At 34.1% G+C, this 69,979-nt stretch overlaps 3 protein-coding genes, 1 long non-coding RNA gene and 1 other non-coding gene across 6 annotated transcripts; 1 reads left to right on the top strand and 4 right to left on the bottom strand.

The window, feature by feature from the left end:
* Positions 1-14,560: 14,560 nt before the first annotated feature.
* Positions 14,561-15,664, bottom strand: LOC122198095 (uncharacterized). Its single transcript, XR_006191936.1, has 2 exons — positions 15,520-15,664; positions 14,561-15,056 (listed from the first exon to the last, which is right to left on the bottom strand). It is a non-coding gene; the product is annotated as an uncharacterized LOC122198095 (long non-coding RNA).
* A 13,038-nt stretch (positions 15,665-28,702) lies between these two features.
* On the bottom strand, positions 28,703-29,661 carry LOC111899556 (uncharacterized). 2 transcript variants are annotated; one of them, XR_006191937.2, is made up of 2 exons: positions 29,372-29,661; positions 28,703-29,230 (listed from the first exon to the last, which is right to left on the bottom strand). It is a non-coding gene; the product is annotated as an uncharacterized LOC111899556 (transcript). The 2 variants fall into 2 exon arrangements; XR_006191938.2 differs by having other exon boundaries at positions 29,339-29,661.
* A 6,054-nt stretch (positions 29,662-35,715) lies between these two features.
* Positions 35,716-36,632, bottom strand: LOC111899501 (vacuolar iron transporter homolog 4). Its single transcript, XM_023895335.3, has one exon. The coding sequence runs from the start codon at positions 36,504-36,506 to the stop codon at positions 35,868-35,870; it is 639 nt and encodes a 212-aa protein (XP_023751103.1). The 5' UTR covers positions 36,507-36,632; the 3' UTR covers positions 35,716-35,867.
* Positions 36,633-39,480: 2,848 nt separating this feature from the next.
* Positions 39,481-41,231, bottom strand: LOC111899573 (uncharacterized). Its single transcript, XM_052764031.1, has 6 exons — positions 41,114-41,231; positions 40,789-41,030; positions 40,391-40,711; positions 40,225-40,308; positions 39,924-40,136; positions 39,481-39,738 (listed from the first exon to the last, which is right to left on the bottom strand). The coding sequence occupies exons 1-5, from the start codon at positions 41,199-41,201 to the stop codon at positions 39,987-39,989; spliced, it is 885 nt and encodes a 294-aa protein (XP_052619991.1). The 5' UTR covers positions 41,202-41,231; the 3' UTR covers positions 39,481-39,738; positions 39,924-39,986.
* Positions 41,232-42,590: 1,359 nt separating this feature from the next.
* On the top strand, positions 42,591-47,074 carry LOC122197909 (uncharacterized). Its single transcript, XM_042902094.2, has 2 exons — positions 42,591-43,105; positions 46,518-47,074. Exons 1-2 carry the CDS (start codon positions 43,013-43,015, stop codon positions 46,944-46,946), a joined length of 522 nt encoding a protein of 173 aa, XP_042758028.1. The 5' UTR covers positions 42,591-43,012; the 3' UTR covers positions 46,947-47,074.
* Positions 47,075-69,979: the final 22,905 nt, after the last annotated feature.

A 69,979-nucleotide genomic window follows, 5' to 3' on the forward strand; every position in this document is an offset into this window, starting at 1 on the left:
AAAGTCTATGCCACTTTGCGTAAGGCATGAATTAATTATTGACAATTGAACAAAACATAAACAGGGGGTTTTATTTCTTAAAATCTAAACTAATAAAAATCGGAAATTATAAAAGAATAACTCAATTTAAAGGTTAGGAAAATTCAATAAAGAGAAAACAGTTCCAGTTCTGTAGTGACTCCCTTAATCATGTAATTAACCTTCAACACAATATTTGTTTATGCACTTATTTAAACTGGTATTGAAGTTCATTAACAAGCTCTAATGACCTCTATTACAAAAAGTCTTTAATCAAAATAAGTTCTTTGAATTAAACCTTACTTTTTACCAAATTAACCAATCAAGCTCTTGATTAACAAAGAAAAGTTGCATTATACACATTGTAATTTCTTAGTAAAGTCCAATACTTCTCAAGAGCTCGGAGGCATATAATCGTTAAATATTAAGTGAGCGGGAAAGATATGTATAAATCTATATGGGGTTGACACCCCCACCTGTGGTTGCTAGATACAACCCAACGGTATGTCGAATCAGGCATAACTTTTTAAACTAGCTTGGTTATAGGAACTCATAGTAACTTTGTTAAACTAAAACTAGCTATGATAAACTACTACTAGGAACTACCCTAATTAAGTAGTGATAGTACACACAAACTCGAGGTAGCGAGTTTAGGTCAACCAACATCTAACTATCTTAGAATGCTACTAGGAACCAATCTAAGAAAGTAGTGATAATACACTCAAATTTGAGGAAACAAGTTCGACCTACGATCATTAAACTAAATATCCACTAATCTTGAGGAACGGCTTGAGAAGTAGTACCTATAATATGATAAAAGAAATATTAGGAGAATATTATCATAATATTACCCACAAACTAAAACATATACCCTTTATCCAAATCAAGATTCAAATGTAGTCACTAAACTATCTGGATCCTACTACTAAAACGCAAGAAATGATGCTAACATGCCGACTTAGGATGGAAATACAACAAGAGCTAACATAATAACTTTAACAAAGTATTTTCATGCTTACCAAACCTACGAACTCACCAACAATATGTTGATCTTCTCAAAATCACATGTATTCCTAGGTCCATGACAAAACCAAAAAGGATATAAAATCAAGAAGTGTGTACCTATCTCAAATTATAAGAGAAGATGATAAGTTAGTACCATGCTCAGTAGGAAAACCTCTCCATAAGACATCATTATGGAACATTGCACCTCTCGGTGTTTCCGCCACTAGACCGAGGGTGTGAGATTATCAGAGTTAGGTTTACAAAACCAGAAAAACGAATATCGCTGATGCGTGTGTACAGTCTCGCCAGGATGTTCTCACGAATGACCTACAAAGTTTTTAATCCAAAACTTTAAGAATAAGGCTTAGTGAGTTCCCCAATATACCAAATATTCCACCATACATACAATGTGTATATATATATATATATATATATATATATATATATATATATATATATATATATATATATATATATATATATATATATATATATATATATATATATATATATATATATATATATATATATATATATCATATGTAACAGGCCCAACTCAGGAGTACACGCGCCCAACCTAACCATTTGTAACGGGCCCTGCCCAAGGAGTAAATGGGCCCAACCCAACCTCCACTGCCAGGACCTACATGCTGGTCTTCCGTAAAAATTCCAGGGGCTATATCCTAGTCTTTCATACAATTCCTAAAAGTATATGTATTCGGAAATCAGATAGACAGTCGAACAGATGATCCAACCAAGAGCAAGCAATTAAATAAGAACATCGCAATACGACATTAGACCAAGAGTTCTTAAGCTATCCAACTTAAACTACATAGAACCCAAGATATCATTATTACATAATCATGTAACATAAACATGTAACATATACTAGCATATTACATACCTTTGGTAACTAGCCTTCCCTAGTTACCCTACCCAAACATAACTCCTAACAGTATCATACGATCATCAGGCAAGACCCTACTGGCCAAACATACAATGACACCAAGTGTCCTACACTATACATGTATTACAAGAGTTATCCTAGTCACTAGCATACTTGTATTCTAATAGTAACTCTATCTTACCATATAAAGAATATACAATGGGATATGTAGCGTAGTGAGAAACTCATATGGGCTGAAGAATCAGAAAAGCACAACAACACTCTCACACCTTGCACTGCTCAATCTCGCAAACTGACTAACATCAAAAGAGATAAATCCTTAAGCAATAACATAATTCCTCCAAGTTTGATCCCAAGTCAAACTGGTGAAAAGTCAACAGTCAATGGTCAACCCAATCAACAGCCACCAAGACATGGAGGCATCTTGGCTATGTCGTGGGCATGAAAGGACAAAATAGACGACATGTAGGAAATCGTTACATCATGGAACTTCCTTGGCCATGTCGTGTGCATGATCAGAGAAAACAAACGTGATTTTGAACTTTACCATGTCGTGGTCATTCCTTGGCCACATCATTAAGAGCTTAATCCCTTCAGACAACTTATGATACTTTATAGTGGGCTTCATTGCACCAAAATAAGTCATAAAAATCATTACTTTATGTACATGCATGTCCACTGCATGTCTCTACCAAAACTAAGTCAAAATGTCAAAATGTGACCTTTAACTCATGCATGGCTCCAAACCATACTCATTTTTTTTTAAAGGAATACCCTAAACCTGGAATTAGAGTCTTTAAATACGGTAGAAACCCTAATCTTCATGGGCTTGGGCTGCAACAAGCACCATGTTGTGGCACACTACCTGCCACGTCATGATGCTTACTAGAAATATGCGATTCCTAGAACCCATGCCACATCGTGGTCATCTATGCACCATGTTGTGGCATAGGTTTTTCTCCAAAACCCTATCTTTATCCAATTAAGTCTTTAACGATATCTTTTGGAAAACGGGTGTTATAATGCTGAAGGCCAACATGGGAGGACCGGCTTCGGGATGATGGCCAATGTTTAAACAGAATACGTTGGCAGAAGTCTTATTTAATAGTTATTTAAAAACATCACCAACGTTACTCAATCTTCAAAAACAACCCTCATCAACGTAAAAGTTGCAGAACCAAATAGTAAATGAAAACTCAAAACATGTCCAAGATGCTATCATCACTAGGAAACATCTAAGGCATAACTACCTAAAGTCCCCTATGCTCACCATGCCATCAATCATGTCACCGGTACCGATGTTAGGCAAAAGAAACAAGTAAAGAAGAAAGTGTCAACTTATGCTAAGTGAGTCAACTATAAGTACAATGTTTATGAAATACATATCCCAAAATGGGTCAAACTATCATCACAAGGCATACATTCACTTACACACATTGCAAAACATCACAAACATCATATAATCCCCACTTTAGTATATTAATCTTTACTTGAGCCTACACTAGTATTTACCTTCATGATTTGTATTTTAATATTTTATAAATATTAATCTTCACTACCCCGACCTCTGGGTTCATCACTAACATGGACGGTAAAAATATCACTAATTGGTCCATCACTAACCCAAAAGGTAAAATCTTGTCCACCACTAAGTGACCGGCTCGACCCCTTCCCGCTACTAGGCCCATCTCCAACCCAAGAGGTAATAAACCCATTCACTACTAATGTAACCGGCTCAAACCAATGCACCAAGTGAGGTACGACTCTCATTAGTAACATTACCCCCGATTCATTGCGTTTGCTACTATGACGATGTAAGTACAAGTACATGTGTTGTCGTTCCAGAGTGCTAATAATTGTTGTTTCCCATCACTAGAAACTTCCCACCGAAACATGATATTTAATCTAGCACCATCACCACACCAACATCATTCCAATCCTCACAAACATGGACATTGTCCTGAATGGTTGTCTAGAAAAACCACTTGACATCAATATTGGCTTAAGCTCTTATCCTATAGGTATCTTCCAACCTATTAGTCCCTCACAAAATCCAGATAAGGTAAACACCTAAGTCTAGGTTTCTTCCCCTTTACCCCACTATGGTATTCCCCATTTTAATTAATATTTTATAATTCACCGTACAAGGGTTACACAACATTCCTCACTAATGTCCCTAAGTTATCAAGCTCAATTATTTTTAATATTAAAGGTGTATTACTTCCCAACTCTTCACTATGTAAACATGAAATATAACATATCAAGTTAAAGCATTTTACATCACTATATAATCACGCACACATTATCATTTCATTAGTAAGACATATAATATCACTAGCATGCATTGTTCTAATCATCATAGACAAGTATTTCTAAAAATTCACAACATACATACATTACACACAATACACACATATCCTTATTTCTAACATGAACCTATCAAACACTTCACACAAAAGTATCATACCAAGAGTCTAGCACGTAATACATCCTAAACTTTCAATCACAGAAAAGAATCAACATTCCTAACATACATACCACTCATAATCAAGGCACATCCATCCTATAATATTCTTGGTTCGATCCACTCATTATAGGATATGTAATTTCCTGACAAAATACTCATATAAAATTTTCAAGACCTTCCCTAAAAGAACACAACCAATTATCAAGTAAATAACTAATTACACAACTGTGACTAAAATTCATGCTACATAGCTAAGTTTAAGGATTTTCCCAACTCAACTCTTGTTCACTGTTTTGAGTATAAAACAAAACCAACAATTACAAATTAGCTGATAATGGATTTTGCTAGAAACTAGACTCGATTTTCCAGAACTTTGTTATTGTGGTGCTTTTGTCTAATTCGAACCAGAATCACTTCTACATCCCTTGCAAGACAGGCCAAAGAATCTGTCTAGAATTAACTTTGAATCAAGAAGTCGTCTTAGTCTTTAGAGGTTTGGCTTAACCCATCAAGACCTTAGGATAATTGGCCAAATGAGACTCAAATGTTTATTATATCTTTTCATTCTTTTTTATGTTTATCTAACTTATTTTAGGTTTACATACACACATCACCATACATAATACACATGGATATGATGACATAAATGTTTAGTCTGTTTCACAAATACGTACACACTATTATGAGAGTACTTGGTTCTGAGATTATTTGTCATAAAACATGCAACCTGTCATGCTAACAATCCTTATATTCTTACTTCTTTAGTGTATCACACATTACCAATCATAATTCAAGAAATCCAACTTTCAATTTTGCTTCTGCAATAGATGTGAACTCAAATTGAGAAAGCAAGCATCCAAGATTACCTCCGAGTCGTTACTATAAGGTAGTAGGAGGATGGTTGGGGTTGACATCATGAATATCATGATGAGTTTTCTAGGTTACAAACAAGAATAATTAAACAATAGACACATAATCAAATTATGTGTACACACAACCTATAAGTCTATGGAATTTTCTGAAGTTACAGTAACATACTTATGAAACAAATTTCTAACATATGTAAATATAAAATTACAAAGTTAGAACACATAAGATTTTCAACAATCGAACAATGCAAACCCTATAAAACCCTATGATTGAAAATATGGAGAGAGGAGGAGATCTAGGAAAAAAAATTCTCTATGTGCTGTGTAGGGATCGGTTTTGACTAGAGTTGGGACCTTATTTATTTTTTCTAGAAACCTTGATTTTGAATATTAAAATAATAGTATTCTAACCTAATTCAAATACGTTTCCTTATATGCTATTGGAGGCTTTCAGAATATATCTGAAACTTCCTCAAAATCATCCATGCTTAGGGAGGTTCTAGAATTGCCTCATTTGCTCAACTATTGAACAATTATAATTTAACCCCTACACCATTAATTAATTTTAATTAAACCAAAATTAATTTCCAATTAATTATTAACTATTTATAACTGATATATTAATCATATAATATATTAACAAATCATTTTTTCTCTGTCTTAATATCAATCCTAGCTATTTTTAGTTATGAGGGCAACCCAAAAGGACTTTACTTTTATTAAATGAGATTATACCAATTTAGTTAAGACATTAGACACCCTAATCAAACACATCCAACTAACACCCTCACCCTTATGTTGCCACCTTGTGCAGGTCTCATAGACCATCCCCAGAGCTTCCTCTTGACATAATCAACTTTATATGTGTACTCATACAGAAGATTTATCTTTACAGGGAAAAAACTAGTTAGATCTTCATTTGAAGCACATAGGACCAATGGCTGAACCCTAGACTACAAAGTCCTACTAAAACCACTGCCCCTGCTGAAAAAATCGCCACAACCAACATTTTTCACTCCAACCCACTCGATTCTCACTATTTCTCTCAGTACGCATAAGTAGTAACCTTCGTGGAGTTGTTTTCATTTTTTTAAGGGTGGTGATGGACTATTGTTAAACCGTTGTCGCACACGATTTAAGAGAATAATATTTTTCATTACTCAAATGCACTAACGGGTAGCATAAGGATGCAAGGTCGAATCCTCAGGGACATAACCTAAGAGTCGATGCCTTTTTGTGTAAGTCACATACTAGTCAAATGCATAAAATAATAAGGGGGTGGGGTTGATTAAAAACTAAAAATAAAAATTGTAGTGAAATTAACTAAATGAAATTCAATAATAAAAATGAATTCAGTTCTCTTGCGACTTTCCTAATCATGCAATCAACATTGACCTTATTATTTGAGATATATTCTATTTAAGCTGGTACTAAGAACAACTAATAAGCGATAGTATATTATCTTTTACCTAATTAGTTAACCAAAACAACCTCTTTGAATTAACCCTAACTTTTTACTGTCCAATTAAACAAGCTCTTAATTAAAATAAGAAAAACAACATTAAGATCTGTGTAAAATTCCCAACAATACACAATACGTCTCACAAGATTGGAAGCATAAAGATATGCATTTTTATTTTATATCAGAGTTAAATCACAAAATAGAACCAATCTGATACTTGTTACTTATTACCAGCTTACTAGAACAATTACAAATTCCATTAACTAGTTAACTGAATGATTAAACCCTAATTAGGTGATCAAGCTAAGAATAATCAAAATCAAAGATTCATTAAGTGCAAAACTGAAAAATATAGATAGAATCACAAATCAAAAACCAGGTCTAATGATTGATTACATGAAAAGTAATAATATGTGCATAACTAAAAATTAGGGGTTAGCCAGATATGGATAATATCCGATAAAAACTCGTAAATTGAGAGATTAAACTACTAAATCACACTAAACTAATTGAGAGACACGATCCAAAATCTTTAGATCTTTAGAAATTGGAGTGCAATCGCTTCGGAAATCATCTTTTTCGTCGTCTGGAGCTTCAAGAATTGGCCAACCTTCAAACTAAATAGAGTGGAGACAAGGGGTCAAGCTGCCAGCAACATCCTTTAGGCTTTAGAATGTAGCAATCTATCTTCATAGGATCAATTCAATCGAATTTTTATTGACCAAAACAACTTCCAAGCATTCCTCAAAATCCAGCATAAGTTTCATGCTCCAATTAACTCCAATGCTCCATCAAAAGCATCCAAAGCTGCTCCCAAAGTACTACTCCACTTGAATTATCTAAAAACAACATAAAAACATGAGAAATATGGGTATTTTAATGAATGACATGAACTGAACATTATTTAAGCTCATGCACATGAATTAACATAAAATATGATGAAAAATGTTAATAAAAACTACCCTAAAGACACATAAAATGACATCTATCAAATATCCCCAAGCTTGAACATTTCTTGCCTCAAGTAGTAAAAAGATTAAACATTATAACTGAAATGGAAAGACGTAGACAACCTAAAATGAACTTAGAATAAAAAGGTAAATAACTTGAAACTAAAAAACTTCACTCTTTTTTCACATGATTATACATTACAACGAGGAAGCTCCAATGAAATCATGAACTTTGACCATAGTCTCAATATCTTTATCGTAGTTTTAGATTAAGCCAAACCAACCTTTGAGAAGGTAATTTTACACATAATTAAATTTGTTAAGTCAGTGTATTTTTAAAGATAACTTCACAAAAATTCATTTATAAAAACATAACTTCACTGGCCCCTCCTTTTTTTCTAACTCGTCCAGTAAATGCATTAAACTCTATTATGGATAGAGAATCCAAGCTTACCCTTATGATTTCACTATCGAGGGACCTAACTCATTGTACCACACATCTTCTTTGTCTTAACCAGCTCTTCAGATTTAACTTTGATTGGTTGTTGATTTCAACTTTAACTTGACTTGGATTTGACATTGAATTTCAGATTTCTTCAAGTTGCTTGATGTACCATTTCTAACAAATACATTGATTGGGAGTGGATTTCATTTTGTAGCCCACCATATCTTCAATACTTCAAAAATGATAATTATTTGTCTGGATATAACAAGATTTCCCTCCTAACCTAAAAAGGCGCAGAAACTATAGGGTTCAATACTTCAAGGAAAGAAAAGGGTTATTCATTCTAGGCTCTTTTTGAGGCATTTAAGGAAATCATTTTTAAAAAATTGTTAAGTTTTCCATCCGACACTTCCATTGTAAAAATAATTCGACTCTCACGTTGGTTCGTATTGCGTAAGCATTTAAAGCACTTCCTGATTTGAAAAGATAATTCTTATATTTGGTTGTAATAAGACTGTTGTTTTCAGTTCCTATCACACTTCATTTTTATAGAGCTACTGAATGTAAAGAATGTCATCATCTCATGTAGCGTTTTCCAATATTTTTCGTTTTGTTTTTTTAGTTTTTTATGTAGAAAATAAACTACATTGAAAGTGTGCCATTAAAAAACATCAATTTTAGTTTTTGCAGTTTTCATGAACGACCTTCCTAAAATGATTGAGTTTTTACCAAAAATGTCTACATGACCCATGTCCAAGATGTAAAAATCAGCGGGAAAATTAGTTCATACACCTGGACGAGAACATCCTCCAATACACCTTTTGGATCTAATTTCAAGTGATCAACCAATTAAATGATGATCCCAGTCTTTTATAAATATCCATGTTTTAGTTTTTCAAAAACAGAAAGTGGGAGGACATTGACTGAAGCACCTAAGTCTAGCATGACTTTTGGAAATGTAAGGTTTCCTAACTTACAAGGAATCAACATTATTCCCAGATCCTTGCACTTAGGGGCAAACATTTTTGAAAAATAGAAGATATATTTTCCCCACCTTTGATTGTTTCTTTAGTTTTCGACTTTTTCTTGGAAATGCATAAGTCTTTTAAAAATTAGCATAACGAGGAACTTGTTTAATAATATTTGAAAGTGGGATATTTACCTCCACCTTACGAAAGGTGTTCATGATCTCCACGTCTTCTCGATCACGTTTTGTGCTCTTCAGTCACGATGGGAATGGCGATAATGGTGTTCATGATCTCCACGTCTTCTCGATCACGTTTTGTGCTCTTCAGTCACGATGGGAATGGCGATAATGGCTTGTACTCTTTCATATTTGGCTTGGTTGGTCTTGGAGACTCTTTTACCACCTCTTTTTCAACTTCTTTCTTACCTAAAACTTCTCCAGTTCCTTTTTCAGGCTCAGATATATTAAATGTTACCACTTCTCAAAGAAATTGTACTCACATTATGCTTTGGATTGTGTTCAGTCTAAGCATGTAGTTTTCCTTGAGATTCTAGTCAACCCACAAAAGTGGCAAGTTGAGATATCTGCTGCTCCAGATTCTTGATGCTTGCACTGGTTTCGTTCTTGAATATCTTCTAAGCCTATGTTGGAATTGCCAAATTATTGATGTGAATTTTGCTGCTGGAAAGTGGGTTGTTGTTGATTCTGAAAATTCTACTAAAAACCTGGCTGCCCAAATCCTGGAGGGTGTTGAAATTGTTGTCTCTGCTGAAACGTATTGTTTTGATAATAATTTTGAGGTTGAGTATCCTTCGACAAATTTCACTGGGGAAATATCCTCTTGTAGTAATAGATACATATAAGTAGGATGGTCCGTCTTCAAGCAGATTTCACACTGTTTTTTCACAACTGCTTTTTTTCTTTGGGCTTCAAGGTGGTGTGAACAAACTTCTTTGACACCCCTTGGCTGATCAGCATACCACTCATCTTTGTTACCGGAATGTTTTGACTCAATAGCCAACTTTTCTATCAGCTCTCAGATTTATGTTGGTGTCATGTCCCCTATGGATCTGTCACCTGAAGCATTTATCAGACGTCTCTCAACGGGTGTCAGACTATCATAGAAACAATTATAAAGTTAGTAATCAGTGATTCGGTGTTGTGGGCACCTGACAAGTAGCCTTTTGAAGTGCTCTCAGTACATATGCAAAGCTTCTCTTCTTCCCTGTTTGATACCAATGATCTTGTGACGAAGGCTTGAAACTCACGTTTCTAGAAAATATTTTCCTAAAAATAACTTTTCAAGTTTAGTCCACGTAGTGATCGATCCGGATGGGAGCTCGTACAACCATTCTCTCGTTTAGTCTTGAACTGAAAAGGGAAATGCTCTTAGCTTTATCTGATTTTCTGTTATGACATGTGGTTTCATTCCAGAACAAATCACATGAAATTTCTTGAGAAATTTATGTGGGTCTTCATTTTCTTAGCCTTTGAACATGGGAAGATGATGTATAAGCCCAAATTTCAGCTCAAAGTTCTAGGCTCTTGAAAAGTGATGCAAAGAGGTTGTTGGTTAACCTCTTGGGTGACCAATTCTCCGAGGGTTTTCTCTTAGTTATCTATGTCTCCCATGGCTGATTTTGGGGAGTCAGGTTCTGAAGGTTCTGGACTTTATGAAATTTCAAAGGTTGTTGGCAAGTATATTTTAAATGGGCTTTGGGAAGGTGAGGATGATGGTTCTTTTGGGAATGATGAAAAATTAGGGTCTGGTTCGTTCCACATGGGAATGATGAAAAACTGCGGTCTGGTTCGTTCCACACGGGACTGCCGGTACTTTTGGGAATGATGAAAAACTGGGATCTGGTTCGTTCCACACGGGACTGTCGTATGGTATAATGATTTTAGGTTCTAGAGAAGATGATGAACCAAAGAAACTAGTTGATTGCTTTTGTTTTGACGCTTCTTTCTTCAATTTTCTTGTAATTTTCTCAATTTCTAGATCAAACTCTAGTGGTGTACCAATACGTGAAGATCTTGGCATATAAACTATTATCAATATCGAGTCACCAGAAACGACGGAAATTTGTTAAGCCATGGTCACACACGATTTAACCAAATAGTATTTTCACTACTTGAATGCACTAATGGGTAGCACAGGAAAGCATGGTCGAATCCTCAACGACACAGCCTAAGAGTCGATGTCAAATGCATAATAGTGAAATGCGTAAAATAATAAGGGGGGGGGGGGGGGGTGTGATTAAAAACTAAAACTAAAATTTTGCATTCAAATTAACTAAATGAAATTCAATATTAAAAACGAATTCCATTGCACTGCAACTTTCCTAATCATGCAATCAACATTGACTTGATTACTTAAGATGCGTTCTATCTAAGCTGGTACTAAGAAAAACTAATAAGCTCTAGTATATTTTTCTTATACCTAATTAGTTAACCAAAACAACCTCTTTGAATTAACCCTAACTTTTTTATTGTCTAACTAAACAAGCTCTTAATTAAAATCATAAAAGCAACATTAAGATCTATGTAAAATTCCCAACAATACCTAATACATCTCACAAGCTCGAAAGCATAAAGATACACATTTTATTTTATATCAGAGTTAAGTTCCAACATAGAACCATTCTGATACTTGTTACTTATTACTTGTTTACTATAACAACTACAGATTTTATTAACTGGTTAGCTAGCATGATTCAACCCTAATTAGGTGATCAAGCTAAGAATAATCAAAATCAAATGACAAGTGGATTAATCATGGGGTGACAGGGGAATCAAACAAATGTATTGAAGGAGATGAAAACTCTATGTTTTTTCACGGTATTTTTAAGAAAAGAGGTGTCAACTTACATATCATGGTGTTAAGTAAAAGGGGATTAGGTGTCGATACCAAGCCAAGTGAATAATATTTTTTTACGGTTCTTTTCAAAGAAAAGTATAGTCTTGTGAAAGGGGTTAAGTTCAAATGTCGAAGCCTCTTGTACGGAAGATTGTCTACAACCCAAGTTGCTTCCCATAAACACATGTTCACAGTTTCCTAAGTAAAGGAGGCTATATGGTCGTGTGGAAATGGTACATCTTCAAGTAATGATAGCTTGACTTTCGGTTTTATTAGGTATTATTGGGAGATACGATTAGATTATGGGATTTATTAATGATTTTTATACCTTTTGGGATTAGGAAGTCTTGACAAAATTTATTTTTATGTATTCAGTTCTACTTATTAGTTCATGTATGGCTTGACTTCAAGGATTGAATATGATGATTGACAATTTTTAGAATAAGCTTTACACATGGAAAACTCATATGCTTTATATTGGGGGAAGCCTATGTTTTTGTCCTTGTTGTTCGGCTTCTTAGGGATTTATTATATGTCTATTTTTGGATGTCGGTTAAGGTCAAAATCTTTCTTGAATCCTTAAGGGCTAAATTATTTTCGGAACAAGGGGAAGATACTCAAAAAGTATCATGGGTAAAATAGAACCTTTTCTTGGCATTAAATGGTAATGAAGGCCTTGATAGTGGTAGTCTTGAGTCTTTTCACGATGCATTGTTGCAAAAATCGAGATGGAGATTTGTGAGTGAGATTTAAGCATCGTGGGTTCGAGTAATTAAATTGTTGCACATAAATCAGGGTGGCGTTCATGTTGGTGAAAAATTGATCCATGGGTCACTTGCAAATTATAACTTCTACATGAAAGCAAATTGACAGAGGTATTATTTTTTAATCTCCTAAACCAAGTGCAAAGTGGCAATAATACTAGCTTCTTTAATGAAGTTTATCTTGGTAATGTTCCTTTCAAATACTAGATTTCAAAGGTTGCTTTATTTGGAAAATAGATCGAGATTGCATAATTAAAGAAACTGCAGTTTGAATGTTCGGAATCACCCCCCACCCCCACTCCCATACAAATCAGGAGGGGGTGTTAGGCTATTATTATGTTGTATGTTTATTTTAACCCTTTGTAGTTGTCTTCGTCTATTGGTGTATATTTTATATTTATTGTCTGTTTGGAAAATATAATAGGTAATTGCACGAAAGAACAAAATTAATCAATTGTTGTTGAGGCCTGTCTTTAACACAATATCCTTACAAAAATTCACCTTATATGAGTGTTTGTTTCGCAGGATACAATACTGAAAATGGATTCTTCAAAATCACCCGGACCTTCTCTTGACCCAGAAAATACCTTGGTTTCAGCCGGAAGAAGAAGCAATAGTAGAAAATGGAGAACTGATGAGACGATTGGATCATTTGATGTAATTTAATCAGTCAAGGAGATGCTCTATTTAGATTGTCAAAACGTAACTAGTGTTATTTAACATCAAAACGTAACAATCAAGTAAAAAGCATAACTAATTAACAAAACTTCTTAGGTCGACCTATACTACATTCGCACTGGGGTGGCAAATCAGGTCATCGTGTCGTGTTTTTGTCTGACAAGACACGATGTCATGTGTTTTTAACTAACACGAAAACAAACCGATTAAAAAATGACAAACACAACACAACACAACAAAGATAATATAAAATAAAAATTAGTTTATTTAGTTAATACTTATTCATATATAACATGACAAAGACGACAAACAAATGTTAAAGCGTGTCAATTTCATGGCGAATTTTGAACACAAACACGAACACAAATTTAAATATTTCAGTTTCGTCCCATTTTTCGTTTCGTGTCGTATATTTTTCTTGTGTCATGTCATCAATTGCCAACCCTACCCACGCTCATACGCAAGTTCAACCTAAGAACCAAAGTTTGTGCCAAACTGGCTCGCATTTGCATCTCCGGTGTGTGCGCGCAAAAAAGAGCCTTTGGTTCTATAAACCTTACAAAGTTTAGAAACCCTTATAGTTATATACTAATTTCCTTTTCTTTTTCCCACCTGTGTGGGATGGAACAAAATTATATTTACTCATTTTTAATCTTTTTCAACTACCTCGCTTTGACAAATAATTTCTCACTTATTTTAATCCGTTTTGGACATATGATATATCAAAACGAAGGTATGATATATCAAAACAAATTAAGGTATCATGGAGGTAACACGAACACATAATTATTTGTCCATTTTGATTAGATTTAGATTTCGAAATTTGTGCTTAAAAATGGGAAAAAAAAACCCATTTTCAGAAATTGATAAAAACTAATTTTCCAACATTGTTGAGAGAGAGAGAGAGAGAGAGAGAGAGAGAGAGAGAGAGAGAGAGAGAGAGAGAGAGAGAGAGAATTTCAATGGAAATATTTGTTATCAACTTCATGTGCTCGCCTGAAACACCAATTCCCATGGGAGTGTGTTGTTTGCTACTGGCGTCATGCTCCCTATGTTGGTATATGGGCAAGATTTACCGGAAGTTTATTAGTTGTTGTCTACACCTGAATGATGTTTTCAAGCAAAAAATGATATGTTTTCAAGCAAGATAATCTTGTATACATAAAGGGTATTCAAACAATAAAAGGAGGATACCTCCCATCAATTCTATAAATATATAACTAAAAGGTCATGTACAGACACCGTATGTGACTCCCATGTGGAAAAGATAAATAGCACTTGCAGACGCATGCATTAGTAATGTAAACAGGACCAATAATCATGTTTGTAACAACACAAGTATAAGGGCTTTGAACAGCCTCTCAACCAACTATACTAAAGCAAGTAAAACATATAATAACTTGATCTATAAAGATGGGTACTTTTCTCTTTTTCCACAAGTGTGGTCTCTCTTTTCACCAGAGGCACCTCTAAGGATCTTTGGGTGTACACTGAAACTAACTCACCAATTGCCATACTACATACACCAGCAACCAAGCCAGAAAAGCCTGTAGGAACCATGGCTTTGGCATCTTGTTTAACAGAACACAGCCACTTTCTTCTTTCTGAGTAGTCAAATTCTTCCTCTACAGACACCCCGTTTTCCTGTTCGGATTTGTCCTCAAGACCTGGAATGCATAAGTCATTTCGCAGAGCCATGATGGTGAAAGCAGGAACGATAATATTATGTTTCAAAGAATGATAGATACTGAAAATAGAACCAGAGATGACTTATTGGTTGATGATAGAGCCCCTCAGATAGAACATATATATAGTATGTGTATGTGTGTGTTTTACCTAAATATTATATAGAATGCGTTTGTCTATAATAATCATAATGAGTAGATGCTGAGTAAACAATTTGAGAGTGTGCAAGCCACATGCCACAGATAACGATATTTAAAGAAAGCATTCCAAGAAATTAACAGATTACATAGTATCAGTAGCCATGGTGATAAGCTTACCAGTGCTGAGTTTACTGCAATTAAAATAAGTCTGTGTACATAATATTATATGTGAAGTTGATCCTTAATTTGTTGTTATAATTATAGAAAGGAACTCCACAAGTGAAGTTTGAGTAATTAATCTTACATAAAAATTAAAGATAATGGAATCCACATGCGTTCCACAATCCACTCAAATAAAAATGAAACATCTCAAAACTGAAACGGAGTGTTCAGTCCATAAGTGGTGGAAAGATGAATTTATAAAATGGAAGGAGTGTGGAAACCACACCGCCCACATCATAAAGATGAACTGAAGAAGGAGAAGGCTTTTATTCTAATATTTAACTACGTTTCAGTGTACCTAACTAGATAAGGACACAGTAAATGGATATGAAGGCACTTGCATAAAAGAATCTACTCTAATAAATGAAAGTTTTTTTTGCCACATGTTCTTTTCTCCTTGGACACATGACATTTTCTAAATTTTTAAATTTTTCTATTTTCCACTTGTCATTTTTTTGTATTTTTCATTTATTAACTTAAAATTCTGCATTAAATATGTAAGATAATATATATGTAAAGTATTTATTAGAAATAGTTTATATATGTAATGCATTCAATACATTAAAACCATATTAATTATAATAATTCAAAATTTTTCACATTTTTCTTATAAATTCAAACTTTTCAAATTGTTAAAATTTAACATTTAATTTTTTTTAATTAAACTCATTTAATACAGGGGTCTCACACCTAGTGACGGAATGGATTTGGGAAATCTAATGTCAAGTTTATTAAATTTTAAGAAGTGTGCACACCACACAAAAGTTGTAAAGCTTAATAATTATTATATTAGAGGATTAGAGGATTGTGGAATCCCTCTCAATGTTCAAATGGGAATCAAAAGCCATGGATTAAAAACTGAAAAGAGGTGTGCAACCCACAAGTAGTGGAGAAATAAGTATACTATATGAAAGGAGAGTGGAACACGTTCACAGGCAGGTCATATCATATGGAAGAACCATCAGAAAAAGTGAAGACTCATTGTCACATATAGGATAGCTTAACATACTTCTCCGTAAAAAATGGTATTAATACTATTTATATCTTAAACATCAATCAATCACACAAATCCAAATACTATTTATATGTTAAACATCAATCAATCAGAGAAATCCCCTTAGTTCCCTTAAATCAAGGTGCATAGTCTTAATTGGTTTCTTAAACAAAATATTAATTTATTGATCCGAAAATCTCATATTACATAAAGGGGTCAATATATCTAGTGTACAGCATAATGCTAGGTGCACGAAATCACTTTCTAGCTAGAGAAGACTAAACTGAGTAACACAAAATCTAATTACTATGTTCCTGGGAAACAACCTACTGCATTCATTGCACTGCCATAGCCATGAATATATAGGACAACATCAACCTCTAGACAGGTAAAACACTATTAGGAGAGTTCTCACGGAGTGTACCTTGCTAAAACAATTGGAAACGATTATATATGCTTAATAGATAATGAAATCACACAATAGCCATACCATGATGTCAATACATAAAACTGAAAAAGGAGGCATTTATCTTCCTAATTAATCATTTCATAGTCCCCCCCCCCCCCTCATTCGTAACCACATCTACTTAGAGCATCCATAATGCGGGTTTAATAAGAGTTGAATAAATGATCACTAGGATTGAATAGAAATTTAATGGAGTGTGAATGATGACATGGAGGAGAGTTACAAGATCATTGAGTGGTTCAATGGATTTAATTTTTTCTTTTTCTTTTAAATTTCAAACCAAATATAGAAATCCATTAAACTTTGAAGGGTTTAATGGAGTGTGGATGTTAAAGAGTATAGTTGAATAAAAAGTAAAATGTTAATGTGGCAGTGATGTGACAATCCATTGAACTCTTTAGAGTTCAATAGATTATAGATGCCCTTAGGAATAGAACCATAGACCATATGGCTAACTGGGAATATCTAGTAAAAATAGATTGGTTAGTGGGAGGGCCCACCATTTCTATAAGGTTCGAAAAACAAGTTATATAGTTTCATTTATAACCTTTATATGGTACAAATTTAACCCTTCAACATTTATCTCATTTTATTTATATATTTCACTATTGAACAATTTATTTTTTACCCTTATTAAATATTATAGATAAATTAATTTATTTGATAATACATAATTATATCTTATGTATGATTTTTACAAGTTATACCCTTAAATAGATCTTACAAATATCTTTAAATAAATACAAATATTGAATATATTATAACATTACAAAATTAAAAGAACAATTAAAACGGATATTACAATACGAATTAAATGTAAAATTACAATACAAGTTAATCACTAACTGTAACGCCCCGATTCCCGTGTATCAATTTGTGGTGATAATTTCTCATGATTTCAAGGTCTACTCGACGAGTCGGTTGCCTAACTCGTCGAGTAGCTTTGATTGCACTCGGTGAGTTCAAGGCTAAAATTGAAAAAAATTGAACAAAAAATTCTAACAAATCAGATAAACTTAAAACTAAACCTAATACCTAGACTACTAAAGCAATAACTTTGTGCAAGATTAATCTCACACAAAGGATCGATAATCCTAGAAATTAGAATTAGTTTTCGAACCGTTCCCCGACAATGACGCCAAAAAACTTAATGCGTATATAAATGCATTGGGTTTTGTCCTACTTTTAGATGAAATTAAAACACACAAAGACAGTGAACCTATCTAATAGTGATATAGTTGAATAAGTAGGGTATCGAACACAGGGAACGAAAAATTAAACTAATATCTAGAATTAACTAAGCAAATAGATTAAGTAAAAGGTTTTATCTAGTTTTGCAATACTAGAAACTTTGACAAACTATCTAACACGCAATTTAAATGACTACAGCTAAAACAAGTAAAAACCAACTAAATTCAGTAATCAAAAGGGTTTATGTTTAGGTTCGATTCATTTACTCATATGGTTAATTTTATGTCAATGCAATGGATTAATTGTTATTGGTTACCGACTAAGGTGATTAGATTCACATTCGCTATTACCAATCCTTAGAAAATAAATTAATTTAAGCAGTGATCAGGTGAATAAACTAATAAATTCCCTAGTTTAATAATTCAGATTAAATAAGACTTGTAATTAGTTAATCAAATTAATAATTCAATTAACCTCTTGTTGATGGTTTATCACACAAGATCACACATTAATTTACCCATTCTCTAGTTAATCTTAGTTTCACATTCACTATTCCTAGGCATATAACAATGTTTTCACATAAATCATATGAGGTAAGCAATAAAGAGATGTTCATTTAGCTTAATTACTTGACAATTAACAGAAAATAGTTATGGTTAATGAATAAGGGTCTTTAACAAGCTTAATTTAACAAAGTTCACCAAATAACAATCAATCCAAACATAAATTAATCCATAGGAGCAAACTTATCTACCATAAACAGAAACTAACGAAACTAGTTCAAAATCACAGTAGATAAACACTTAAAAACGAATTCAAGCAAACCAAACATAGTTCTAATCAAGAATAAAGTGGAAAAGTAAACTTATGTTGCCTTAATCTTCTTAGAATTGAGGTTTAGGGCTCTTCACAATTTCCAAGGCTCTAGAAGTATTCTTAGTCGCAAGGTAACTCCACCAGGATTCTCTAACCAGCCTCCAGTCGGGAAAGTGACTTCTATTTATAATTTTCGGAAAATATGGGCTACTCGTCAAGTAGAGAACCGAATCGCCGAGTCCCCCTTGTAGAATCTGTATACGGCAAGGACTTTACGTGTTGCTTTGCGAACCTTCGTGTGGACTCACCGAGTAGAAGTCCCTACTCGCCGAGTGGCTGAACTCTTTTCTTATTTCTTTAGTTCCCGAACTTCTGATCACCTCTCCTGCTTCCTTCTTGCTTCCGAGCATATCTTTTGGACTGAAAGTACAATTTAAACACTATTAAGTACCTTTTATCCATAATTTTCAAATAATTAGCTAATAAATAATAGAAATCTATACTAAATATATAGCTAAATATGCACATATCATCCCCTATAGATCTGGCACCTGAAGCATTTATCAGACGCCTCTCAATGGGTATCAGACCTTAGTAGAAACAATTATAAAGTTAGTAATCAGTGATTATGTGTTGTGGGTACCTAACAAGTAGCCTTTTGAAGCGCTCTCAAAACATGTGCAAAGCTTCTCTTCTTCCTTGTTTGATACCAATGATCTTGCGATGAAGGCTTGAAACTCACGTTTCTGGAAAATATTTTCCTAAAAACAACTTTTCAAGTTTAGTCCATGTAGTGATCGATCCGGTTGGCAGCTCGTACAACCATTCTCTCGCTGAGTCTTGAAGTGAAAAGGGGAATGCCCTTAGCTTTATCTGATTTTCTGTTATGGCATGTGGTTTCATTCCAGAACAAACCACATGAAATTTCTTGAGGGATTTACGTGGGTCATCATTTTCTTAGCCTTTGAACATTGGAAGATAATGTATCAGCCCAAGTTTCAGCTCAAAGTTCTAGGCTCTAGAAAAGTGATGCAAAGAGGTTGTTGGTTAACCTTTTGGGTGACCTATTCTCCGAGGGTTTTCTCTTCGTTTTCTATGTCTCCCATGGTTGATTTTGGGGAGTTGGGTTCTGAAAGTTATGGACTTTATGAAATTTCAAAGGTTATTGGCGAGTATATTTTAAATGGGCTTTGGGAAGGTGAGGATGGTGGTAATTTTGGGAATGATGAAAAACCGGGGTCTGGTTCGTTCCACAAGGGACCGCCTTGTTGTATAATGATTTTAGGTTCTAGAGAAGATGATGAACCAAAGAAACTAGTTGATTGCTTTTGTTTTGTCGCTTCTTTCTTCTGTTTTCTTGTAATTCTCTCAATTTCGGTGTACCAATACGTGAAGATCTTGGCATATAAACTATTATCAACACCATGTCACCAGAAACGACGCCAATTTGTTAAACCATTGTCATGCACAATTTAAGCAAATAGTATTTTCACTGATTGAATGCACTAATGGGTAGCATAGGAAAGCATGGTCGAATTCTCAAGGACACAGCCTAAGAGTCGATGTCTTTTTGCGTAAGGCGCATACAAGTCAAATGCATAAAATAATAAAGGTGGGGGGGGGGGGGGGTAATTAAAAACTAAAACTAAAACTTGCATTGAAATTAACTAAATGAAATTCAATAATAAAAACGAATTCAATTCCGCTACAACTTTCCTAATCATGCAATCAACATTGACTTGATTACTTAAGATGAAGCTGGTACTATGAACAACTAATAAGCTCTAGTATATTTTTCTTTTACCTAATTAGTTAACCAAAACAACCTCTTTGAATTAACCCTAATATTTTATTGTCTAAATAAACAAGCTCTTAATTAAAATTATAAAAGCAACATTAAGATCCATGTAAAATTTCCAACAATACCTAGTACATCTCATAAGCTCGGAAGTGTAAAGATATGAATTTTATTTTATATCAGAGTTAAGTCCCAACACAGAACCATTCTGATACTTGTTACTTATTACCAGTTTACTAGAACAATTATGGATTCTACTAGAACAATTACGGATTCTATTAACCGATTAACTAGACGATTAAACCCTAATTAGTTGATCAAGCTAAGAAGAATCAAAATCAAAGGATAATTGGGTTAATCATAGGGTGACAGGGGAATCAAACAAATGTATTAAAGGAGATGAGAACTCTATGTTATTTCACGATATTTTTAAGAAAAGAGGTGTCAACTTACATATCATGGTGTTAAAGTAAAAAGGGATTAGGTATCGAATCCAAGCCAAGTGAAGAATATTTTTTACGGTTCTTTTCAAAGAAAAGTATAGTCTTGTGAAAGGGGTTAAGTTCAAATGTCAAAGCCCCTTGTATGGAAGATTGTCTACAACCCAAGTTGCTTCCCTTAAACACATGTACACAGTTTCCTAAGTAAAGGAGGCTATATGGTCGTGTGGAAATGGTACATCTTCAAGTCCTGATAGCTTGACTTACGGTTTTATTAGGAATTATTGGGAGAAACGATCAGATTATGGGATTTATTAATGATTTTTATACCATTTTGGATTAGGAAGTCTTGATAAAATTTCTTTTAATGTATTTAGTTCTACTTATTAGTTCGTGTATGGCTTGACTTTAAGGATTGAATAAGATGATTGACAATTTTCAGAATAAGCTTTACACATGGAAAACTCATATGCTTTATATTGAGGGAGGTCTATGATTTTGTCCTTGGTGTTCGACTTGTTAGGGATTTATTATATGTCTATTTTTTGGATGTTGGTTAAGGTCAAAATCTTTCTTGAATCCTTAAGGGCTAATTTATTTTGGGAAGAAAGGGATGAGACTCAAAAAGTATCATGGGTAAAATAAAACATTAAATGGCATTAAATGGTAATGAAGGCCTTGATAGTGGTAGTCTTGAGTCTTTTCACCATGCATTGTTGCAAAAATGGAGATGGAGATTTGTGAGTGAGATTGAAGCATCGTGGGTTCGAGTAATTAAATTGTTGCACATAAATAAAGGTGGCGATCATGCTGGTGAAAAATTGATACATGGGTCACTCGCAGATTATAACTTCTACATGAAAGCAAATTGACAGAGGTATTATCCTCTTTTTTAATCTCCTAAATCAAGTGCAAAGTAGCAATAATACTAGCTTTTCTAATGAAGTTTATCTTGGTAATGTTCCTTCAAATACTAGATTTCAAAGGTTGCTTTATTTGGAAAATAGATAGAGATTGCATAATTAAAGAAACTGCAGTTTGAATGAACGGAATCACCCCCACTCCCGTACGTACAAATCAGGAGGGGGTGTTAAGGGTATTATTATGTTGTATGTTTATTTTTTATCCTTTGTAGTTATCTTCGTCTATTGGTCTATATTTTATATTTATTGTTTGTTTGAAAAATATAATAGCTAATTGCACGAAAGAACAAAATTAAACAATTGTTGTTGAGGCCTGTCTTTAACACAATATCCTTAAAACAAATTCACCTCATATGGGTGTTTGTTTCGTAGGATAAAATAATGAAAATGGATTCTACAAAATCACCCGAACCTTCTCTTGACCCAGAAAATACCTTGGTTTCGGCAGGAAGAAGAAGCAATAGTAGAAACTAGAGAAAGGAGGAGACGATTGGATCATTTGATGTAATTTAATCAGTCAAGGAGATGCTCTATTTAGACTGTAAAAACGTAACTAGTGTTATTTAACATAAAAACGTAACAATCAAGTAAAGAGCATAATTAATTAACAAAACTTTTTAGGTCGACCTGTACTACATTCGCACCCACACTTAGGGGTGGCAAATCAGATCATCGTGTCGTGTTTTTGTCTGATACGATACACATGATGTCGTGTTTTTTTACTAACACGAAAACAAACCGATTAAAAAATAACAAACACAGCACGACACGACAAAGATAATATAAAAATAAAAATTAGTTTATTTAGTAAATACTTATTTATATATAACACGACAAACACGACGGACAAATGCTAAATCGTGTCAATTTCATGGCGAAATTTGAACACAAACACGAACACAAATTCAAATATTTCATTTTCGTCCAATCGATTGCCACCCCTACCCACGATCATATGCAAGTCCAATGAACCTGAGTGTTTGCCAAACTCGCTTGCATTTGCACCTCTCCGGTGCACAAGAAAGAGCCTTTGGTTCTATATATCTTACAAAGGTTAGAAACCCTTATAGTTAGATATCAATTTCCTTTTCTTTCTCCCACATGTGTGGGATGGAACAAAATCATATTAACTCATTTTTAATCTCTTTCAACTACCTCGCTTTGACAAATAATTTCTCACTTATTTTAATCCATTTTGGACATATGATATATCAAAACGAAGGTACGATATATCAAAACAAAGGTATCACGGAGGAGAACACGAACACATAATTATTTGTCCATTTCGATTAGATTTAGATTTCGAAATTTGTGTTCAAAAATGGGAAAAAAAACCATTTTCCAAAATTGATAAAAACCAATTTTCCAGCATTGTTGATTGATGAGAGAGAGAGAGAGAGAGAGAGAGAATTTCCATGGGAATATTTGTTGGTGCAGGCCCTGTTTCACTAAGCACAAAACAGAGTAAGAGGAAGAAGATATGGGGCAACTTTCTGCGTATTTTTCTTCAACTGAAAAATGATTACAAGACTCATATTTATCTAATCTAAATGTTGAAAGTAAGGAACAACTATCCACTAATCTAAAATAAAGGAACGATGGCCAACATGGCCTTGATTTAGTCAAATGCAAATAACAGAAAAAACACATGCACCTCTGAAGCCAAAACAAATATATTACTTCTGGATTAACCCAACAATTTCCCTCTTAATTCAGAATCAGATGTGTTCTTCACCCCAAGCTCATTTCGTATCTCCACAAATTTCAGTTTACCCAATGACTTCGTGAAGATGTCAGCTTTCTGCTCATTGCTGCACACAAACTTGACAATAACATCTCCTCTTTCAACGCATTCCCTTATGAAGTGGTACCTGGTATCGATATGTTTGCTTCTACCGTGAAATACAGGATTTTTCACAAGGTTGATGGCTGATTTGTTGTCAAGGTACAATGTTATAGGACTAATCCTTTCACCCATTATCTCACTTAGTAAGCGGTGAATCCAAATCCCTTGACATGTGGCTGAGGTGGCAGCCATAAACTCTGCCTCACAAGACGAGAGTGCAACGCATCTTTGTTTTTGTGAGGCCCATGTGATCAAGTTTTCGTTCAAGTAAAATGCCATTCCACCGGTGCTTCTCCTGTCGTTCACATCTCTAGCATGGTTGCTATCCGAGTACCCTATTACATCATCTTTCCCGCTTCCTCTTTTATACACCAGACCAAAGTCGATGGTTCCTTTAATATACCTGAGGATTCTTTTTACTGCTTGTAAGTGCTGAACAATAGGTCTTTCCATGAAATGACTAGCCATGCCCACTACATAAGATATGTTGGGACGGGTGTGAGTGAGGTATCTTAGTCCGCCAATGATGCTCCAGTACTCAGTTGGATCCACCGGTGTTCCTCCCTCATCCTTTGTGAGTTCAAGTTTCAGTTCCATGGGATATTGTGAAGGGTTGCAGCCAACCATTCCTGCCTTTATGAGAATGTTTCTAGCATATGCAGACTGTTTCAGACTTATACCATCTTCATGTTGTGCTACTTCTATTCCCAAGTAGTATGAGAGAGTGCCAAGATCACTCATCTCAAACTCATTGTTCATCTGTTTCTTGAACTTTGTTACCTCCATCTCACAATTTCCAGTGACGATTAAATCGTCCACATATACTCCCACAATCACTAGCTTCCCACATCCTCTTCTTATGTACACTGCATGCTCTTGAGGACATCTTTCAAATGACATTGCCTTCAGTCTTCTGTCTAAACATGCATTCCAGGCTCTTGGGGCTTGTCTAAGGCCATAAAGAGCCTTAGACAATTTTAGTACCTTTTCTTTGTTATCTGACTTCACAAATCCTTCTGGCTGCGATACATAGACCTCCTCTTGTAGCTCTCCATTGAGGAAGGCAGATTTCACATCAAGGTGATACACCGGCCACCCATGTTTTCCTGCAATTGCTAAAATGATGCGGATTGTTTCAATTCTTGCTACGAGAGCAAAGACCTCATCGAAATTTAAGCCTTGTTTCTGAACGTAACCCTTTGCGACAAGCCTTGCTTTATACTTCTGCACATTTCCTTTTGGATCCCTCTTCAATTTATACACCCATTTCAGCTCGATGGGTTTTCGTCCCGGTGGCAAGTCAACAAGGCGCCATGTTCTGTTTCTTTCTATTGCATCAAGCTCAGTTTTCATAGCTTTCACCCATTCACCTTTCTTCGCAGCCATTGAATAACTTGTTGGTTCTTCTGCATCTTGCATAAACAAAAGTTCTTCACACTCTTCATACAATTCAGCTAAGGTTCTGTACCGTTTGGGAGCACCTCCCCCAGTCGAACTTGAGGCTGGACTAGTCGAACTTGAGGCTGGACTTGTCGACCCTACTGAGCTTATTGGTGTTGCTGGTGTAGGTGAGGCATGATGATCGATTGACTGAGTGGCCTGCAACTGTGAGTTTTCTTGAGAAGATATCACATTATCATTTCCAACTTCAAAGGTGACTGGTATGGTATCCGACATGGTGTTGATGTTATCCGGTTCATGTTGGGGCATGTTTATTCCAAAACAGAGGGTTACACCAGGAGTAGCTTTTATCGTGGTTGCCTTTTCCCATGACCATGGCTTGTCTTCTTCGAAATACACATCTCGGCTCATTCGAATCTTACCGGTGTTGGGATCCAATAACATGTACGCCTTGCTTCCTGTTTCTGTTCCCAAGTATACTAAAGCTTCACTCCGGCTATCAAGCTTATGCAAGTGCCCTCGTAAAACCTTAGCATGTGCAGTACACCCGAACACTCTAAGGTGCTGTAGGTGAGGTTTACGTCCAGACCATACTTCATAAGGTGTTGTATCACCTAATGCCTTAGTTGACATCCGGTTAAGAATATAGACAGCATGTCAAGCCGCCTCCCCCCACAGTGTTTTAGGCATCTCCATGCTAATCAACATACTTCTTATCATTTCAATCACAGTTCGGTTTCGTCTCTCCACAACACCGTTTTGTTGTGGAGAGAAAGGTGCTGTGAAGTGATGTTGTAAACCTGTTTCATCATAGTAATCTTCAAATTGTCTTGAGTTGTACTCACCACCACGATCTGAACGGAAAATTTTCATTCTTTCACCTGTTTCATTCTCAACAGCCATACGAAATTTACGAAACACCCCAAGGGTCTCATCCTTAGTTTTCAATAGGAACACCCACATAACTCGGCTGAAATCATCAACCAATAAGAAAAAATATCTATTTCCTAAGGATGTAGGGGGTGTGATTGGTCCACAAAGGTCACCATGGACCAGTTCTAGTCTTGCTTTAGCCTTAAAAGTAGATTGCAAAGGGAATGGGTTACGAGTTTGTTTACCTTCAAGACATCCTTTACAAAGTTGAGTGGACTGTTCAATCTTTGGTAAGCCAATGACTACTTTCTTGTCTGACATACTTTTTAAAGTTGGAAGGTTCACATGTCCCAACCAGTTGTGCCACAGCCATGTGGGTTCCTCGCAACTTCCAAGTAGGCACTGTGGTATTACTTCATTTAACATAATCTTGTACAATCGGTTTGGTGACATTTGTACCTTCATTAGGAGCTTTCCAGTACTGTAATGAATCCATAAGAAGGAACCCATCATAACTATTTTATCACCACCTTCTGCTAATTGTCCCAAGCTTATTATGTTGTTGCATAAACTTGGGATATGGTAGACTTCTTTTAGCATCCGTTTCTGGCCTGTTTTGCATTGGAATACTATTGAACCTTTTCCTTCTATCCGTACCTTCGAGCCATCTCCAAATCTCACATAACCACGAACACCCTGGTCTAGTTTTTGAAATTTTTCTTTGTCACCGGTCATATGGTTGCTTGCCCCATTGTCTAAGTACCATATTTTTGACCGGTTATCATCGTGACTCGAACTTCGAAGCTTTGGAATTACATGTTCTTCATTCAGGTACACTTCTTCTTGGGTTTCAACGGGGTTGTACTTAGCCAACAACAACGCAGGTTCATCATCATCATCTTGTTTCTTGGCTAGGTTCACTTCTTGTTGTCTCTCTTTTCGTGGGTTTTTACACTCTGAGGCGTAGTGACCAAGATCTTGGCAGTTGTAGCACTGCACCGTACTTTTGTCTCGGCTTATCATACTACGCCCTCCATCACGACTTGGATGAAAACCTCCACCACAGTGACCCCCACGACTTGAATTACCTCTCCCCCGGCCTCTCCCACGTCCACGAGAACTGGAATTGTATTGCCGGGTATCCCACTGTGAAGTTTTCGAACCTTCCTCTTTCTTCTTCTTTGTTTTATCAAGCCATTCCTGGTGTGTCAGGAGCAGCTTTCCTTCATGGGATTCGCCTTGACCCCGTACCCTTTCCTCATGTGCTTTCAATATTCCTATAACCTCTTCAACAGTCATGGTTTCTAAATCAGCAAACTGCTCTATGGTAGACGCAATTTGTACAAACTTGCTTGGTACGGCTCTAAGAAGTTTCTTAACAACGTAAGTCTCGTCTATCTTTTCACCCAAGGCACGAATATTGCTGACTATATTTGTGATTTTCACGGCGAACTCGTCCACTGTCTCGGTCTCCTTCATGCTCATCATCTCTAATTCAGTCTTCAAAGTTTGAACCCTAGCCGTCTTCACACGATCAGCCCCTAAGTACATGGTTTTTAGGGTTTCCCATGCCTCCTTCGCTGTCTGCTTCTCCGCCAACGATAAGAGCATATCTTCTGGAATACCCTGATAGATGGCCGCCATTGCCATCTTATCTTTTCGAACTTCAACAACCGTATTTGTTGTTCTTGACTCTACAGCCTCCCAAACTCCCTGAGCCTGCATGAAGACTCTCATCTTGATTGCCCACGCTGCATAATTCGTGCTTGACAACATTGGATAGTGGAGTGTCATCTGGCCATCTTTTTCTGCATTTCTGTCACCCATATCTGTGAAACGAGGTTGGTACTTGGGCATATACTAGGCTCTGATACCAAATGTTGGTGCAGGCCCTGTTTCACTAAGCACAAAACAGAGTAAGAGGAAGAAGATATGGGGCAATTTTCTGCGTATTTTTCTTCAACTGAAAATGATTACAAGACTCATATTTATCTAATCTAAATGCTGAAAGTAAGGAACAACTATCCACTAATCTAAAATAAAGGAACGATGGCCAACATGGCCTTGATTTAGTCAAATGCAAATAACAGAAAAACTTGATTTAGTCAAATGCAAATAACAGAAAAAACACGTGCACCTCTGAAGCCAAAACAAATATATTACTTCTGGATTAACCCAACAATATTTGTTATCAACTTCATGTGCTCGCGTGAAACACCAATTCCCATGGGAGAGTGTTGTTTGCTACTGGCGTCATGCTCCCTATGTTGGTATATGGGCAAGATTTACCGGAAGTTTATTAGTTGTTGTCTACACCTGAATGATGTATCTATATTTGCATTATGCTAAAAATGATATGTTTTCAAGCAAGATAATCTTGTATACATAAAGGGTATTCAAACAATAAAAGGAGGATACCTCCCATAAATTCTATAAATATATAACTAAAAGGTCATGTACAGACACCGTATGTGACTCCCATGTGGAAAAGATAAATAGCACTTGCAGACGCATGCATTAGGAATGTAAACAGGACCAATAATCATATTTGTACCAACACAAGTATAAGGGCTTTGAACAGCCTCTCAACCAACTATACTAAAGCAAGTAAAACATATAATAACTTGATCTATAAAGATGGGTACTTTTCTCTTTTTCCACAATTGTGGTCTCTCTTTTCACCAGAGCCACCTCTAAGGATCTTTGGGTGTACACTGAAACTAACTCACCAATTGCCATACTACATACACCAGCAACCAAGCCCGAAAAGCCTGTAGGAACCATGGCTTTGGCATCTTGTTTAACAGAACGCAGCCACTTTCTTCTTTCTGAGTAATCAAATTCTTCCTCTACAGACACCCGGTTTTCCTGTTCAGATTTGTCCTCAAGACCTGGAATGCATAAATCATTTCGCACAGCCATGATGGTGAAAGCAGGAACGATAATCTTATGTTTAAAAGAATGATAGATACTGAAAAAAGAACCAGAGATGACTTATTGGTTGATGATAGAGCCCCTCAGATAGAACATATAGAATGCGTTTGTCTGTAATAATCATAATGAGTAGATGCTGAGAAAACAATTTGAGAGTGTGCAAGCCACATGCCGTACTGACAATGATATTTAAAGAAAGCAGTCCAAGAAATAGATTACTTAGTATTAGCAGCCATATGATGACAAGCTTACCAGTGCATGCACGTCCTTTTTCTTGATAGTTTACTGCAATTAAAATAAGTTTGTGTACATAATCTTTTATGTGAAGTTCATCCTTTGTTGTTATAATTATAGAAAGGAGTGTGCACTCCACAAGTGAAGTTTGAGTAATTAATCTTACATAAAAATTATAGATAGTACGTGGAATCCACATGCCTTCCACAATCCACTCAAAATAAAAATGAAACATCTCAAAACTGAAACGGAGTGTTCAGTCCATAAGTGGTGGAAAGATGAATTTATAAAATGGAAGGAGTGTGGAATCCACACCGCCCACATCATAAAGATGAACTGAAGAAGGAGAAGGCGTTTATTCTAATATTTAACTATGTTTCAGTGTACCTAACTAGATAAGGACACAGTAAATCGATAGGAAGGCACTTGCATAAAAGAATGAGGGAATGGATTTGGGGAATCTAATGTCAAGTTTATTAAATTATAAGAAGTGTGCACTCCACACAAAAGTTGTAAAGTTTAATAATTATTATATTAGAGGATTGTGGAATCCCCCTCAATGTTCAAATGGGAATCAAAAGCCATGGATTAAAAACTGAAAAGAGGTGTGCAACCCACAAGTAGTGGAAAAATAAATATACTATATGAAAGGAGAGTGGAACACATTCACAGGGCAAGTCATATCATATGGAAGAACCTTCAGAAAAAGGGAAGACTCATTGTCAGATATAGGAGAGCTTAACCTACTTCTCCGTAAAAAATGGTATTAATACTATTTATATGTTAAACATCAATCAATCACACAAATCCAAATACTATTTAATTATATGTTAAACATCAATCAATCACACAAATCCAAATACTATTTAATTATATATGTTAAACATCAATCAATCACACAAATCCCCTTAGTTCCCTTAAATCAAGGTGCATAGTCTTAATTGGTTTCATAAACAAAATATTTATTTTTTGATCCGAAAATATCATATTACATAAAGGGGTCAATATATCTAGGGTACAACATAATGCTAGGTGCATCAAATCACTTTCTAGCTAGTGAAGACTAAACTGAGTAACACAAAATCTAATTACTACGTTCGTGGGAAACAACCTACTGCATTCATTGCACTGCCATAGCCATGAATATATCTTGCTAAAAAAATTGGAAACGATTATATATGCTTAACCGATAATGAAATCACACAATAGCCATACCATGATGTCAATACATAAAACTGAAAAAGGAGCCATTTATCTTCCTAATTAATCATTTCATAGTGCCAAATATCATGTGGAACCCCCCCCCCCCCCCCCCCCCTCCCCTCATTCTCAAACACATCTACTTAGAGCATCCATAATGGGGGTTTAATAATAGTTGAATAGATGATAACTAGGATTGAATAGAAGTCTAATGGAATGTGAGTGATGACATGGAGGAAAGTTTAATGGGAGAGTTAGAATCATCATTGAGTGGTTCAATAGATTTAATCTTTTCTTTTTTAATTAAATTTCAAACCAAATATAGAAATCCATTAAACTTTGAAGGGTTTAATGGAGTATGGATGTTAAAAATATAGTTGAATAGAAAGTAAAATGTTAATGTGGCATTGATGCGGCAATACATTGAAACTCCTTAGAGTTCAATAGATTGTGGATGCCCTTAGGAATAGAACAATAGACCATATGGCTAATTGGGTATATCTTGTTTGAAAAATTAAAGGGATATTAATAATTGACTTTTTCCTTTGTCAAAGGTGGATGATTTTATTTATTTATTTATTTTAAAAACTAGGCTTGTTTCCAAAAAGCTTTGAAGAAATAAATTAGTTTTTGAATATCTAGTAGAAATAGGTTGGCCCACCATTTCTATAAGATTCTGTTTTTTCGGAAAACAAGTTATATACTTTCATATAACCTTTATATGGTATAAATTTAACCCTTCAACTTTTATCTCATTTTATTTATATATTTCACTATTGAACAATTTATTTTTTACCTTTATTAAATATTATACATAAATTAATTTATTTGATAATAGATAATTATATCTTATGTATTATTTTCACAAGTTATACCCTTAAATAGATCTTACAAATATTTTTAAATAAATACAAATATTGAATATATTATAACATTACGAAATTAAAAGAACAATTAAAACCGATATTACAATACGAATTAAACGTAAAATTACAATACAAGTTAAACACTAACCTACATCATTAATTAAAAATGTTACAAAATTCATATCACAATGAATAATGGCTGAGAAATTGGACGGTTTCTTCTATTATAACTAGGTTGGTGATGTAACATTTGCAAGTTCGACGGAATGTCCATCTTGTTATGAAATTGATTTGCATGCTTCTGGCCTCGATGAACAGGAATTTTGAGATATCTGATTTAATCTTCTAATCTGACTCCAATCAATAATCAACATGAGAAAGTCGACTGAAAACATACGCATATTGTTGTTTATACATCATAGTAGTGTAGACAATGTTTACAATAGAAAGAGAGTTATCCCTTCTATAACTACAAGTTGTGATAGCATGCAAACATGGAAACCTTTCCATTTCCATTTCCACTACCACATGTACATGTTTGTTGAAAGTGTAACAACCCGAAATTTCCCATCGCCGAAAACCCGTTCTACCCATAAAAATTCGCCGTTTATTAATTCGTTCCGATTTCGTTTTTGGATTAAATTATTTAAACTTGTATGTTTATTTGATACTAATAAGTGTCTAGACCCCTTAGGAACTCATGAAATTAGCCCAAAATGTTTACTTCAGAAATTTTAGAAACGTCCCCGCCGGGTTATGGAAACTTAATCGGGTGCGACCAAAAGCCCTGTTTAATGCCGGTATCGGGTAGAATTCCATCGTGTCCAAGTTTTTGGACCTATTTAAACGTGTTCCAGCTTTCATTTGAAGCTTTTGCTTCCTCTCTCTACTCTCTCTCTCTAACCTCTCTCCTCAAACTCAAGAATTAGGTCCAAAATCATCAAATTTAAGCTCCAAATCACCAAGGTACCTCCCCTAACTTGTTATGCAACCCCTCTAGCCTTCAAATTTGAGTTCAAATCATGGAATAGGACCACATTCATGAGTTTACGGCCCTGGTACAGTCCTAGGCCGTGAACTCATATAAAATGGGTTTTGGAGCCCAAAAACCCTTCCAATCGACCTTTGGAGCTTAGATATGGCTTAATGGCTTAATGGACTGGACTTAGAATGGCCTTAACATGGATTTTGAAGAGTAAACATGAGTTTACTGCCCAAGAACATGCTTGGGCCGTAAACTCATATAAATGGGGTTTTTATGCCCTTAAACCCTTTCAAAACACCAATAAGGCTTAGATACGACTTGTAGAATTATGGAATTGGCCTTGGAACACCTTGAACATCAATTTAGAGGAGTAAAATTGAGTTTACTGCCCAAGACCATGCTTGGGCCGTAAACTCATTGTTCATGGGAAGTAAACTCCTCTAAATGTGTTAAGATGCCACTTAAACACACCTTAAGCCTTGGGATAAATTCTAGGAGTGTCCACCATCAAATTAAAAGCGTTAAAACATATAAAAACAACCTTTCAAAAGAGTTTACGTCCATGAGGGGGTTCATGGGCCGTAAACTCCAAAAACCATGCCAAAAGTTCCCTAAAAATCCATACAAAGCTTGGGAAAAATCATTGGAATCACATGTGATTGTTTAAGGACCAAAACATTAAGGATTTGAAGTGAGGGGGAGTTTACGGCCGTAAACTCCAATAAATGGTCCCTAAGTGAGTTTTAAACCATTCCAAAGTCAAAAATCCAAGTCTAGCATTTATTCCTGATTGTTATGAAGCCATTCTGCACCCAAAATCATCATCCATGAGTTCACGGCCGTGAACTCATGTGGATGAGGTGTTTAGGGCAGTAAACTCCTTAAGGAGTTTACTCTTGAAGAGTAAAATCCATTCCCTAGTCATACAAGTCCTTAAATGCCACCCGGGTCCTTCCAAACACTTGTATTGGGGCGTTTCCGCAACTAGAAGTGTATGACCTTAACAAATAATTTAATCAAGTCCTAATTAGATACAAATGTGTATCATTTGATAATCCATAGGAATCTTGTGCGTTCGCGAACCCAGAACTGACGTTTAGGATCCAAACCGACGCGTTTCTCAACCGGTGAGTTCATACCTCTACCCTTTTTCAACTGTTTTTCAAATGGTTTTTCAAACGTTTTCAGGGGGAATACAAGCAAAAGTACAAGGAAATCTTGTACTTAAACGTATTTTCAGTTCAAATGTTTTATTTCATGTATATTTCTAATATCAAAAATCGTGATAACTAATGGTTCGGATTGCAGGGTAAACTGTCAGACTAAAGTTAGATTTCTTTAAAAGTGTGTTAAATTATATTACATTTTGCAAAAGAAATCATATTAAACATAAACTAAGATGAGTACGAATACGAATACGAATACGAATACGAATACGAATACGAATACGAATACGAATACGAATACGAATTCGAATACGAATACTAATACGAATACGAATACGAACCAATAGGATAGAACGAATTCGAATACGAATACTAATACGAATACGAATACGAATATGAACCAATAGGATAGAACGAATACGAATGCGAATACGAATACGAATACAACCAATAGGATAAGTACGAATACGAATGCAAATATGAATACGAAAACGAATAGATATAGGAATACGAATGCGAAATGACGCCTTTGGATGACACTAAGACTTCGAATATACAGTTAGTGTACCCCTTGAGTGTCACCAGAGTTTCGAATTTAATGCGAAAGTACGCCTCTGGACCTCTACTGAGTTTCAAATATATCCGCCTCAGAATGTCGACAGAGATTCGAATATACAACTAAAGTACTCTTTTGGAACTCATCAGAACTTCGAAAATACTGTAATGTACGCTTCTGTGTGATTCCAAATATTCGAAAATACAACTAAGTTAGTAGATAATAGCCATTCGAAGGTAGAATAACTAAGGGTTTAGAATACTTAACTAATACTTCAAGTATGGTAATTACTAGTACTTCGAAATCAAACCTAAGAACCAACCACAATACATAGGAAAATATGGGATTTTCCTGAGATAACATAACAACTAGTAACGAATTTAGAAACGAATAAGACAACTTAATACATAGGAAAATATGGGATTTTCCTGGGATAGCATAACAATTCACATACGAATAAAGTAACAAACGAATAACTAAACTATTAGGAAAATATGGGATTTTCCTGGACTGACATAACAAACCGTTTTTGAATTGGTAACAAAAGATAACCAAACTGTTTTCATAAGAAAATATGGGATTTTCTTGAACAACAACTTTTTCAGAAAGCAAAGGAAACTCGTTCTTTTCAAAACTAAACCACTTATGAACTCACCAGCTTTATGCTGATTTTCAAACTGCTTGTATTCTCAGGTCAGCGAGAGACAGGTACATCGCCATCTTTTGGAGAAGACGGAGCGTTCCGAAGACTCGTCTTTACTTTTGTTCATATCATATATGTATAAAACACTTGTATAACTTTTCTTTCAAACAGATGTAAACCATATTATGTAATGTAATGTTTTGTGTTTACTGTTTTACTATGTGCATTGGATTTGATACTCAATGTGGAGTCAACCCCGAAAATGTTTCCGCCTTTGGTTTTCGGGGTGTGACAGAAAGTAACGGAGAATGTGCATATTTCCTCCTTTTCCATTTATTTGTAACTTTGTGACAATTCTATAGACACCTTCATTGTAGTCAAACTCGGTTAATTTATGACTTTGTGCACGAGTTTCTCGTTTTTAAAAGTGAGGCCACATACATGATGGTATAGGTGTATTGTAATTCATTGCAGCATCATTGTACTTTCTAAGCTTAGTCACCCGGGTAAACATAGATAGATAACACAACCCCCCTAAGTTCCCTTACGTCTAGGTGGTCTCTGGTCTTAAATGATTTCTGAATGTTTTATTAAAGAAAATATCAATTTATTAGTCCAAAAGGCTCATATCACATAAACTCAGGTGCATGAAATCAACTTCACGCTGTTTACACAAACTTAATCAGATAAGACTAAAGTGAGTAACAAGACAAAATCTAATTAATATGTTTATGGGAACTAACATACTGAAAGTCATTGCACCACCATAGCTATGAAGGTGCTAGGCTACACACCATGCATCCTCCTCAAAAGTCTTAAACAGACATATACTTGAAGGATTATAACATCACATAACAGATGCACACCATCGCGTGTCAATATGTAAAATGAAAAGGGTAGTCAAGTTTTCTTCCCCACTATATAATAATCATTGCATGGTGTTAAATATCACATGAAAATTCCTGATTGATGCTTTGTCAATCATATGTCTTTAATTGTGATTGAAACCAGCCACCTTATGGCTATTTGGAATAAACAGAAAGTTCAAATTTTAAACTGTACTATATTAAAAAGGTGAAAATACAATCTGGTGTAACACTACATGACAGTAGATCCTATCCCCATGGTCAGTCCATAAGTAATAGCCATAGCCATCCACCCTCCAAGCAGAATCCTAAAACAAGACTTCACCACAGGACTCCCCCCAAGAACAGCTCCAATCCACCCAAAAACCGCAAGCCCCAAGCTCACTGTGGCTACCACCACCCCTAGCCTAACCTTATGATCCACTATGAAAGAAGCAGCCAGTAAGGGCATGATGGCCCCCAACATAAATGCAAGGGCCGATGCTGCAGCTGCCTGAATGGGATTCGGGAGTGCTTCCTTCTCACTTTCCTCCTCATTTCCTGAAATTTTCTTATCTCTTTTCATCTGAGCCACCTCTACATCTCGTTGGGAGTAGACTGAAACAAACTCACCTATTGCCATACTACATGCACCTGCAACTAAGCCAGCAAAGCCTGTAAGAATCATGGCTCTCACATCTTCCTTCACAGCTCCAACACCCATCATCAGAGATGCAACAGAAACTAAACCATCAGTGGCTCCCAGAACAGCAGCACGCAGCCACTGTCCCCTTTTTGAGTAGTCAAAGTCTTCCTCTGTAGACACTTGGCTGTGTTCCTGTTGGGATTTGTCCTCAGAAACCGGAATGCACAGATCAATATTTCCAGCCATGATGGTGAAAGATGGAATCAGAAAATTATATCACAAAGAATGATAATGAAGTTTTATTTGTGGAATATTAGAATCCCGTTATGTGTTATATATAAGGAAGATGGTGAATAAAGTTACAGCTAGTGTGCAGCCCAAAAGCCCTCAGATTTGGTATGCCTATTATACACTATACAGAAATAGAAAGTGTCATACTGCATACAAAATAAGGGAAGATTTGATGGTTAAAAAATTCAAGGCTTGTGGAATCCACACGATTGCCACCAACCAAAAGCCAGTAGAACTAATCAAAATTTGCATGAGTGCTTATTTAATGCGCTTCCAATTTACTGGTTTTGATCCTCTGCACTTTCTGTTCTGCTTCATGATATTGTGTTTATTTAATGTGGTTCCAATTTATCCCAAGGTGACTCAAGATTTCATAATGCTCACCCGAAGTAGTTTTTTTAGGTGCCCAGCGGCGTTTTATAATATTCTCAACAATTATTACAAACAAAAAATGGTTATAATTGTGACCATTCAGGAATGATATAACCAGTTCAAGTTGTGTTATAACATAACTTTTGATCAGGAATTATGCTTATTATTGGTTTGTTTCTTTTCTATCCGTTTGTTTCATCTGTAGCTTACATTCCTATCTCTACTGGATGATGCTCATTACCTTGGCATATGTGTAAGATTAACCCTATATCTACACTAGGCTTTCTTGCGCTAGACATGCAAGATGAGCCTACCTTTGCATTATGGCACCAAATATTCTTTTTTCTAGCCGAATTATTGTGTGTGCTAGCTGTGAAGGGTTCTACTTGAACAATATAATCGAGAGAACATACGCTTCTTAAAGTGAAAAAGAAAGAGTGTGCACTCACAACTGAAGTGGAGTAATCAATCTCAACAAAAATTTGGAGTCCACAGGAGTGCTACAATCCACTCAATATATTGAATTGTATTTTCCAAACAGTCACTTTCAAGCAAAACAATTAGGTAGTTGCATTACATAAAAGGGTATATTATTTAATTTTATTACCTCCTCGCAAATACAGAAATCGAAAGAAACAAGTAAATACAGTAGGAGATTGATGGAAAACCTTTAAATGCCTAGATGGTGAAATGAAATCGAAGATAACTACCCAGAAGCCCCTGACAATGACATTCATATATAAAGCATTCCAACAAATAGATTTTAAATAGTATCAGCACCCATGGCTACAATTAGTTTCCAAATGCTTATTTATTTATTTTGAACGGCAGCTTACAAATGCTTATATATATTTTTTCTTGATTACTGTCTATATAGCTATCAGTGTTAGCGAGCTTGAGTGGCTGACGATTTCTCTTCCAGTGACTTTTTTGCCTTTGCGCCACTTTCTGTTGTCTTCATGCTATTATGTTTTCTAATGTGCTATGCATTTTACTTCAAGATGAGTAAAGTTTTCATAATGATTATCCCAAGCAGCATTTAGGTGCCAAGCTGCTGCATTTCATAATAGTCTCAGCCATTATCTCTAAATAACAGCCATAATTGTGACCATCTGAACACCACCCATGTGGTTTCTGACTAAGGATGAGATGGTTAGTTCAAGTTGTGTAATAAATAATATATATATTATACCTTTTGGTCAAGAATGGTTCTGATTGACCTCAGTTTATTTTTGCTTATTATATGGTTATTTGTTTTCTATCCCCTTATGTACTAAACATGCCCATGTCTTGAGTAAGATTTACTTACGGCTCCCTGCTTTGTGATGATAGGCGGAGAGAGCTCGCTCTTTGGGCGATATGCTTATGTCTTGTGTGTAAGATTTACTTATATTTATTAAATTGTCTTCCTCTACCTAAATAATTTTGTTTATGACAGAATGGTTTTAATCAAAAGAGTAGGGAGAACTATGCTTCTTACAATGAAAAGGAAAGAGTGCACTCATTACTTAAAGGCTAGTAATCAATCTTAACAAAAAAAAATCAAGGATTATATGGAATCCAGATGACTGCCATAATCTGCTCAATATAGAAATGAGACAATATCTCAAAACAAAGTATAACTGAATTGGTGTGACCAATCCACAAGTGGTGTGGAAAAATGAATTAAAAAATGAAAGGAGTGTGGAATCCACACCATCCATTCCCACAGAATGAAAAATTAAAGGAAAAGGAGAAGGCTAATTAAAAATAAAAAAATAAAAAAATAAAAAATAAAAAAAATAAACTGATTAAATAGCATCAACAGCCATGGCGGCAAACTTACCAATGCATGCATGTCTTTTTTTTTTGCTTATAGTCTAGTGCGATTCCAATATGTTTGTGTACAGAATATTGTTGGTTGAATTATAAGGTACTTGAATTGTAATACATTTCAACTTATGCACACTATATTGTAGTACTAACTTAAGTTGCTTAACCAACCTGTCTGCTAGTACACAAATATGAAGAACGGATTTTATCAGCTCCATTTCCACTTTAGCATTTTTTTTTTTATCGTTTATCATTTTTGTTTCATTTCTTCATGCAAGTGTTCTTCGAGGAATTAACACTACAAAAATACTAACCTTTAGCGGCGACAAAAGTCGTCGTAATTGATCATCTCTGCCGTCGCTAATGCTATTAGCGACGACATATCGTCGCTAATGCGTCGCCGCAGTTGCCTCGTAGCTAATAGCCCATGTCGTCTCTAATATTGTCGTCGTTAATAATTTTCGTCCCTAATACACCAATGCCATCTCAAATAGTGTTATCCCTATTAATATTCCGGCCACCGGTAGGATTTTTCCGGCAATACTCGCCGGAGGTCACGTCGTCACAATTGATAGTAATCGTCTCTAAAGGCGTCGCTGTTAATGGTTTTTTTTTATTGAGAAAAACTTATTTTTTATAATATTAATTTATATATATATTATAAAATGTTGTTTTGATAAAAATGCATATATAAATACATACCACATTATATAAAAACATCAAAAATACCATATTCCATAAACTATTTTCCAAACAAACATCAAACATATCATATCTAATAAATCTCAAACAAACGTTTAATATATATCATACATAAACTATTTTCCAAATCAAAAATAACATCATCCATATTATAAAACAAGAAATACTAGTTGTCTTCGTCTTCCCCACCGTCCTCCTCATCGTTGTTTTCCTCGTTGACTTGGTTTTTAAACAACCGAATAATGTCTCCAATGGCCGTCACAAATGCCGGGTTTTGAAGAAAAGCATTCACATCAACATCCTACAATTAAGTCACAAACAAATAAGTTATGAACAATTCAACAAACTATCAAACCATCAAAGCACCAAATCAATTAAGTCTATAACAATTTAAGAAACTACCGAGGTACCAAAAATTACTACAAATACATTAAGCTCTTAACAATATAACAAAGCAACCAATTTTTTTAAGAATTTAACAAAGACCTGTGTTGGTTGCGATGCTTGTGACTGTGACTGCCATTGGGATGAAGCACTTGTACCCGCAGCTTAAGAAGCTTTAGGCCCAATGCCTCTCACATGCCCCCTTCGAGTACCCAACACCTTCTCAAATATTGCGATCCAATCAATGGTGTCTGGATCACCACCAGAGTCGGCTATGTGATGAGTCTGTAGAGCAACCTCAGCAACTAAGGCATTCTGTATTTCACAAAGATTGTTAATATATGTTAAAACTAATAAAAAAAAATTCAACAATCTACTTCATTTTTAAGTAATAATAACTTACATATTGCTCTTCAACCAATGGATCAACAAATTCCCCTATTTTATTTACATGTGCACGATGAAATACTTCAAGTCTATTCAAATTCTGTTTAACATTACAAAATATGTTATAGTTGAATAAACATTAAAAAATATGTTATAACTGAATAAACATTATTGTAACTTACTTTCTTGAAACAAGCACAACCGTAGTTGCACGTCCCTCCACGATTCTTCACTACTTGCATCTTCCGGCATTCTTTGTTTCCAGCGGATCGTTTTTGATGTTTTTCTGTTAAGAAATGGTCAATAGCAGCATTCCAACGCTGCTGGTCCATACCCCTAGGGGCTTGAGCCCTTGCTGCCTCCACATTCCCTGCAAAATCATCAAAACGGTTTTTTGCAATATTTTTGCGGCCTCTATACCGCGCACATATCCAATTATTCAGTGATGCCCAATAAGTTGAAGCCATGGGATGATTTATAATCGCGTCAAAATCAAACCATCTCTACAAAAAAAAAATAGAGAAATTAAAAATAAATGAAAATTAAAAATATTAAATATATAACTTTATAAATAATTTACCGAAAGATACTGCAACATTCCAACCCTTTCGGCTTCAGAAACCTCTGTCCATGTGTCTTTATCAAAACCGATGTCCCGCCACATATAGCTCCCAACCTCCCGAATAAAACATTCATACACCTCCCCAATCGGCATGTTAGTATTTACGTCAAATACTATCTTAAGAGGCCGTTCACCGTTAGCTTTATAAAGTTTGTGCATTTTTTTATTTACCGCCATGCCTCTTCGTTTCGGAGGCACCACTGCATAAAAACAATATTAGTCAGAATAATTTTTTATATACATACAATGTGAAATACAATGAATTAGAATAGATTTTAATTACCATCGTTTTGGTGATCACCAAAACCCCCACCGAACGGATGTGGTGGCTCGTCACCACCGTCGCCTCCATGACCCATCACAGCAGCCATGAGATGGAGCAATGCAATCCAAAAAAATGACATCCTGAAAAATTATAACATAATATGAATATATATATATATATATATATATATATATATATATATATATATATATATATATATATATATATATATACCGCCGGTGGGACTCGGTAGTTTCTTAAATTGGAGGTTATACCGCCGGTGGTACTCGGTTTTGGAGGACAATCGGCGGTGGGAGAAGGGTTTCTAGCCCAATCAGCGGTGGAGAGCGTTGGGAGTCGCCACAGAAACTGCAGATCGCCGGTGTGAAAGAAAGAAGAGGAAGGTTCGTCTGGGGAAGATGAACTGGAACATAAAGGGCTACGCTAATAGCGGCAACATGGGGCTATTTGCGGCGACAAAATGGAGGGAATCATACGCGCACTTTTTGACGATTATCAACCGTTGGATTGTGCTATAATATATGTCTATAACTATATATTATAACTTGTGTTATGGATGGACGTAATTTGTTTTTATTCTTATTACTAGTTTGTTTCTTTTCTATCCATTTCATTCATCTGCACCAAACATTACTATCTCTACTCTCTACTTTCTACTGGATTCATGCTCATTACCCTGGCATATGTGTAAGATTTACGTTATATTTATTAGATCCAGGCCTGCAAGATGAACCTACCGTTAAAGCATGCAACAAAATATTTTTTTTCTAGCAGAAAAACTTTGTGTGCTGTGAAGGGCTCTACTCGAACTAACTAATAGGGAGAATTTAAACTTCTTTTAAATTATAATGAAAAGGAAAAAGTGTGCACTCACAACTAAATCTGTAGTAATCAATTTCAACAAAAAAAGAGGATTGTGGAGTCTACACGACTGCCACAACCCACTCAATATAAAAATGAAACAATACATCAAAACATATAAAACTGAATGGTGTGTGCAGTCCATAAGTGGTGGAAAGATGAGTTTAAAAAATGGGAAGAGTGTGGAATCCACACCACCCACAGCAAAAAGATGAATTGGAAAAGGAGAAGGCTCTTTCTTTGATGTATTGAAGTATTTTCCAAACAGTTACTTTCAAGCAAAAAAATTAGGTAGTCGCGTTACATAAAAGGGTATATTATTGGATCACCTCATCCCAAATACAGAAATCAAAAGAAACAAGTAAATACAGAAGGTGAGATTGATGGAATACCTTTCAATACGTAGATGGTTAAAAGAAACTGAAGATAACTACCAACCCAGAAGCCCCTGACAATGATATTCAAATAAAGAATTCCAATAAATAGATAAATAGTGTCTCAGCACCCATGGCTATAAAAGACTGTGCAGAAGAGGAGCGATGATAAAAGTGCGTAGAAAAGGGAAGAAGAAAGAGACGTAAGAGGTAGAAAAGTAAAAACCCAGCGTGGGTTTCTCGTTTTTTTTTATCAAGAGTATACGCTTTAAAATAGGAAATCTTCCTTAAAATTTTGATATTTTGGGTCAGTTTACGGTTTAATCCTAACATTTATTTTTTTAACAGAAAAGTATTGATTATCTAATTTTATACGATAATGTCATTTTTTATTGAAAAAAGTAATGACTTTTCCGGTAATTTGGGCAAAATACAAAATAATCATGATTTTTTTATTCAAAAAATAAAATTTGTGATTAAAGCGTTAATTTGCCCAAAATATTGAGATTTTATAAGAAATGTGCCTTTAAAATAAGGATAACTAACCATTTCTTTTATAAAGTTTTAACAAATATGACCTTTATTTTCATCAGTTTTAAAACTAATCAACTTGTCCGAAATGTGGCATTCCGTACCATGAAAATAGGTAAAGCCTGTCTGTATGGTCCGATCTGATACATTGGAAAATTCAGAAAAAGTTAGAACCCAAACTTTGAAGTTCTTTTTGAAGAAAAATATGGATTCTACGAACCAGGTTAGTTTACATGTTTATCTATTTAGATTTTATGTCATAATGTGTAAATTGCATGTTTGGAATGCAAAGAACATCTCTGAAATACAAAAAGCAGGTATGAAACATATAAACTATATAGGCTTCGATTCCATTTTTCCTTTAATTTTTTTGTTAAATTAGTCACTAGCCGACTTAGTAACCTGTTTGTAGCTCAAACAGCCTTAGAAAAATACTTTTGGATCTCTAGATTTGTCTACAATGATATGATCTGTTCCAAAATGCAAGTGTTTTTAATGATTTTTTTTTTAATTTATTTAGAAAGCACTAATGTAAATAGTACAATGTTGTATCATACATATGTGTGTGTGTGTGTGTATATATATATATATATATATATATATATATATATATATATATATATATGTATATATGTATATATAAAGTTAGGTTCAAATGTTTTCACTATCTATTGTGTGGATCTATTGTGTGGATGTATGATTGATTCTGGACCAATCATTTTAGTTATTTTAAGAAATTAATTAATGCATATTAAATGCTGAAGATTTAATTAATATTCATTATATCTTCAACATGTAATATTCATTAATTACTTTCTTAAAATAACTAAAATGATTGTTTCATAATCAATCATACATGCACACAATAGATAGTGAAAACAAAATAACCAAATAAAATAGTAGTACTTTTGTCATGTGTCACCATTTTAAACTTTTTAATTAATATTATGTCACTTGTCAATCTATTGATTCTCCTTTTAAATTTCAAAATTCAAAATTTAAATTTCTCATTTTAATTATATTAAATTAATAACATTTGAATAAAAAAATATAATAAAATTTATACAAATTATAATAAAATAAAATTTATAAAAATTATAAGATGATATAATTTTACATATTTATTTGAATCAACGGTTCTAATTTTATATATAACTAAAAAAGTATATATTAATTAACAAGTTATTTAAAATAATTAATTAATAGTTCTGAATTTTTACTTACAAAGTTTAATTAATTTTATAACCGTGGTTTCCACGGGTTATAAACTAGTATATATATATATATATATATATATATATATATATATATATATATATATATATATATATATATATAATGATATTCAGACAATACAAATTTTCGAAGTCTCAAATCCAAAGCAGTAGCTTTAATCAGTACAATGGTGCACCCAATCAATTTGTGCGTGTCTTGCTATAAAAAATAGGATTTATAGATAGCGAAATAATGGCACACCTACAAGAACCTTCAAAATTAGAGGCATTTAAGGTAAGTCCGATTATATATATATATATATATATATATATATATATATATATATATATATATATATATATATATATATATATATATAGTGTTAGGTTATTTTGTTTTCACTATCTATTGTGTGCATATATGATTGATTTTGCACCAATCATTTTAGTTATTTTAAGAAAGTAATTAATGCATATTAAATGTTGAAGATATAATGAATATTAATTACATCTTCAGCATTTAATATGCATTAATGACTTTCTTAAAATAACTAAAATAATTGGTCCAGAATTAATCATACATGCACACAATAGATAATGAAAACATTTGAACCTAAGTCTATATATATATATATATATATATATATATATATATATATATATATATATATATATATATATATATATATATATATATATATATATATATATATACTAGATTATAATCTGTGGGAACCACGGTTACAAAATTAATTAAGCTTTTATAGTGAAAATTCAAAGTTATTACTCAATTCTTTTAAATAAATTATTAGTTAGGAGATTTTTTAGTTATATAAAACTATAATTATTGATTTTAAATAAATATGTGAAATTATATCTTTTTATAATTTGTATTAATTTTATTTTAATGTTATAAATTTAATATAGGTAGAGTGAAAATTTTAAAATTTTAAATAATAATCAATAGGTTAACATGTGGCAAGTATTAATTAGTAGACATAATATGGTGACACATGGCAAAAGAAGAATAAAACATACATTAATTAAGAGGTTTAATAAAATTACACATGTCAAAAGGAGAATAAAATTATTCTTTTATTAGGATAGGATATATATATATATATATATATATATATATATATATATATATATATATATATTGATTCATTTGTTTTTTTCGCCAAAAGAATAAGTCGAAATTTTTTTTTACCTTCCTACCAAAAAAAATTTCTTACCGGATATATATATATATATATATATATATATATATATATATATATATATATATATATATATATATATCCGGTAAGAAATTTTTTTTGGTAGGAAGGTAAAAAAAAATTTCGACTTATTCTTTTGGCGAAAAAAACAAATGAATCAATAATAACATGATTCACCAAAAAAAATCCCAAAAAACATTTCGATGATTCATTTTTATGATGATTTTGTTAATATTCACTAAAATTGTCATAAAAATGAATTTTTTTCTTGATTTACCTAAAAATGAATCATGAAAGTGTTTTTTTCGGAATTTTTTCTTGTGAATCATCTTACTTTTGAATCATCTAATGATTAATTTCACTTTTTGCTAAAAAAATATGCATACAAAAAAATTTCTTACCTTCCTACCAAAAATTTCCATCTTATTTGATCTTGACTCTCTCTCTCTCTCTCTCTCTCTCTCTCTCTATATATATATATATATATATATATATATATATATATATATATATATATATATATATATATATATAGGGTGAGGTTCAATAGAGAACCATAATTAACCAAGGAACTAAGGAACCAATCTTTTTTTCAACTTTTAGAACTTATTTTTCATCAAAAAAAAACTAAAAATACAGAAATTCATAACTTTTTATCCTTTGTCCAATAATATAAAATTCGAATTTTTTTTAACGGCAAATTCACAATGTGAATCTTTAAAATTTCACAACGTGAATCCAGATTCACACAGTGAATCCGAAAAATATTTTTCACATTCACAATGTTAATATATGAATTTAGAAATTTTTAGATTTTGTTTTTCGATAAAGAATACGCTCTAGAAATTGAAAAAAAGATTTGATTCCTTGAAGAACCAATGATTATGGTTCTCTATTGAACTTTTCCCTATATATATATATATATATATATATATATATATATATATATATATATATATATATATATATATAACATCAAAGTAAGAAGGAAATTATAAAAGGTATTAATGCATAAACTAATAACAAATAGAACTCCAAAGACCGGAACGGGTCAAGCCTTGAGAAAGCTATTATTTTATAGTAGTGCGGCATGTTTTTTAAATGTCGATAACTCCTTGGACTATTTACCATTCTATAATGTTCAATTATTTTGTAAACATATCACTGTTTTATAGAATTGTACGTTGTTTTTTTGTCATAGTATTCAACATTCACCGCCACACCATCTCCGTCAATACAATATGAAGTAATAGACGTTGAGGTTAGACAGCAAGGTCTTGTTGATGGGGTTGCATTAGAAATGATTTGTGATTTTCAACATGTACAAGAGCAATTGTTAGTATTGGAAATCTCATTACCGCATTCAGAAGTCGATGAGGGTGGAAATTTAGCGCTTTATAATATGAAAATCCTATTGATTAAAATGTCTAAAGATATACTAGAGTTTCTCAACTCAATGGAAAGAATTGAAGAAGCACGTGGGGTGAGTGCAACACTCGAGGAGCGAGTTGAAATTGCCGATAATACGTTCAGCTTAATTGAAAGCTACATGCAATTGTTTGAAGTTCACATAAACACTGCTTGTTTGCATCGTATGCAAGTCCAAAGTAATAGTGGGTATCATATATAAAGAAAATGAAATGTGATTTTAAATATTAATATGTAAGTTGTTATGGTTTAGATGAATGATATTGCTTTTCATTTTCATTAGGGAAAAGACTTTAAAAAACGATAAAAGAACCTTACAAAGTTGTTACATTGTCATTCCATTCACTGCAAACTTTATTTTATGGCTATACATCTAACACTTGTCCTTTTTACAAAACATATTACTATGGTTTGAAAACATATTATGACATTTAAGTCAAGTTTATCAAAATATGGTCCAAAAAATTCCTTTTCATTTAAAAATCACTTTACATTGATTTATAAATTAGGTCGCTTCAATTGCTACTAACAAAACCATAGTAAAGTAGTGAATATATCGTCTCTATAGAAACTATATCAAGCTTCTATGCTTCATTAGTATATTGCTATCAATACGGACACAATTCTTGAATGCTTCATACTTGAACCTGGAACACATAACATTTAACAACAAACATCAGACAATATTTTCTAGTGAGTTATATAGCTAACAAATATAAATGATTTACATAATCATAAGCACATCTGATTTGCATAAACCCTCCATACATATATGCCAATTAATTCTTCATTAAACATTTAATAAAATGTTTACTTTCTATCCAATTCATATCATATAACTTATATATTTATAGATATATAAGTATGATCACAATCTAATAAACCTTACCGGATTTCCCATATCATATATATATATGATCTTTACATGATCCTTCAGTGACATACCAATTAATCTTTAGGATTCATCACAAAAAGGACCCTATCAAACCTTACCAAATAAGAAGACAATTCCATTCATTAACTTGTCCCTCAACTTCTACCTCGCAAAGGATATAAAGTCCCTGGTAGAGTTGTCCTTATTCCCTCCTCAGAATATCACTAATTCCTTATCCCTTCCTGCTTTCTCCTATTGCGATAATATTCTACTCATAAGAACTCTTATCAATGTTTCCTAGAGAAAACCTCTTACATTATTCGACCCCCGAGAACCTATTTCAATATTCCTGCAAAAATCACTTAATCATGTTCATGTACGAATTTCATAACAATATTCTTGCAGGAATCATATATCAATACCCCTCTAGGAATCATATTATCAATATTCTCATAGGAATCACATTATTTATATTTTTGTAGGAATCACATTATTTCTATTCAAGTAAGAATCACAAATCATTATCCATGCAGGAATCACCTATAACGTCAGCGTTTGTCGCTTGGCATCTTGCAGAAAAAAATTTGTATTTACGTTTGTAATAATGTAAAATTCTTTTGAATAAATGAATGAGAAATATTAAAACACTAGGTGTGAGACCCATGTATTACATGGGTTTATATAAAAAATAATAATATGAAATTTTAACAATTTGAGAAGTTTGAATTTATAAGAAAAATAAGAAAAATTTTAAATTATTGAAATTAATGAGGCTTTGATATATTGAATACATTACATATATAAACTCTTTCTAATAAATACCTTACATATATATATATATATATATATATATATATATATATATATATATATATATATATACTTACATATTAAATGTGGAATTTTTATTTAATAAAATGAAAAATATAATAATATGATAAGTGGAAAATAAAAAATTTAAAAATTCTAAAAAATGACATGTGTCTAAATAAAAAAGAAGATGACATGTGGCAAAATCATTCTTATTTATTAAAACACTAGGTGTGGGACCAATGTATTACAAGGGTTTATATAAAAAAAAATTAATATGAAATTTTAACAATTTGAGAAGTTTGAATTTATAAGAAAAATAAGAAAAAATTTAAATTTTTGAAATTAATGAGGCTTTAATACAGTGAATATACTACATAGATAAACTCTTTCTAATAAATACCTTACATATATATTAACTTACATATTAAATATGAAATTTTAATTTAATAAAATGAAAAATACAATAAAATGACAAGTGAAAAATAAAAAATTCAAAAATACTAGAAAATGACATGTATCCAAATAAAGAAGAAGAGGACATGTGGCAAAATCATTCTTATTTATTAAGGTAGATAATATGTGTTTATATAAAAGTGATTTAACTATATTATATGTATGAAGTTTGGACATATATATATATATATATATATATATATATATATATATATATATATATATATATATATATATGATGTGTATATAATATTTGTATTAAAAGTTTTTTATAGAACTTAATAGATAGGGCTAGATAAACGTTTAAAATTAAAAGATATTCATAATAAATAATTTATGGGTAATGACTTAAAAGAGTAATGTATTTTTTGATTTGTACACATTTGGTCATTGGGTTTTTTCATCCACATTTACCCCTCCAACTTGTTATACTGTACACATTCAGTCCTTATGACTGGTTACTCTAGACTAGCCGGGAAAAATAACTTAATAGGGTAATATATTTTTTCATTCTGTACACATTTAGTCTTTAATATTTTTGTATATATTTAGTCATTAACATTTTTTGTTTCAAAATAAGTCTTTTTTTTGTACTCATTCAGTACTTATGAATGATTTTTTTAGATTTTCCTCACGACATCTTACGTGGGACAATCGTTGATGAGGTGTTTGAGGTTGTTGATGCTTATGTCCAACGCAATCTGGACTGCTTGGTTGCATAAGTCTTGTGGTTTGACTTAGGTCTTGTATTCTTAACGTTGTAAGTTCTTCATACGATATCAAATTTTAACGATCTTTATATTCATGTGTTCATTTTTTTCATTAAGATTACTCATGTTAAAATATAATATATTGTTACTTATGATTTTATTTAAAAAAAAAAAAAAAAACATCCATACATGTATTCATAAAAAGCGTATGGACAGGTGCGGATGCAAGAATACATAGTAGGTGTTGCCGAAATGAAATAAGTGTTGTTGATACATGAAAAATAGGTATAAATGAAAAAAATCGAAAATTTTTCCATTGCGGACAAAAAAAATAGGTGTTGTCGGTGCAACACCAGGACCAAGCTAAATCTGCCCTACGTACGGATATAAAAATGTAAGTAAAAATATATTATTTTTAATGAGAGTAATCTAAATGAAAGTTGTAGACTAAAACACGGACGCATGGATATAAAGATCATTAAAATTCAAGATCATATGAAGAAGTTACGACGTATAGAACACATGACCTAAGCAACCAAGTAGTCGAGATCGCGATGGACATAATCATCGAAAGGCCCAAACACCTCATTAATGAATGTCCCAAGTAATTTTTCATGAGAAAAAACTAAAGAAATCATTCATAAGTACTGAATGAGTACAAAAACAAAAATGATTTATTTTACAAAAAAATATATATGAAGGAATAAATGTGTACAAAAATACTAAGGACTAAATGTGTACAAAATGAAAAATATATTACCCTATTAAGTAAATTTTTACCGGCTAACTTGGAGTAGCCGGTCATAAAGACTGAATGTTTACGGTTTAACAAGTTGAAGGGGTAAATGTGGACGAAAAAAAAAACTCAGTCACTAAATGCGTACAAATCGAAAAATACATTACCCTTTTTAGTCATTATCCCAATAATTTAAACAAAAGTCATAATAATTGTGACTACGAATTCGTGGATATAAAGAACACCAAAAACTGACTTTGTATGAGGAAGTTTTGATTTTTTTGAAGTTTCATGTTCAACCCCACATCAATATATGTTTATAAAAAGTGAAATAGAGATCGGATGTTTTTAGCCAAAACAATCTAAACGAGAACTGATGTACTCTAAAATATGAATTTGTTGATATATAGAACGTCGAGAACGAAGTTCTTATGAAGAAGTTATGAATTTTGAAAAGTTTTTTACAGTGTAACATTCGTAGACTATAAAATAAAAATAGAATGCAAATTAGTCGACGAAATCTAAATGAAAGTTTTAGTACTCGTCTATAAATCGGGGATATAAAGAACGTTGAAAATGGATTTTGTATGCAAAAGATATGATTTTTCAAAGATTCGAGGATTTACCCGATACGAGCGACGCAATAACACCCAGAGTATGACACGTAAGCAAACTTGCCACTTACACGTACAAAGGCGTTTCGTGCCTAGATAAGGATGCGACGCATCCACCCCCCCCCCCCCCCCCACCCTTCTAAATTTATAAATAGGTCACAGATCTTGCTTATTTTGCACACCAAATCTCTCTATTTCTCTGTATAAACTCTCCCACACTCCAAGCCCAATCCTCCCAAGTTTTCGGCTACTTTAGCGAGGCATTACAACATATAGGAGCCAGATGAAAAGAAGTTTTTGGATTCGAAGTTCTACCTATGACATTCCAAACTTTTTCTAGAAACTTATGTAAGTTAAGATGCACTTACTACATTTTAAGTGTTAACGCATATTTATATTCAAAGTTGTTATTGTGAACCTATAAATAAGATTTATTAGTAATTCCAATCAAAATACTAATCGATCTACTTATAGGAGTGATGTCTAGGCTAGATCTAGTGAGGTGTTTAAAATGGATTTTCCAAACAGTATATTATGTGTACCAAACAGATCCTATGCGTAATATGATGTTACATGGTTTATTTTACTAAGGCTTAGTAATGATTTTATGTAGGTCGTTTAAAAGGGAAAGCTAAGGTGTTTGGCGAAGGACTAACTAGCCCACCAATCATCCACCTTTAACAAGTTGAGTACATAGTTACTTTCATCTTATACATAGATACAAAGTATTTAAGCTTAATTGTTACGTGTATTTATTATCATGTCTATATTGAGTAAAGTAAATTGATTGGACTTATATGTTCTTGAATTATATTCATAAAGTATTGATCTATTTTAAATATCAAACTTAAATCATATTTGGTAGAGAAGTGTTGTGAAAGGTAAAATAATGATGTGAGGTCATCGTGAGTGTCGAAGCCATCAAACAACAAATCCTATTTGCACTTATATGATTTAAAAATAATAGTAATAGTGGCAAACATGGTCGATCCTCAGGGACTCGACTTTAATCAACAAATACACCAAAATAATCATGTTTTTATTCAAATGCATAAAAAGTAAATATACAGGAAGGGTTTTGAGAATGAGTAAGACTAAAATGAAATGCGGTTAAAGAAATACTAGAAAAAAAAGTAAAACAATTTGGTTTCGAGTTCTATTCACCTAATGATGCAAGCTAATGATAAATTGATGTCAAATTAAATTATAATCTAAGTTGGTACTCGAAGATACTAACAAGCTCTAGCATCTTTCTGTTCACCAAATTGTTTACTCAAAACAAGCTCTGTGAATAAAACCTAACCTTACTAACATACTCTAAATAAGCTCTTAAACATAGATTGAAAGATAGCATTAAGTTTAGTGTGAATGTTCCCAACAACATCAAATACTCCTCACAAGCTCGGGAGCGTAAGAATGTGCAATTTTAGTTTACAACGAAGTTAATCCCATCACATAACCAATTCGATGTGTGTCACTTAGCATCAATTCATAAAACAATTACGGATTTTACAAAGCAAATAACAAGAATGAATTAACCCTAATTCAAGCGTCCAACATGAACCGGGTTAAGAATCAAACATTCGGTTATAACAAAACTAAAATGGCTAGAAAGAATAACAACAAAACATCAAATCATATAATTAACTAGATAAAAAAGGAGTTCAAACTATAAAACCGGATGTGTTAACTTGAAAAATAATAAACTAAAAGTAAACTAATTGACATTCGTATTATAATCGTGTAATTGTTAGAAAAACATGATCATAAGTTTTGATTGTGCAATAGTTTCTTAAACAATTTTTAGGTTGATAAGACTCATTAATAACATTCTCGAATAATAAATCCTACTTTTTTAGCATTTGATTACAAGCTTTTCAACCAAGTTACAGAATCATCCAATTAAAACAAGTTCTTTAATAGGAACTAATTCCCAACATAATTACCGAACAATCTCTCTATAATTATTTGAAAATTGCATTAATGTTCAAACAAATATACCAACCCCAAGCGATTTTCTCATAAGCTTGGAAAACCAACAATTGTATCAACTAATTTCGTAATGTCAATCAACATCTTACGAAGTCAATAACATTATTTACTGTTTAAGTTAATTAAATGGTCGATTACGTAACCAAACAATCAACATAGCAATTCAATCGTCTAAACGCTAATTGAGGTGATCAAGTTCAAAAAGAATCAAGACAATGAAATTTATGTTAACGGAAATAATATGGATAAAAAAGGAAAAAACAACATAACCAAAAACTTCATTAGTAAATCTAAAGCCATTCCCATGATTATAAACCGAATGTTGATGTCGGTGATTTAGTCATTCACGCGGCCATGGAAAAATGGGGTGATTATCACGAATTTAGGGCAATCAATTTAGTCGTTCACGTGGCCATGGAAGGCTCCAACTCGTCGTGTAGAGTTTTAATGGCTGTATATTTTCCAGGGTCTACTCGACGAGTTGGAAGGCCCCAACTCGACGAGTTGAAGGTGAACATGAAAACCTTAATTTTTAGGGTTTGCACCCTATTTAAAGTCTTTATAACCCATTGTTAGCCTCCCTCATCATCCCCTCAGTCTAGAGAAAACTGTAATCGCGCCTCTTTCCCCATTTTGAGTGGGTGTGAGTTCTAAGAGTGTTCTTTGGTGCTTTTCTTGAAGGAGCTTGAAGTAGGTGGTGAAAAGTTGGAGGGAGAAGCTTTAGATCTATGATTTTCAGTGTTGTTGCAACCACTTGGAGGTATAAAGTCGTTATCTTGATCATCCCTCTTTCTAGATCTCTTCTTTTGGAAGTTATGGCCATTATTAGCTTATTTTGGGACCATTCTTGGATTTGAGCATGTTATGAAGCCATGGTTTCAGATATGGACGTTTCATGGCCCCTTTTGACATAAATTTGTCATCTTTATCAAGTATTAGCCCTACTTCACGCCCTAAATCCCTTGATGAGCCTTATTTGAGTGTTTTATACCCTTTGATGCCATTCTTGGACGTAAAGTTAGCAACTTTACATGGTATCTCGGTCCTAGGGGACCAAATTTATAGTTTGGAGCATTAGACTCGCTTGGATGCATCTGAATGCATTAAGGCTAGGAAAACTCGACGAGTTTTTCTATCTACTCGACGAGTTGGGGAGTGTTTTCCCACTTTCTGGATACTAAAGAACTCGACGAGTTGCTCTGGTAACTCGGTGAGTTGCCTCGAGCTTTATCATGATTTTACGAGGCATAAACAAACTCAACAAGTCAGGAGATGCACTCGACGAGTTGGGTCAACATGGACTTTTGACTTTGACTTTGACCATGGTTGACCAAGTTTGACTTTAAGGGTATTTTTTGTAATTTGGGATTTTGATGAAGTAGTCATTGGTGATTGGAGGTAGTTGAGTTGGAGCTGTGAGTTGGGATTGATATTACCGGTTTAGCACTACTTATGAGGTGAGGTTTTTTTCCTTACTATACTCAAGGGTCGAAGGCACCAAGGTCGGCCCTTTAGATTGTTATCCTGCTTTATTACTATTGTGATCTGTTAGATTGGTATCCTGGTAGACAGGATTTTTATATGTGGTTATGATCAGTTAGATCAGTATCTTAGTAGATAGGATGTTGCTATGCTTAGTGATTTGTAGATCGGTTTGACTGTTTGTAGACAGTGATGTGATTATCTAATATATGTGCATATGTTTGATTGATGGTTGAGGCTTTTTTGCTTTGTGCATGAGCCAACAGACCGGGACATTCCAACCTGATGGTTGTGGGCCGAGAGTCTTCCTTCCCGAGGATGATAGGCCTCATAGTATGTGGGCATTCCAACCCGATGGTTGTAGGCTAAGATTATTCCATCCCAAGGATGATCGAACTTACAGTAAATGGGCCTTCCAACCCGATGGTTGAGGGCTGAGGGTATACCATCCCGAGAATGATTGGACCTATAGTATGTTAGCTTTCCAACCCAATGGTTGAGGACATGGGGCATTCCATCCTGATGGTTGATTGGGCCCATAGTATGTTGTTATTACTTGTGTGTTATTGTTGTGCGAGTATTTTAGAGGAACTCGCTATGCTTCATGCTTATAGTTATGGATTTTGTTTCAGGTACTTTGAATTATCGTGGCAAGGCGAAGGCTTGATCGTGCACCTCCTCGTTTTTCATGTTGTGATTTTTGGGAAAACTCTGATATTTGATTATTTTGAAAAAAATTTGTAAACAATGGATAGTTTTGGAATGTTTGAAAAAGTTTTAAATTTTTGTGAAATTTACAGATGTTACAAGTTGGTATTAGAACCTTAGTTTCAGTGAATTGGAGGAACACTCATGTGAATCCAGTCTCAAACTAAGGAAAATATTTTCAAAATGATTTTCAAATGCTTTTCAAAAAAACTAAAGGAGGATGCGATGTGTACGATCAGCCGGAGCCAGTAAGTAGACCCCAAAATACCATACTGTTATTTGATATTATGATATGATAGAACAACATGCTAGTGATAGGCTGGGGATCTTCAGGATTGCATGATAGGATTGCTTGATTATATGATGCCTGATAGCCTAGGGTTCTCCTTATATGAAATCAACATCATTATTGTAGTTGTTTAGTGTATACATCACTATTGTATATAACTAAGATCTTATAGCCTGAGAATGTTTGGTTTGGCCTTATTTCCTATTCTTGTTTGATGAAGGGCTTAGGGTAGGATCAGATATTCGAATGTCTATAGGGTCTAGTATTATATATGGCTAGCATATACGAGTGCTGCAGGGTTGGTGGAAGTTCCATGGATTATGTGGGGTCAGTCGGTTAGTATGAGTTATTTAGCCTTCCTCTAGGAGTGAGGATTGAGCACTCGCTAACGCTTATGAGTATTGTTAGGGTGTTGTGATGATCCATTAGACAAATACGGGTAGGTGTGGAGGTAGTATGGGCCCGTACTACGGAAAGCAAAAGACCTGTATGCATAACAAGGAAGTCACAACCCCTAGAGCTTCGTTGGGAGTTGGTCTCCCATTATTTATGTGGATTATCTGATATCTTCCTAGTGCATTTTCAATATGGTGGTCAAGAGGCGAATTAAGACTGGATCCGGGTTAGGATCGGGACCTGGCAGCCAGGATAGGCCTGCGTTGACAAAGGATCGAGTTAGGGATATCATCTTTGAGGAGGTGGTTGAGACGGCTGATGTTGCAGCCTCTGCAGCTGTGACGGCTGCAGGTGCAGGGGTAGGTTGAGCTTTTTAGTATCGGGACTTCGATAACACGAAGCCCCTGACTTTTAACAGAGTCCAGAATCTGATCATAGCCATGAGGTGGCTATCTTACATGGAAGGATGTTTTCACGTGCTCATGCCCTGCTGACTATAGGATTAGGTGCGCTCTAAACCTACTGAGGTCCGGAGCAACGGATTGGTGGAGACTTGTTACAAGGACGTACTCTTATGATCAGAGAGCTCCAGTGTCATGGGATCAGTTCAAGGAGATGTTATGCACTCGCTACATTCCTAGGGTTGAGTGAGAGAGGTTGGATCATGAGTTTATGGATTTGAGATAGGGATCAGAGACAGTGATAGAGATCACCTGAATGTTTACCGAGAAGGCGATGTTTTGCCTGAAGTTTGCTTCTGAGCTGGCTCAGATGACTCGTTATATGAGCATGCTCAAGATGGACATCAGACAGCCCGTCTCCACCCAGCGGTGTGATACCTTGTTGGAGTTACAGGAGGCCGCTAGGCGGTGTGAGTTGAAGATTGAGCTTCAGTTGAGGGAGCTGAGGGAGGCCCCAGTGCAGTCACAGCCTGGGCCGAAATGATTTAGGTTCATTGACTCCAGGCAGGGAGTTAGAGGGGTCGCACTTGTGGGAAGTGCGGAAAGGTGCATGATGGGTTTTTCGATCTTCTTCAGGGTGCCACAAGTGTGGAAAATAGGGCCACATTGATAGGGATTGTAGGAAGCATACTCTAGCTTCTGGGGTCAGAATTTGTTATCATTATGAGCAGGTGGGCCATATGAAGGCCCAGTATCCCTTACTAGATGCCAGGCTAGTGTAGGCTCCAGCGCCGGCTACCTGGAGGATTACTAACGGGAGTTAGGGTAGAGCAGAGCCCCGGAGGGCTCGGAGACGTGTGTTCCAGCTTACTTCCAAGGAGGCCAGGACCGCACCAGATGTTGTGGCTGGTATGTTACTGTTGAATTAATATCTAAGTCCACAACTATAATTAGTAAGACTTGACCCGACCCGACATGGTCCATTTGGGTTGCATGGCATCATGCATTTGGATAGACTATAATGAGAGAAATAACACTTAAGGTTTGTTAATATATTATAAGTTATAATATATTAATAAGATTATTTAATTAGTATTGATCAAGAATTAATCTACAATTAATTAAGTGATCAAAAGAAGACTAATTAAATATATGGGTTAATTGTGTAAATCATCCATACTTGTATAGTGGGCTAATGCTCCATGGATTATCAAGTTGGGCTAAAACCCATATGATGCTTCATGGATGCTCCATAGTGTATTTGAACCCATGGATCCAAGGAAATGGAAGGCCATGACAATTAGGGTTTACCCTAATTGTAACAACTATATAAGATCATATTCTTTGACAAAATCAGCCACTAAGTTAAGAAGAGAAGGGCTAGCCGATTTCAAGTGTTTAAGTTTCTCTCAAGTTATTCCAAGTGTATTTGGTGTTGTGTGAGCCATTTGAGGTGTCACACTTGGGGCACTAGGCACTCAAGCTTCTTGAGAACATTCTACATCAAAGAGGTATGTATTCTATCTTGTTATATTCATTGTTTTGTATGCTAGATTAGTATAATACCTTGGATGTTCATATTTTCATGTATAATAGAGAAAACATAGATCCAAGGTATTTAGGGTTGCATGTACACTTAGGAGTGTTAGAATGCTCAAAACCCTACAGTTTCTATTCCTTATTTCATTGATTATGTTTATTGTATACTCATATGTTTGTACCTATGTTAGGGACGTTTTTGGTGAACTCCTTGCCTGCTCTTTTATTGTTTGACTTGGGGCGAGTTGGTCATTTATCTCTCAGTCGTTTAGTAGGGATTTCGGTTTGCCTTTAAGAGAGCTAGAGTGTCCATTGTGAGTCTCAATAGCCAACGAACATGTGATTTATACTTCTTCTGTCTATCAGAGTTGCGTTGTGGAGAACTGGAGATCTTTAGGGTATCCTTCCCGAGTGACTTGATCCCGATTCCCATGGGGGATGTTTGTGTGATAGTGGGTATGGATTGGCTTAGTCGTTTCGGTGCCATGATCGACTGCAAGGTTCATCTTGTAGTAGTTCGAACCCCAAGTGGAGGAGAACTGGTTATCTATGGTGAGGGCACCAGGTTAGGTTCAGGGTTTTGCTCTGCAGTCAGGGCTCAGCAGTATGTTCAGCAAGGGTGTGCGGGTTATTTGGCATATGTGGTGGATACGCGGATTAGGGAGCAGGTCTTAGTTTTAGATGTTCCAGTTGTTAGAGATTTCGCTGATGTGTTTCTGGAGGAGTTGCCCGGAGTGCCTCCTGAGAGGCAAGTCGAGTTCAGGATCGACCTTGTGCCAGGTGCGGCCCCTATTGCCAAGGCTTTGTAGCGGTTAGCACCGTTAGAGATGCAGGAGTTGTCATCTTAGATGCAAGAGCTGCTAGGCAAGCAGTTCTCCGTGGGGAGCGCGGATTCTCTTCTTCAAGAAGAATGATTGTTCACATCGGATGTGCATTGATTACCGGGAGTTAAGCAAGTTGATGGTGAAGAAGGATGGTTCACACCGGATGTGCATTGGTTCACACCGGATGTGCACCGATTCTCATGTTAATTCCTTAATGGAGTTATGGAATGTCAAATTCCATCCCAACCTTCCAATTTTACCCTTATGGCCAATAACTCCATATTTTCAACTATGAATCATTCAAGTCTTCATGTTATTACATTCAAATCATATTATTAGTATCAACTCATGTTTATGAGTATCATATACTCATCAAATGCTCACAAACAAAAGATTTCATTGCTTTCATCACATTTCACTCAATTCCATTCCAATTCTAGCATATACATGATTCTACCATCATGGATGAATTTGAGCATTCTAATTGGACTTGTTGCTATCAAATATCATCTAGGTCATAGAATCTAATCTCATTTCATTATCAATTTCCATATTCTCACTTTGGGTTTTCTAGGGTTCATGAGGGTTTTCACCCAAATCATCAAAACCATCAATGGAATGATTGGTTTGAGATTATGTAACATCCCAAAAATCAAGGTTAAAATTTTCATTTTTATTACATTCAAAACACCATTGTAACTTTGACCAAACATTGAAAAGCATTAAAAAATAAACTATTATCAAAGTTCATTCCCAAAGATCACATATTACGGAAAAACACGGGTGTATGCATTGTGATCGTCTCGAGCCCCTTTTTATTTGAAAACTGGAGTACCTGAAAAATAAAATGAAAACCATAAGTACAATGCTTAGCGAGTTCCCTAAAATACCAAATACCATACATATCATGCAATAATGAGATACGGTCCCCACCCATACTAAGATAACATTGAGATACAAGCCCCGTCCACACTCGAATAATGGGCCCCGTCCAATGAGATACTTGCCCCGCCCACACTCGGATAGTAATGACATACAAGTATCACACAAACAACAAGTATAATAACATAACTAAACAAGGGATGTCCTTGGTGCCTTAGACCCGCTAACCCAATGAGGGAACTCACCTCGAATGCAGAAGCTTCTTGAAAGAATTCCCTAGTAGCTGCCCTGACGACACCTCCAAACTATCATATCAAGATTAACACCAAATAAACAATTAGATTCCATTCCAGGGCCTACTAACCATACTTGGGGTAAAATGACCATTTTACCCATAACCCAACACAAGAACCAAGACTGAGGCCTAACCTCAATAACCAAGAAGGCCCAAAACCAAAAGATCCTCAAAGGCCCACGAATGGCCTAATTTTCCAAATTGGGCCCATACAAGTCAAATGCATAAAATAATAAAGGGGGGGTGATTAAAAACTAAAACTAAAATTTGCATTGAGATTAACTAAATGAAATTCAATAATAAAAACGAATTCAATTCCGTTGCAACTTTCCTAATCATGCAATCAACATTGACTTGATTACTTAAGATGAAGCTGGTACTATGAACAACTAATAAGCTCTAGTATATTTTTCTATTACCTAATTAGTTAACCAAAACAACCTCTTTGAATTAACCCTAATCTTTTATTGTCTAACTAAACAAGCTCTTAATTAAAATTATAAAAGCAACATTAAGATCCATGTTGACCCAACTCGCCAAATTGCCCTTCAACTCGTCGAGTTTCTTCATTAGACTATGAAGATTGGGCAAAACCCCATCAAATCGCCTATTTCGCCCATGAACTGGTGGAGTTCGCCAGAAACCCAACCTCTTAATTCATTAAGCCGACCTTTTCGACACTAAGGGCTTCTCAACCTAGATCTTAACTGAAATGGCCTCAAGAAGGGTAAAGTTTCCAACTTTACCCCTAAGAACCACCAAAATGGGTTCAAATCCCAAACACTAAACTTAAAAAGGTAAGGACTTAATCATTAAGCACTTATTCCACAAGGACACAACTCCAAGATGCAGATCTGACCATATGAGCCTAGAAGGCCATATAAAGTTTTCAACTTTACACTTATTCATAATTAGAAGAAGCTCAAAAGCTTAAAAGAGGCCAAAAGAAGGAATTAATGAATACATGAAGCCCTTAAGACCATAAAGTTGGCACCTTTATGCCAAGAGAACTCATGGAGGTCATAGATCTGGAAAGAATAAACACTTGGGGCTTCTACTTCCCCAATAACCACCCATCCATGGCTAAAAGCATAAAAATAAATCCAAGAAGAGATCTAAGCCAATACTAAGCAAGGTTAGAACTTTATACCCAAAGTGTGTTGGAAATGAAACAGAGAATCAAGATCTGAAAGCTCCTACTTGAACCACCACCTTGCACCAAGCTTTTCTTCCCTTCAATGTGCTTCCAACACACCAAAACACACCCATAATGAGCTCACAACACTCAAGGAGGCTCTAGGGTTTCGAGATTAGGGTTAGGGGCTATGGAGGCTGGGAATGAGTCCAACACTTGGAACATAAGGTGTTTAAATAGGGTGCAAAACCCCAAAATTAAGGTTTCCTAAACAGCGCCCAACTCGTCGAGTTGGCTCCTCCTACTCGCTGAGTTGTCTCATTAATCTCGCAACCAAAACAACTTCTACTCGCTGAGTTGGGGTTCCTTAAATCGCCAAGTATACCTATTAAATCCTCACGATTCTTAATCTTCAACTCACCAAGTTGGCTCCTCCAACTCGCCGAGTTCAACTTGAAATTGTCATAATTCCATAATTAACCTTTTAGATTTCAGGTGTTAAAGATTAGAACCATCAGAACCACCAAAAGGAGGTTAGAAATTGAAACCCTAATCATAAAATGCTACTAAACTCGACATTAGGGTTTCACCCTCTTCACAACTTAGAATTTTAAGGGTACTAGAGAAGAGTCTTACCTTTCTAGCCTTGATTCTTTCTCTCCTTTGCTTTATTGCCCAATTCTCCTCTTGAATCAAGCCCTAAATGTCATGAAATGAAGCATTCACCATTAGACTTCTCTATTCCTTTCAAAAATATGTCCAGCAAGAATGAAGGAAGTGTGCTTGCATCTTATTTCCTCAAATTTTCACTTATGGTCCCTCTAGTTTGAGAGTTTTTTAGTTCTTACCATTACTTGCATTTTCCCAACTCTAACATGTTATTAGATACATTTTAACCATTAACATCGTTATTTTCTTTTTAATTTAAATTTTGAAGATATTACAATAACAACTTGGTGACACTATTAATAACTATATAGGCGAATTGGGTTACACATAAAAGTACAATGTTAAAGTGAGAATAATAAATAAATGTATTAATTTTTATTCGTCAATAACTTGATGGTTTAATTGGAAAAAAGAAAGGGACTTAATTTGCAATTAAGCATATTTGGTTATAACTATATAGTTATCTATTTATTATAGATATTTATGTCCTTAATTAAACTGTTTGCTTGATGGGTAAGTTTGTCATTGCTTATATAAGGTTACCTTTTTGGTCCCAATTCACTCCCCCTTCTAACTTATTTAAGAGAAACCTAGCCTTTATAAGGTAGGGTTAGTCTTCTTATTCTCCAAGAAATCACAACAGTTAAAGAGGGAGAAGGTTCTATTGCTTTGAAGATTATTTATTTTGTGGTGTGAGCTAACAGGAATCCACTTTGGTTTCTCAAAGATCATCCAAACAAGGTATTATTTTAATCCTTCTTTTAGTTAAAAAAATTTTATTGTTTTCCATTAGTCTAGATCCTCTATTTTCATTATGATGGTTGATTTTCCATGCTTCTTTTGCTTTACTTTGTGTTTAGAAAGTCATCAAGATTCCACCACCAACAACAGACAACCATCCTCATCCATCCACCCCACAAAAACTCATGCTCATGTTGGTATCACTAAAACAATTTGTAAACTAAATGTCATGTTGACTCTACTTCTTGGGTACCCTCATGATTAACGGACTTCTAATGATCCAAATTACTTTAATGCAATGAAAGAACAAGTATATAATGCTCTTATAATGAATAGGCTCTAGTTCCTCATATGAAGGATGCCATCATCATCAATTATATTTAGTTCTTCAAAAAGAAACATAATGTTGATGGTTCTCTTGCCATGTACAAGGTTGATCTTGTTTCAAACGGTTGCAGTAAAAGTCAAAGGCATGATATATACTATGGCGAGACATTTTACCTTGTAGCCAAACCCGCCACCATATGTACCTTACCATATTGCGTGTTAATTTTTGATAGGCATAATAGTTACTTGAGATCGGTAGTTATAACTTAAGACCAGTAAGGAATTTTGTCCTAACAAAAATATTCTATGGATATTTTAGCTCAAGCCAACATGCTAAATTGCAAATCGGCACGGACACCAGGTGAGACATCGGCCAATTTTGACAGATTTTCCCCTCGGTTTCTAATCCCACATTATATCGGAGTCTAGTTTGTGCTCTTCAGTACCTCACATTCTCTCAGCCTAAATCTAGCCATGTGGTTCAACAGAATTTTTTTATACATGCACAATCCTCAAGAACTCCATTTTACAGCACTTCAGCACATTTTGCGCTATGTTCCTGTTGTTGACCACTGTTTATAGGTTTTTAACACCCTTTCTCGAGGTCTGGTCGCCTACTCTTATGTTGATCAAACGATTTCCCAACCATCGAAGCTCTACTTTAAGCTATTATGTGTTTCTTGGCAAGAATCTCATTTCCTGGTCTTCCAAAGCCAAAGGTCAATGGGTATTTTTGAATTTAGTGTCATGGTTGAATATCATAGAGTTGCAAATGCCATTATAATATCTATTGACTTTAGGACCCACTTTTTATACTACATAACTAATTGTTACTACCATGGCTATCTATTATGACAACATTAAGGTAGTATATATGGCATGCATTTTGTTTCAACATCACAGAACGAAATCGAAACCTACTGAGATCGAAAATTATTTTGCTTGAGACAAATTAGTGACATTGACTGGATCGACTCTGGGATCTTCACGTCCCTTTGCCATCTCAATATGCCGGCATTTTCACCAAAGGACTATCCTCGATGCTATTTTTTAATTTTTGGTCAATTAGAATATTCAGAATCACCCTCTCATTGGATATTAGTGTGTTATTATGTTGTCTGTTTATCTTTGCCCTTTGTATTTATCTAGGCTCATTGGTGTATATTTCTTGTATAATATTGATTAAAAGAGTGGGGATTTTTGTCCGCTGGAGAGTGTTTCGCTAGTAGTGTCATGCTGCGGTGCTGCCTACTGGTATATGGGCAAGATTTACTAGAAGTTTAGAAAACTGCAAAAATGGTTCCTGTGGTTTCTCATTTTATGTGGTTACAGTCCAAACGTTTGAAAAGTTGCAAATACGGTCCTTTTCAACAAGTATTATTGTGGTTTTGGTCCCTCATCCGTTAGTTGGCTGTTAACTTCCTTAAAATGACAATTTTACCCCCAGGGACCATTTTCGCAGTTTTGTCTTTTACCATACTATAAGGACCATTTTTGCATACATTCTTTTTTATTTTATTGAAGTATTATATATTAAAAGATATTATTTTTAATACATAATATTATATATTAATAAATATTCTTTTTTTGGATTATTAATTTATTTTAGTTGATTTTGTTTAATTTTATTCATATACTAAATATTGCTTTATTTGGATTATTAATTTATTTTAGTTAATTCTATTTTTTTTAAAAAAATTGTCGAACTAATTCTTTTTTATTGAATTATTATAAATCAGTAGATATAGTTTTTAATATATAATATTTATATCATAATAAATATTAGATTATTGGATTATTATTTTCTTTTAGTTAATTTTTGTAATTTCTTTTTTCTAAACTATTTTTTATTGGATTATTACTTTTAATTTATTATTTTCTTCATATACTAAATATTATTTTATTGGATTACTAATTTATTTTTAATTTATAATAATAGTTCTTGTTAATTTTATTGGTTCCACCACAAAATCGTGGAATACGCAAAATCGTCGTCTTTCATCATCGAAATCATTAGGATCACTGCCAAACACCTTATTTTTATGTAGCTTATAGTGAGAAACCATAGGGAAAATATCACCAACGTCACTCGGTCACCACCACCACTTATAATTGTTATAGGTGTTGTGTATTATATGGGATATGAAGGATTTCAATTGATTATGAAGAGGTTGTCGCTGGTGGCTACGTTGCTGGGTGGAATAGGATAGGGTATCTATTGAGCCTTCGATGTAGGTGTTTGGAGGTGATCCTGACAATTTTTTACGATGATAAATGATACTTTTACGTATTTTGGCTACTTTGTAGTGCTAATAAAATTAAAAACAATTAACAATATACAATTAAATAAAACAAAAATCCAATAAGATAATATTTATTATCTTAAAAAAATAATAAATTTAAAAGTAATAATTCAATAAATTAATAATTCAAAAAAAAATTTAAAAATTAATAATCCAATAATGTATTATTTATTATAATATAAATATTATATATTAAAAATAATATTTATTGATATATAATAATCTAATAAAAAATAATTTCTGCAACAAAAAAGAAATTATAAAAAAAGTAAACTAAAAGAAATTAATAATCCAATAAAATAATTTTTTGTAATATATAACAATCCTATAATATAATATTTATTATGATATAAATATTATATATTAAAAACTATATGTGCTGATTTATAATAATTCAATAAAAAGAATTACTTTGACAAAAAAAATTAAAAATAGAATTAACTAAAATAAATTAATAATCAAAATAAAACAATATTTAGTATATGAATAAAATAATAAATTAAAAGTAATAATCCAATAAAAAATAATAAAAAAAAGGAATTACAAAAATTAACTAAAAAAGTTAATAATCCAATAATATAATATTTGTTATGATATAAATATTATTTATTAAAAACTATATGTTTTGATATATAATAGTTCAATAAAAAAGAGTTACTCCAACAAAAAAAATTAAACGAAATCAACTAAAATAAATTAATAATCCAATAAAATAATATTTATTAATATATAATATTATATATTAAAAATAATATCTATTAATATATAATACTTCAATAAAATAAAAAAGAATGTATGCAAAAATGGCCCTTATAGTATGGTAAAAGACAAAACTGTGAAAATGGTCCCTAGGGGCAAAATTGTCATTTTAAGGAAGTTAACAGCCAACTAATGGATAAGGGACCAAAACCACAACAAAACTTGTTGAAAATGACCATATCTGCAACTTTTCAAACGTTTGGACCGTAACCACATAAAATGAAAAACCACAGGGACCATTTTTGTATTTTTGTCAGAAGTTTATTAGGGAAGACAAAGTCAAAGGAGCGGTTTAGGGCTACCCCTGGCACATGATAACCTCATTGGCGGTTCAGCGGGCTTGGTATAATAAAGTCATTGAATGGGTTCACAAACCCAAGGCTTATTGTGAAAGTTTTGCTTTCCACTTTGATTGAACACTTTGACTGACAATGCATTAATTTCCTATATGTCCTTTTCTATCTACTTTTTATCTTTTTTTTTATGAATAAAACAAATAAATCGTACAATAAAATATAGACATTTAATGAATTTAACCTTATTTATACAGTGCTTTTACAGGAACCTTTGCATGATTTTTTTTTCTTTTGAAATAAAAAAAATGATATATATATATATATATATATATATATATATATATATATATATATATATATATATATATATATATATATATATATATATATATATATATATATATATATATATATATTGAACGGATATATAACCAAAAGTATAAACAATATCAAAACTACCACTTCACTCAATTTCTTCAGTTACATTTAACGGATTCCTGAGACAAAGCTAAACAAACTAGTTCTAGAAAAATACATAAAGCCACACAAGATGGTTCAAGTCAAGATATTCCATTTTTTTCTCAAAATTTTTAAAATCCAAACTATCAGCGATGTCAAAACTACCAAAACTATCAACAAAACCAAAACTTCCAACAACAATATTTCCCGTTACAGCAATCTTACAAAACATTTAGGCTTCCAGATGAAAATAAAATTTATACTCCATGGAATCAATTTTCTCAAAGGGTTCCAAAAACCCAATTCCAATCTTCTCAACCCGATAATTTCTAGTTCCGTGATGCTCAAAAATGTAGAATCTGATAGTTCTAGTGACGACCCGACTCCCGTAAGAAACGAAGAAGAAACCAATGAGGAGTTGCAACCCGTTATTGAGTAAAAACGCAACTATACACACCTCCAGAAGCTAAAGAACCAGGTGGAACGTGAAGAGTTGGCTTTGGCTAGGGCATATGTCAATGTTTCTAAAGATAATTAATGTGGAAATCGACAAAGGTTCAATGCATTTTGGGAGAGGGTTCTAGAGTATTTTAGTGTTCAAATGGGAGGTTTAGATCGGTCAAGACACCAAATAAACTCAAAATGGAAAGACATCCAAAGGAAATGAAACGCTTTCAACATCATCTATAACCGTAAGATGAACAGTGTGGTTAGCGGGAGATCTGGGGTTGATGTTTTACAATCTTCACTAAGTGGGTATCAGTGGACTGTTAATCAGCAAGGTTTTCCTCATTAGCAAGCTTGGGAGCAGAGGCGGAGTCAGGATCCTACAATAAGGGGGGCTTACGTTGAGTGTTGGATCTAGTATATGAAACCAGGGTATGCAGCCCAACAAGTTCAAAAAAGATAATAAAAAAATCACCCATATAACAAAGCTCTAAATAATTATACAACAAATTAATTTTCTTCCTTTAATAATCATATAAACAAAAAAAATACTCTTTCGTTCAAATGGAAAGCAACAATTTTTTGGTTTATAAACACTAAAATAAATAAGAATACTAAAAGATAACACATAAATTGATTAATAATAGACTAAAACAATAAAAAAAGAATTATATATACAAAAGTGAGAAAGAAACAAGAAACAAGAAAAATGGGATACACAGTACCTTTTTATCAGGAATCGTTTACTTTTATTTTATCTACACTTTGATTGCATCTTTCCCCAATTCACAACTGTTAAAACTGACACACATAGTTAAAAAGCCTTAAAAGAAAAATATTTGTAGATTGAGAGATCTTATAGAGCAATAGTCTTCAACGGTGACTGTATTTTTTCTTGGAGAGGAGAATGAAGCAACAACAAGCGGAATCTTGAAGGAAACACTACTGGATTTAGAACTTGAAGACTTCAGGTACGATGATCTCCATCTTGAACGGTGATCAAATGGTAATTAAGGCTGGAAAATCATCTCCACTGTTCCAAAAAATAAGGATTCGGAATGACGATGACGCACATGATAACCCTTTGAAAAAGGATTTTGATTTATTTGAAAGATTTCCGACTTGTTATTTTATCTATATATGGAGCTTTCAAAAAATTTTGAAACTTTTTCAAATATTCAGTTACCATACTTAACCCTCTAAAAGATTTGAGATGTATTTTTCAAATATTCTGTAAAATATATGGTTTTTTAATTAGAAAATAAAGTTGAAGACTTGGATTGGATGTACTTGCCTACTTTTTTGTATTGCCTTCTTTCGTTTCAACATGTGAGTATGTACAATGGTTTTAGAATTGGAGGTATTTTAGTCAAAAAGTATGGTAGCATTAGACAAGTTAGGGGGGCCAAGCGCCTGCCTGCCCTCTACTCACTCCGCCACTGCTTGGAAAGACAACGCGAAATAGGAAGTGGTTACAAAATCTGGTGAAGACTCCCCGCCTCCTTCTTCAAAACGAACCAAAACATCTTCTTCCAACACCTACATATCAACTTCCGATTCATAGTATCCTCCTAGATTCCGTCCCCCCCCCCCCCCCCCCCCCAACAACAGTCGTCTTGTGTTGAGGACTTACCGCCTCAGAGAAAAAGAAAAGGAAACAAAACAACATCGACATCATCAACAGAAAATGAAATGTTTGATCTCGCCAAACAAATTGTTGGCATCAATACTGCAACCGAAATAGAGATGGAACAGATACAACGGTACTGGGAACAAAAATTGTGCATTCTCGAAGCTAATGAAGAATATAAATCAATTGTTGGATCGGAAGATAGAGAACCAAGATATGAAGTATTTTCTCCGACCGCATGATCATTTAACTGGAGGTATTTTGCACACGGTGCATGGAAGGAAACGACAAATTGCAACTTTGTATGGTTGGGAGTTGGAGAACCCGTAAAGTTTAAAATGTCGACAACATTTGACTGGAGAATCTTTCTCTTTATTATTATGTTTTTTATTTTTATTTTTCTTTTATTAAGATTCTCTATATGTATCATTGTTTCATTATATATATATATATATATATATATATATATATATATATATATATATATATGTTTGTTTGTTTCATTTTCTCTCTATCGTTTCTCTCTTTTCAAAATGAATCCAGATATTCGGAAAATAGTAACGGAAGTTAACGATAATAGTTCATCATCTAAGGATGAACTTATCAACAATAATTTGTTACTTGTATTGTCTTGTACTGCACAACTTCTTGTTCAGAATAATGCTAGTTCAAGCAAAATTCACAGGAGAAACACGATCCATAGAGATCGTTTAGAGGCTGAACGACTGCTCATCCGACAGTATTTTGCGGATGATACAACCTATGGTCACACGCAATTCCATAGAAGGTTCTGTATGAGCAAAGGTTTATTTATGCGACTTGTTGGTGACCTGGAGATGAATTATCCTTATTTTCAAACAACATGGGATGCAACAAATCAAAGAAGTTTATTGTGCTTCAAAAATGCACATCAACAATGCGTCAATTAGCGAAGGGTTATAACCCAGACTCGTTAGATGAGTATTTGAATATGTCATAAAGAACTTCCGGTGAAACTCTTGAAAACTTATGCTATGGTGTTGTCCACATGTATAAGGGTGAATATTTACGATGTACAACATCCACTAACATTCAACTTTTATATGAAGCACATGAAGCTAGACAAGGATTCCCTGGAATGCTTGCACTACAAGGCAAAAGGCCATTACCGGCAACAAAAGTCGCCGGTAAAAGTCCCAAAAGTCGTCGGTAATACTAATAGCGGCGACATGTCGCGGTATTGAGTCGCCACTACTGCTTCGTCGCTATTGATCACTATGTCGCCGCTAATGAGAAACGTCGCCACTATTGCCCATGTCGCCGCTAATGAGTTGTGTCGCCGCTAATAAACATGTCGCCGGTAAAAGTGTCGCCGATAATAACAGTTTTCATTTTTTTTAAGTAATGATTTTGGCGGTGATAATGTCGCCGGTAATAACAATATTCGATTATATATCAAAAATAATAGTGTCGACGCTAATT

The sequence above is a fragment of the Lactuca sativa genome, chromosome 5 (assembly GCF_002870075.4).
Source record: "Lactuca sativa cultivar Salinas chromosome 5, Lsat_Salinas_v11, whole genome shotgun sequence".
NCBI lineage: Eukaryota > Viridiplantae > Streptophyta > Magnoliopsida > Asterales > Asteraceae > Lactuca > Lactuca sativa.

Excerpts from the sequence above, each read along its gene's own strand:
- LOC122197909 (XM_042902094.2), top strand. The coding sequence starts at position 43,013 with ATGGTCCGATCTGATACATTGGAAAATTCAGAAAAAGTTAGAACCCAA. Across the intron at positions 43,106-46,517 it reads ATATGGATTCTACGAACCAG|TATTCAACATTCACCGCCAC; the intron begins GTTAGTTTACAT and ends TTTTTGTCATAG.
- LOC111899501 (XM_023895335.3), bottom strand. The coding sequence starts at position 36,506 with ATGGCTGGAAATATTGATCTGTGCATTCCGGTTTCTGAGGACAAATCC.
- LOC111899573 (XM_052764031.1), bottom strand. The coding sequence starts at position 41,201 with ATGGCTGCTGTGATGGGTCATGGAGGCGACGGTGGTGACGAGCCACCA. Across the intron at positions 41,031-41,113 it reads TGGTGATCACCAAAACGATG|TGGTGCCTCCGAAACGAAGA; the intron begins GTAATTAAAATC and ends GTTTTTATGCAG. Across the intron at positions 40,712-40,788 it reads GAATGTTGCAGTATCTTTCG|AGATGGTTTGATTTTGACGC; the intron begins GTAAATTATTTA and ends TTTTTTTTGTAG.